The sequence below is a fragment of the Lactuca sativa genome, chromosome 2 (genome assembly GCF_002870075.4).
Source record: "Lactuca sativa cultivar Salinas chromosome 2, Lsat_Salinas_v11, whole genome shotgun sequence".
NCBI classification, from domain to species: domain Eukaryota; kingdom Viridiplantae; phylum Streptophyta; class Magnoliopsida; order Asterales; family Asteraceae; genus Lactuca; species Lactuca sativa.
In genome coordinates, this window is record NC_056624.2 from 46,977,500 (window position 1) to 47,049,588 (window position 72,089).

Genomic DNA, 72,089 nt, shown 5'->3' on the forward strand with positions numbered 1-72,089 from the left:
TGCAACGTGCATGATCAGCCGAGCCAAGGAAGTAGTTCCCCAATGAGTTAGCCATGTTATACTGATGTTTGAGCTTTGATGATCATATGGAACTTGCTATATGTATGCTTTTAAAATTATATACGGTTATGATCTTATAGCCTGACAATGATTGATTGTGGTCCTAGGGTAGAATCTTTTACTTGAAAGTCTACTTGATCCTTTTCTGCGTATAATTTGCATGCATAAAGGCAACCTGTTATGATTGGCCTGATGGATGTCAGTAGAGCAAATCTTAGGGCAGCCCAGGATTTGAGATATACAGTAGTCTGTGGGATATGGCTTATTTTCGGATGAATTGGAGTTACCAGGTAGAGCTTTGGGGAAAGGTACAGGTAGGTGTGGAAGGTAGTATTGGGCCTGTACTATTGAAAGCACATGACTTGTACCCAAACCAATGTTAGAATTGGGAACTCTAAGGAGGACCGGTGTGGGAAGATCCCTGTTATGGATATCCTGATCATTATTATTTATGATATTGCAGTACAGTATGGTGGTGACACAACATGAGACTGGGGGATCAGGATCAGGATCTGGATTCGGGGTTGGATCAGGAGACACTATCGATGTCATTGACGAGAGGCTGCATGAGATTATTGCAACCAAGGTTATGAGGGGCATCCTTGACGCTAACCCAGTCATCCTTGGGACGGTCATGGAGGGTATGATTGAGATTATGGAGGAGAGCTCAGGGCATTTAGAGCCGAGATTATTGCAGGCCGGGCTTCGGCCCGAACTCCCTCATTCAGGGAGTTCAAGGTGTGCGGGGCACCGGAGTTTTTCAGGGTCAGGGACTCTATTCTTAGGTGATGCTGGGTGGCGGATATCGAGAATGCCCAACGTACAAGTTCTTGTACGGATGCGACAAAGGTGGGATTTTCTTCTTGCATGCTGAGAGACAGGGCCCGGGATTGGTCGAGCGAGGTTACTAGCCAGGTGAGAGCAGCCGTCATGGCTGAGATGACATGGGTCGAGTTCGTTCAGTGATTTGACTTGGAGTTTGCACCAGCCATTGAGGTGCAGCGGCTTGTGAAAAAGTTTCATGACCTTCAGCAGACCATCGAGAGTGTAGCGGAGATCACCACCAAGTTTTGGGAATGAGCTTTGTTGATCCCATAGTACGCTACCGATGAGGATATGTAGAGGATGAGATATCATTCCATGCTGCAGGATGACATCTGGGAGTCTGTGAGCTTTATAGGGTGAAAAACCCTAAATGAGATGGTGGAAAAAGCCCGGGAACGGGAGATGGAGTTAGACTTCCACACCAAGCGGAAGCCAGTGCAGGTAGAGGCAACGGTGGGTCAGGCTAAGAAGCCTAAGACCTCAGAAGGGCCATTTGAGTAGGGATTGCCTCAAGAAGGGCTTGATATGTTTCCACTGCAATCAAACAGGCCATAAAAACGCCAATTGTCGGAAGTTGCAAGGAGGGGGAGGAGCAGTGGTGGAGTCTGCACCCGCCACAGTGAGGATCAACGATGGCCGCCCTATTAAGGCGGACGCCCTAGCGGTGAATTGACGCACATTTCAGCTTACTACCTAGGAGGCTCGGGCAGCGCCAGACATCATGGTTGGTACATGTATATTGTTCTCTATTCTTATTATTTGTATGACTTATGTGTACTTTATGCTTGTATAGGGACCTTTTTGGTCAATGGTACGTACGCTCATGTTTTGTTTGATTCGGGTGCTACCCGATCGTTCGTGTCTCTTGCGCTTAGCAAGAAGTTTCGGGACGTGTCGAAAACTTTGGATTCCCCGCTCGAGGTAGAGATTGCAGATGACCGCACTGTGGTGCTGTGAGGGTGTACCAAGGAAAAGTGATTTATTACCTACTTAACAAAAGCTATTTGGCTAACTAATAGAGCAGTAATGAGTTTGGAAGCAATAAGTCAACGAAAAGGTCAGGAAATCTAACAAGCAAACAAGCCTATCAAGAAAGAGTATTCAACAAGCAAGGTATATCAAAACTAAAGAAAATAGAGCATATTTAGACCAAAAACCAAGGAATCAATACATCGTTCAAAAACAATAGTTGAAAAAGACGATGAATACAAAACCAATATCCTAGTAGAAAAAACCAAGTATTACTACTATCAACACAAAACAAACATCCATGTAACCGAAATACCTTCATTACCTCTACCACTTATAGAAGCACCACTAGTAGTATGACCAGACATGAAATCATATAGTTGACCTTATATGATCATCGGAAAGCCCAATTAGGATAGGTAGTCACCATAAAACAAAGCAGAGAAGGCCTCATCCATCCGTTGTAATCGAGTAGGATCATATAGTGCCATGTCGACCTTAGCAAGCCCTAGGGAGTGTTCATTGTTTATCATCTCACACACTTTCCTTCTCCCAAATTCAATGCATATTGATTAAAGGGATTTATTTGCATCATAAAAATACGAATCAATAAAATTTTACTCATTACCTTACTTATACCCTTAGAAAATATTCATTTCATATTTTCCTCAAATCTCTAAACTTGCTCAGTCAGGCCGGTCAAACTTACCTGAAGATCGGCATTCCTCAGCACAGATGCTGCAATATCATTCTTTAATTTATGTACACCCAACTCTAAAATGGAAATCTTTTCCTTGTGCATAGTGTTCTCTAGATCCAATAAAGTAACCTTAACTTGTAAAAGTGAAATTTCATCTTCTAAACGATGGTTATCAACCAACTTACTTTACAAGATAACTTTTTCTTGTTGCGGCAATCTCACCTCATCTCTCACATTCTTTAACTCAGACTTAAGGACCATCTAAACACTACATCCAACCTTTTTCTAACTCACCAAATCTCTTTGATATCTCAACAAATTGATCATGAAACAGTTGCATATTAAGAGATAAACATGTGGAGGGAGTAATAAAAGGTTTCACAAGTTTGGCTACCTTTTGAAACTCTTCATATGAGTCGCCATTCTCATGATGCATATCCTAATTTTGGTCACACCTTCCATTATCTCATTACCTAAAGTTAGGTTCTCCATAATATGGCTTTGAACATATCTCGAAAATGTTATCGTTGTTTTTTCTCCAAACTATGCTTTGTCCCAGGTAAGGAAAATTTTTCAATGAAGAACATGGAAAACTTCTGATCCAATAAGGTTTGATCCCACTGATATTCCCATTCATGAACATAGATACGCCCGACGGGATGAGGAACACTTTCATATTGGGAAGGATTTACAACATTTAGTTGCTCAATGTACAAGGTGGAAATATTAACACTAATGCAACAACTAAAGGATCGAAAGGCGTCCAGATCTAGAGAACCATATTTTTTATGGCACTACCACCACAATTGATCTCTATTTAAGAAAATACTTATGTAAAAGCAGTCAAAGAAAATGCTCCTCTATCTCTCTTTCAGGTAACCAAACCAATGCCTAAACCTTCATCTTCTTTATCATTATCCACAATGATATTAGGAACACCACCTCTTGGATTTTTCTCATGACCACTAACATCAGAGTCATATGATTAATAAACATGAATAGAAGATTCCTTCAAACCCTCATTTCAATCCCCTTCATTTTTACCATCCTCTTTTCCATTACTCACAATGTGACCCAAAAAGGTCAAGTCAAAATCATCAGAACACATTCCTCTAACAGCAACTCAACCTTCAACGAAGTTGTGTAAGAGGAAGGGGAGACGACTACCATTTTTCAATAAAAACAAAACTAAGGTAATTAATAAAATGACTAATTAAGAAAATGGCAAAAACCATACCAATATATAAGTGAAAATACCTGGTCCTCAAATGAATAAGGCATTCACAACATCCACTCGGATCTAATGAGTAATTATACCAACTTGCCCTATTATTACTTCAGGACATTTCTTCATAGATATATTCAATCACAAAATCATCGATATCTCCTGTGTAGGGTCAGTGTCATATCTGACTCCTGGTTAACAATAGTACCTAGAAGATGGAAAACATTTAGATAAGGAAAAAGGGATGCATTGAGCCAAATAAATTTATTCTTCCATTTTTTCATGGAGTCTCAAAGACCCTCTTTAAATCTTTTTCCTTAAGAACAGAAATAAAACCAATCCCCGCTACTTTAAATTCTGAAGTAATCTTGAAACAAGTCGACGATGGGTACAAAAAGGGAACCATGGTGAAACAACTCAAAGTAAATTATTTTGGATATAAAGTTTGGCTTTAGTTGATATGGAAGGATCTTATAGGCTTTGATAACTTACCCAAAAAAGGGAAAAGGATGAACCCTTAAACTCTCTTCAAAATAGTATAGGTAAAACCAGATCTTACTTGAAGGAGGATGATCGTTCGTAATAGTAGTACAACGGATCAAAGAACCATCTTCATCAGTAAGATGGTACTTCTCATAAAGAAAATATGGCATCACTAATAGAAGTTCAGCTTAACATAATAAGCTCATGACGTACCAGTTCAGCTGTCTATATCAAAAGCAACCTAACTACGCAAACTGGAAAATAATATCTTATGGGAAAAAAATCATCCATCCAGATCTATATGCAATATCCCAGGAAAAACGAAAAATGTAACATTATTATATTGAAGTATACTACCCTTAAAACCTATGGAAAGTAACACAACCTGATTAAACAAGTAAGAACCCGGACCATCCCATATGTATATAAGGCTTCCATGCATATCAATGAAGGCATAACATTCTCACCTTAAGCAAGTTCAGACGACTCATAATTGAAATCTAACTAAGGAATTAGAGAGAAATATCAGAGCCCATCTGTATGTATATCTTTCTAACCTAACATTTTTCTACCTTTTCTAGTGTACCATCCTGATTGTGCATTAAATGAGGATACTTCCAATCAACTATCGGGCATCCAAGAGGCTACATAACAACATGTATGAAGTTCTTTGCCATCTGAAAAATTGTAAATGGAGGTTAGGAGCTATAAAAGATAAAGAAACTAATTCATTTCAAGTCATTAAACTATCAAATAACCATATTTTCTCAAAGTTTCAACTCATTCCCCCCTCATCGCCAATCCATAAAGGAGTGTTGTGTCACTTTTTGAAGGGAATATTAGTTGATAGTATTTTTATATAAGGAATTCTTTACGGGAAAAATAGATCTAACAAACTTTAAATGATTGTCTTAATGTACAAAGTTCATATTTGAAAGCATGGAGTGTAAAAATGAATTCTATAAATTTGTTGAGAAGGACCCCAAAAGAAAGCTATAAATGACTTCCTTTATATTTTTACTATTTAAATAATGAGAATCTATGGAGCGTTATAGATATAAATACAAATAACGAAAACAAATTTGAATACTTCTTCATCGGTATAGGTTGTGTGGTGATGTTTCTTATATAGTGAAAATACTTTCCTACTTGTCAAACATGTATACAATTTAATGACTAATCGTTTAAAATATTGTTTAGCTTCGAGCATTATGAATGTATTTTCATCCTATTATCATCTCATACATGTTTGAATACTTCTTCTTATTCATAATGTTCCTAGCAATAGGCATGAGAAAAAATAACCAAATCATCCCTATACCATTGGGCATTGGAAAAATGGACAATGGGGAATCATGAATATCATTTTTTATCAAGATGAATGAATGTACTATCGATATTTGTTGTTGAATATACGAGATGTGAAGAGTTCCTAAGTCTATCTGAATCTGAGATGAAGATGTTTCCGAACTTCGAGTCTATACAAGCATTAAATGTTTTTTTTTGTCTTTTACTTGATTGAACAGTACTTAGGACCAAATAAACAAATCTTTTACGTGTCAGAATTATTAAACACTTTGTAGTATCTAGTCCTTAGATTGTTCTCTCAGTTTGTACTATGTCTCTCCTTTACTATTTGAGGAGTTGATGTTTCATGTATTTTGCACCAAGAAAAGCAAGTAATCAAAATATTCTCTTCTCATCAATCCTTTACTCTCTTTCAAGTCAAATTTCTTTCACTTACATTCTATTTACTCTAAAATTGTCTTTACTTTGATCTTACTTCATTTATTACTTAATTTAATACTTTGTTGAATATTATCTTCAAGTCTTGACTGGTTTACTAGACTTGACTGGACCAATTTATAGAACCAGACATTGATCTTAAAGGTTATCTCAAGGTTTGAGTTGCAAACCTTGTCCGCACATTGAATATTGTTCTCACATAGACAACTGAGACCTATAGAATTTATATCGGGTGAAGGCAAGTTAAAACTTATTAACTTGAGTTCTTACCAAGATCAAGAAATCACCCGTCAAATGATATTTGATAACAAGCCAAGACATATTGACTTAAAATCGATCCAAGAATGAGAGCGTCCCAAAAAACTGACGACAATCCGAATTATACGCAATAATTCAAGAAAGCAAAAACAAACATTCAAAATTCAACTTCAATTAACTATTCATAATGTCTTATAAACGATCCACCAGGGATATTTATACATTTACAAGGTATTACAAAAGAAACAAAACTAATAAATAAAAAGAAACTATTAAATAAAGGATAAAAATAACATAAAATCGTCTCTAGAATCTTCTCATGTAATTAACCATGCAAAGACTTCGTACCATTGATCCCAAGTAACTTTCGCACCCAGCAGCTTGCACAAGCCCGTGGAAACCAACATGTCGGCAAAATCCCATCGGAACCAATGAGAGTCCAATGGGGTCCGAAGTTTACATCACAATTGGACCAATTTAGAGAATTGTCTCCAGGTAGACCTCAAACCCAACCTAACTCCGAAGTCACTCATATTAGCTTTTCTAGTAGACTATGATGGATTGTGATTGATCATATCCAGTAGCATCCGATTGCAACGTAATCCCTTTTCTCATCTGAAACCACCTTTGAATAACACATTCGCATTCATCAGTCTGTTCGCATCTAACATTCATTTCTCATCCATAAGCCTTTTCGCATCCATCTCCCTTTTCGCATACAACATCCTCCTCGGGCTTTATCCATTCGCTACCAGGACCTAGACATGGCTTCGAACTTATCTCGAACCGCGAAATCAGATTCCTATCAGATAGTGTGGATAGCCTATGATGTGCTCTAACCAATGACTGTTATATATATATATATATATATATATATATATATATATATATATATATATATATATATATGGATAGACAGAATCGATAACCATAGATAGGCAAGGTCGTGTTTCATTGTAATTAAATGGCATAAAACAGTGACAGATATATCAACGTGTTATTAAAAGACTCATGGAAACTACCAATAATAATGTTTGCTTGGATTTTTTTAGAGTAACAAAGCAACAACGTTGGTGTCATCGGCGTAGTGGTGGATTTATTTAAAAAAATAAAGACATTTCAATTTGTTATCTCATAATTTATTGTGCATGCAAATATGTTTGTAGTATTTTATAGCATAAAGTGTAAAACAAGTTATTGAATATTCTGTGAAAGTTATCGATATGAGGATTAAGAAATCATGAAGTTCTTAGATATACATGATTGATCAAATAAAATATGAAGTAACTAACCAAATGAAAAGGTATAGTCATTGTTAGGTCTAGGATCTCAGAACTGCTTTGAGATCCTCAAGCCTAAGGATCCACAAAAGCTCAGAATCCTCAAATCTCAAGATCCCGAATATACGCCAGGATCCTAACCAATATTTTTATTATTTATGAGATACATATACTCTTTTGTCTTTCTCAAATGTGCAAAAATAATTGGTCAAAGTCATACACTCAACGGATAGTCGTCACAATTATGCAAAAGAACTAGAGGTCCAAGTCAAGCAAACGACTATAAGTAATCTCAGAGGATCGTGGAATTTTTGGAGTTTTAGTTGTTTGGGTTTGACTATATAAAACACTTGTAATCACCACACTAGACACGATCCTCTGGCAGAATACTATCAGTTGTACCCTTACTCATTCTAGTTTTGTTGTAATCTTGTATTTCAATCAATAAAATCATCAAGGCAGGTGATTATTATCACCTCCCAAGGTTTTATGTCGGAGATCCTAAAAAGGATCAAGGGCTTTCCTTATAAACCAATCGTGCAATATTGTTCTAATTTCATCAATCAATTCATCAACAACACCACAACCTCTCATACACATCGGTTAATTCTCACTAAATCCATTTTTGACCAAAACAATTTGGCGCCCACTGTGGGGCCGTGGTGTTCAAAATCCCGTAGAAAATCATGTCTACTCAATCGAATCTCTCCTCCTCCTAGATACCTCCCATTTCCTATAAAAACCTTCCACCACCACCAGCTGGAGCTCCCAAGCAAGTATCTGAAACCCCAAAGAAGAACACCTCTCTAGTCACTCTGGGACTCCAGGATCCTCCAGTGATGATTTTCGACAACAAAATCTTTGCTACAATGAAGAGACTCGAGCGACAGGTCACCCAACAACAGGAGCATAAAAGGATGCTTCTCAAGGAAGTGGAGAGAATGATGACAGAAATCTACAAACCTCAGGAGGTAGCGCCCTCCATTTTGCAACTCAAAATCCTGAACATTAACAACCTAGGATCCTCAACGATCCATCGCGAGATTCAGGATCCTAATGAAACTATTATTACTCCTAAGAATAGAGATCATGGTAACTCTATCAATAAGTATTTTAATGGATTTTCACACAGGTTTGAGCCCGGTCATGGCCAAGCAACTACAACAGATAAGAAAGATGATGTCAAGCGTACCCGGAGTAGTTCAGCCGGTGCCAGAAGCGTCCCCTATAAGTCACGGGATCTCTAAATTCATCCCAGCGATAACTGATACTGAAGCACCAAAATGCTTCCAGATGTCCAACATGAATCCATACGATGGAACCACGAATCCTGATGAGCTTGTAGCACACTATAGAGAGAGGATGTAAATTATTCCCATCCCCGCGTATTTGATAGAAGCCTGCGTATGTAAGGGCTTTGGTTCTACCCTCATAGGATCCACCCTAAAATGGCTCCTTAATGTTCCTCTTTATTCAGTCACATCATTTGCTCATTTGATTAATTTATTTAATAACTAGTTCTCTTGCAGCAGGACATTCGAAATATCACTAGTGATCTCTATAGAGTGGTTCAGGATCCTCATGAATACCTTAGGACTTTTGTGAACAGGTTTGGCAGGGAAGCTTTAGCATCCCCAACATCGATATGTCAGCTACAGTTGAAGCCTTAAAAATGGGTTCAAAGAAGGATTCTCCCTTCTACGAGGATCTCATAATGACCCCATGCAGGAGATTGGATGAAGTCAGGAGCAGGGTATTAAGATTCATCAGACTCGAAGAAGGCAAGGAAATATAGAAAAGGAGCAACCTGCCAAGTTCAATTGATCACCCCAATAGGAAGGTTGAATCCTCGGCTCAAAGATCCTCTAAGTCAAAGCCTTACACCAAACTCAACCATCACAAGTTTAATGCCCTTGAAGACGATGGGGAGGACGAGGATTTCCCCAAAATTATTGATTATTGTTTTTCGACGGATATTTCAGGTGTAATCTTTTCCATGCAAAATCTTGGAGACAAACCCAGGTGGCCAAGGAATGGAGAAAAGTCCACTACTTGGAAAGACAAGTCCAAATGGTGTACATATCAAGAGGACTTTGGTTACGTCAAGGAGGATTGCATAGCTCTTTGTAAAGAAATATGCTCCCTTCTGGGAAAAAGATATCTCAAAGATATCCTTTAGAGAAGAAAACATAAATCCAAAGAAAAAGACCGAGATCCTCAAAAGATCCTCGAAAGACCAGGATCCCCCCCCCCCAGCTGATGCCAAGGTGATGAACATGATCTCTGGAGGATCTGACAATTTTGGTACCTCCTACTGTGTGGAATAAAGGTATGAAAAGATATTGAAAACTAAGAAGGAAACAAGGACCACGACACAATGCTCACCAACTAAAAGGAGATCATCTTCGATGACACAGACGTACTAGACGTCTAGAATCATCACCATGATGGACTAGCGATTACTCTCTATATTGCTAACCACTTCGTTAGAAGGATTTTCGTCGATTGAGGATCCTCAAATAACATCATACTCCTGGATACACTAAAGAGAATGAACATCCCAGAATCTGAGATAGTCATAAGATCCTCGGTACTAATCGGCGATAGCGGAGAAACTAAACACACCATTGGCGAAATAAAGCTACCAATCTACATAGAGAGAGTAAATTAGGTTTAACATTTTTGTGTAATTGACAAGTTGTCTTCTTATAATCTCATATTAGGTACACCATGGATCCATGAAATGAAGGCCGACTTATCAACGTACCATCAATGTGTAAAGATGGCCACCCCACAGGGGATGGTGAAGATCATGAGAGACCGACAAGAATCCAAGGAATGCTACAAGATCTCGATGAAATCCTCAACAATACCACGAAAAGAATATAAATTAAAAAGGGGCATGAGACATGTTAGAAGCAAGAGAGCATGACATAAAGGAAGTACCCCTAAACCTCGAGGACCTTGAAGCCAAAGTTCTCATAGGCTCCTCAATGCCTGAACAAATCGAACAGGATCGGGTAAAGTTCCTCAAGGCCAGAAGCAAAACATTTGCATGGAAACATGAGGAAATGAAAGGTATTGACAAACGCATAGTAACTCATAAGCTTAACATTAACCCATCTTTTAGGCCAGTACACCAAAAGAGAATAAAATTTGCACTCGAAAGAAACCAAGTTATACTAGAAGAAGTAGAAAAACTTCTTAGAATAGGTATGATCAAGGACGTGAAGTTCCCAAGCTGGCTAGCTAATGTGGTCATGGTACAAAAGAAGAGCGGTAAATGGAGAGTGTGTGTGGAATATATAGATCTGAAAAAGTTCTGTCCCAAGGATACTTTCCCTTTACCACACATCGACTCCATCATAGACGCAACAACGGACCATGAATTACTAACATTCATGGACACATCAGCAAGATTCCAGCAGATCCAAATGGAACCCCCTGACCAAGAGGAGACAACGTTTATAACCCCAATATGTATTTATTGTTATACTACTATGCTATTTTGTCTCAAAAATGCAGGAGTAACATACCAGAGATTGGTGAACAAGATGCTAAAGGAAAATTAGGGGGACATGATAGAAGTCTACAAAGGACATCCAGAGATTAACAGGTGACCAAAAGAGGAATCAAAGCAAGCCTAGAAAAAATGAAGGCCATCCTTGACCCAAAATCACCAGCCTAGACAAAGGACATCCAGAGATTAACAGGAAGAGTTGCAGCATTAAACAGGTTCATCTCATAATCCTCAGAAAGATGGAAGCCTTTCTACGGCATCTTGAGAAAGAACAAGAGATTCGAAAGGAAACAGGAACATGAAGATTCTTTCCAAGAGCATAAAAAATACTTAAGCTCACCACCCCTATTGGTGAAACTACTAGATGGAGAACCACTTCTCCTTTACCTCTTAGTATCCTCGAACGTGATAAGCGTGTGCTATCTAAGGATCTCGATGGGAACCAAAATTCCATATAGTATGTAAGTAAGAGTCTCATTGATCCTGAGACTAGGTACTCTCACCTTGAAAAGATCATACTTGCACTGGTAACAACTTCTACTAAGCTAAGACATTATTTTGAAACACACCCTATAATTGTAAGAACTAACTATCCAATTAAAAATGTTATGAGAAAACCATAAATGTCAGGAAGAATTAAGAAATGGTCTATGAAGCTAATCACATATGAAATAAAGTATGAACCAAGATCAAACATAAAGTCCCAATAAATAGCGGATTGTGTGGCTGACATTCTTAATGATCTAAAAGCTAAAGTCGAAACAGACACCAAACAACCTTTAGAAGAGCAAAACATGGGAAGATGGATGCTATTCACAGATGGAGCATCAAACTAAAGAGGAACTGGCTTGGGGATCATACTAAAGTTGCCAGAGGGGGACATCCTACCCCAATCACTCAGTTTTGGATTCAACAAAACCAACAATGAAGCAAAATACAATATAATAATCTTGGGACTATAGTTAGCCAAGGATCTTCTAATCAAGGATCTTCAAATATTCATCGATTCCTTACTACTAACTAACCGTTTCAATCGATCATATTCAGTGAAATGAGAAAAACTAGCTCTATATCCCCAAGTTCTCAAAAGCCTGGCCTCAGAATTAAAAACGTTCAACCTAAACAGGTTCCTAGAGAAGAAAATGTTGAAGCGGATGCCTTAGCCAATCTAGGATCTTCCCTAAGGATCCCCTCAAAAACCAGGATACTTAAAGACTTTCAAGATCTTGGAGAAACTACCGATGTGGCAGCAATCGAAGATCTCGACTCAATGGTACAATGTTAGGATCCTAACGTCTAGGATCCTTCCTTGACTTCAGGATCATGCATCTAACCCATCATGGAGTACCTCCAAAATGCCACAATCCCTAAGGAAGAGAAAAGAGAGAGATCGTTCAGAACAAGGGTCTCGAGGTTCATCATAATTCAAGCTAAGTTGTATAAAACATATGTGGCAGGACCATACTTCGAGTGTTTAGAAGATCACGAAGCTACAGAAGTCCTAAAGAACATCCACGAAGGGGATTGTGGCAACCACACTGGGGGCATATCCTTATGTTCCAAAGTATTAAGAACAGGATACTACTGGCCAACGATGAAGAAAGACTCATTCCTCCATGCACAAAATACGATAGTTGTCAAAGACATAGTAACATCCTGCACCAACCTGTAGAACCCTACATCCTATCGTTTCCCCTTGGCCATTCATGAAATGGGAAATGGATATGATAGGAAAACTGCCCGTAGCCACTGGAGGAAAAGTCTTTCTGCTAGTAATGACTGACTATTTCTCAAAGTGGATAGAAGGTGAAGCATATGTACAAATAATAGACAAAGAGGTAGTCTCCTTCATCAAGTGTAAATCCCTGCTGAAATCATATGCGATAATGGTTGCCAATTCATAAGCAAAAGAACAAGGGACTTTTTCACAAGTTGTGGGATCAAGATGGTGATGTCTACTCCTGTCCACCCTTAAGCCAACAGCCAAGTAGAGTTATATAACAAGATTAGAGTAAACAACTAGAAGAAGAGGTTGAATGAGAAGAAAGGATGGGCCAAAGAGCTTCATTTCGTATTATAGGTAGATAGAACTACTTCCAAAGCAGTTATGGGCCAAAATCCTTACTCATTAGTGTTTGGAACGGAAGCAATGATCCCTACCGAAGTGGTGATCCCCACGTCAAGATATCTACTCTAAAACCAAGAGAACAACAACGTGATCTTGGCCCATGATCTCAACACTATAGATGAACTTAAGGACGTTGCGAATATTCATATTGTTGCTCATCAACAAAGGATTACCAGAGCATATAATAAAAGCATAAGGATAAGGAGATTCCAAATAGGAGACTTGGTACTAAGAAAAACTTTCCAAAATACCAAGGATCCTAGTGAAGGTAAATTATCTCCCAAATCGAAAGGGCCATACCTCATAGACGCTGAAGTAGAAAAAGGGGCATACTGGTTAGCCTCCTTAGATGGAGATGTCTTACCAAGATCCTGACATTTAAGGATCTTGACACTTAAGAATCCGGATGCTTAAGCATCCTAACTTTAAAGGATCCTAATACTTAAGGATACCGACTTCAAAAAATCTTAAACATGTAAAATTTTAAGGATCCTGATGATCGAGGGACCACTGAGAGCCCTTCAACTAAAAACATCTAATAATTCACGATACAAATCTACTAAGAATAGAGATTGATCATCTCTCCTATGAATAAGGTACTTAATCCCCTCTATGGTTTAAATAGTTAATTACCTCTTTCACACGAGTTATGGTGTATACACCTCGCTTGGACGCAAGATGTCTAACTATGGGATGTGAATAAGGGGATCATTTCATACTTCAGTGACTTGGTAACCCTCTTATTCCTGAACATTGGATAACATGTACATGTTATACTAAGTTGGGATCATCCCCATAAAATTCCTAAGGTTTATAAAATTTACATGTTATCCTAAGTTGGGATCTTCCCTAGAAAATTCCTAAGGTTTATAACATTTACATGTTATCCTAAGTTGGGATCTTCCCCAGAAAACTCCTAAGTTTAAATTTTTTCCAAGAAAACTATTAATATTCGTAATGTCTACATGTTACCTAAAATTGGGATTTTCCGAAAGAAACATGTCATAAACATTAGATGAAAAGGGGATTGTCCCCAAAATAAACACGATTCATAGTGACGACTTTCCTCAAGCTTAAAGATAAGGATCCTTTATGAAGATAGAAAAGATCATCCCGGTATCGTATTAAAGTAAAGACCCTTTTACATGGTAATATTATAACCATATGAAGGTTAGTAACTCATGACTTCAGATTCTTCCAAAGATCAACAGGTTCCATCTATATTTATTCTCAAAAAAATGAAGTAAAGTTTAAGAACCATGAACCTTTTAGGATCCTTATCAAAAATCATTTGTTTAACAAATTCAAGTATACTAAAAATGATTCACTAAAAGAAATTTGTCTCAGGATTGTTTGCAAGAACCATGTTTTTTATGATCCTGACTATTTAGGGTCGTAGTATCTTAACAAGTCATACAAAAGAATCAAGAGAAAGATATAAAAAGAGAACACAACCATTGCATTCAAAAGGGGCTGCACACCAACCCGATCAAAAGATTAACTATTTTACATCATTAACTAAAACCAAAACCACCTAATTTCTTGCAGGCCTAGACCTTATCCTGGTCATCATCGGCTGTGTTCTTCTCATTCCACTCCTCTGCAGGCTTAGACCCAAGTTCTGTTGGATTAGGTGTCTAAGCCCATAACGATTTTGGTATGTACTTGATTTGATTATGAGCATGGTCCTTTTGGGTTGCCTTCACTAATGTAACTTGATAGGATGACAAGAGTTGAGAGAGTAGAATTTATTACATGAATAATAAATCGGTACTCACAATGGTTTTATTAATATATTCAAAGATTAATATATTATTTAGAAATCATATTATTTAATTAGTATAGTATTGATAAGAAATTAATTTGGAATTAATTTAGTGCTCAAAAGAGACTGATTAAGTAATTGGGGGACTGTTAGGCAAATCATTGATAATTGCATAATTTGGCTGATTGACTCCGTACAGTGGAGTAGACGAAATTTATAGGGAAGCCCACAAAACTTCATCCATGGCCTCTAAGGAAGGAGTTCATGGGCTGCTTGTTGTCTAAGTTCGGTATTAGGGTTTCCACCTAAAAACCCTAGCAGCCCACACAGTTATATAAAGACCCCTTTGCTAGTGGAATTCGCCCCTATAAGTTTCTAGGATGCCCTAGCCGATTTCACTTCTTTCCTAAGTCATCCTCCTTGCATTGGGTGTTTGTGACTCCATTAGAGGTGCAACACTTGGGGCACTAGGCTTTCAGAATTGTGGATTAGGAAGGATTAATCTTGTTATTGCTACATAACAAGAGAGGTAATGATTCTAACCCTAATCATATGCGGTTTTTGATATATGTATGCTTGTCATAGGGTTATTGCTTTGGTATTTATAGTTGTATGTTCAAATTAGAAAAACGTAGATTCAAAGCAACTAGAGTTGCATGTACACCATAGGAATGATGTTATTCAAAACTTAACAGTGAATCAGATCCTACGTCGTTTTTCTATTGAATAGATGCAAAAGTGAACTGCCAAATGATCATAAAGTCGAAAATTTTGCTGTCAGACAGGTCCACTCGACGAGTCCATGTATGGACTTGACGAGTTTCCTAGTGGAATCGACGAGTCTAGGGTTCTGGTGCTGGGATTTTGGGTTTTTTTTGCCATATTTTTTATGAGGATAATTACCAAAACTCGTGTTTATTGTCTAAAATCGATTTTCATAATTGGTATGAGATATCCTTATTAAAATTGGTGGATTTGGTTACATATGGATAATATAGCATTATCCTGATACAAATATTTAACCTAGTAATTTTGAAAAAGGTTTTAAATTACACCCTGTAGGTTTTATACTTTAAATTTGAAATTAAAAGTTTTAGTTTTTGAAATTAAATAATTAAACCCTAATATTTTGAAAGGTTTCAAAATTTGTCCTTAAGTTTTGGAATTTATAATTTAATTAAAACATATTAATTTTGTAATATTAAATTCTTAATCCCTAGTGTTTTGAACAGTTTAAACTACACCCTTATGGATTTTAATAAATTAATTGAGTGTTTAATTAAAAGAGAGAATTAATAAATCCATAAAAATATGGTTTAAATTTAATTCAATTAAAAGTCAAATTTATGGATTAAACCATCTAGTATTTTTAAAAGTGTAAAATACACCCTTGTACTATATAAAATTAAAAGTTTAATATATTATGTGTATAAGTAAAAGGTTAGTCTTAATGTTAGTAGGCCTCATTCACGAAGCAGGTCTATAAGGTGTGTTTAAGGAAGCAACATGTAAAATGATCGCCAATGGGTATCCGCTCCTACTCACCGCACCCTTGACTAGTGGAGGGTCATTAGCCGAACGGGTAGGATAGGACACAACCTCCCATTATAAGTATAATGAAGTACAAAGTAACTAAACATCTTTTATAAAATTCCCTAATCTTAGTTACTTTAGGAAAAATGTGACTTTGATGCTAATCCATCAAATTGCATATTGCACCTTGTTGGTCGTTAGTGGAGCGTGAGTGGTTAATCGGCACACTAATATGGGACCAATGAAGGATGGAAATGAGTAGCTCGTAGATTATCATAGATCAATGTGCTAGGGTACAAAGTCATGTTTGGATGTGGAGTCTTAGGTTTTACATTATTGTATGTGCAAATGGGTTGAGTCTTTCCTATAAATAGGAAGTGAGTGACTCCCATTATGGAAGGAACCATTTGGAGTGTTAGACTAGAGAGAGAAATTGTGTACAAATCCATTTATATATCATTTCTAGATCTAGTATGAGCTTACACATATTTATTTACTCCATGTGTTCTTGACTTTACATGATGATTCACTAGATCTTTCATATCCGCACATGCCATCATAATCAACACCACTACAATTGGTATGAGAGTGGGTGTTCTTGATTGGATCAAGAATTGATCCATGGTGGCCATCAAGATTTGGTGATTCATTTTTTGATCTTTGATCTTCGTGTTTTCAAGAGTTTTTGGATTCTATAAATCAAATTCATCTTTGATTCTATTCATAATTCAATTTTTCTTCACTACAATTCAAGTGATTTTTGATTTCTCACTGTAGAAAACCCATTTGAAATCACTTTCTCTCTCTACAAATCTTCAAGTTTTTGTGATCATAGAGAATTTGCCTTACAATTCTTGGATTGTGATCGTTGAAGATATCAAATACAGAGTCAATAAATATCAATATTATGGGTTGGTGTTAAACAAATTGATAAATTGGGGAACTATGGTTTCTTATGGAGGATTGAAGGATGATCATGGAAGCTTGATATTTCAACCAGTTTGTGAGATCAAATTGTTGGCTGATATTACATGGTCCATATTAACACGTAGTAGTGACAAGAATGGAGAAGAAAAATATTTTTTCAATAAGAAATATGTTTCTCTAATTGAAGAACCAAATGATCTTCGTGCTCTTAAGTTTGTTGAAGTTCTTGACAATGGAGTTCAAGGTGATGTTCTTAATGCTCAAGAAAAAGGAGTTCAAGTTGATTCTCATGATGACAACACCGATGATATTTTATGTTCTTGTGATGCGGTTGAAGGAATGATTCCTTATCTGAAGTCGGTGATCCAAGAAATTCACAAGTATCAAACTCCAAAAGATTTGATTCAAACTCACAAAGTTGAAGTTGTGGAAAGTGGGTTTGTTAATGAAATCAAGTCTTCAAGACGCAAAAAGATGAGAAAGAAAAACAAGAAGAAGAACAAACGGAAGAACAAGCGAGTTTATTCACAAAAATCGTCAAATGTTGTTGTGAAATCTAAATCCATGAAGAAAATATGGGTTCAAAAGCAACAATCTCCAAGTGCTGCATTGAATTTGAAGTCAAAACCCAAAAGTGTTGGTGGTTCTTTTGAAGATGTTCTTGGATCGTTGAAGAACATGAAGAACGAGTTGTACATCACGCATCGTGGATGGTACAATATACAAGTTGGAGATTTTCTCGTTCCAGCAAAAGAGCCAAGATCTTCTAAATTTGATTCGTTCGTTGCAAATGGATCTCGATTCGTCAAAAAGGTATCTTAAATTCTCAAATGGATTCCAGAACATCCATGATTTCTATTCGTATTTTGCGTTTTTCATTTTTGATCGATTTGCCTTATTAGATCTAATCCATTTCAACCCCATAGTTGATCCAATTATTTTTGTTTAAGATCAAATACAAAATCGTTTACTGTTCATGACCACATTAGAGCCCATCGATATTATTTCTTGAACCCAATAAATTAATATGAATTCTATTCGTTGATCCAAAATTCGAAGTACATCTTGTTACTGTTTGATATTGAGTCCAAAATAGTTCATCCCAAAATTCTTTTTGATCTTTCATTATTCGTTGAGTATGAGTATGATTCGCATCATAGATACTCAAAGTTATACATATTAAACTCGATGTTGACGGTATTCTTTGATTGATTTGGTGACGATAGCTGTCACACCCCAAAACCGGAACGGCGGAAACGTTCTGGGGTGGATGACGTCATGTCAAGTATCACAACACATGCGTATAGTAATCAAAGTACAACAAAACATTGCATTAATAGTAATAATTTTACATGGTTACATTACATAGTATCAAAGTAATACAAGCAACATATATAAAGTGCAGCAAGGTACTTAAGCCATCTTCATCAGCAGCTCCGGGGATGCACCTGTCTAATTGCTGACCTGAGATTACAAGTTATTTGAAAAGCGAGTATCAGCATTTTTACAAATGCTGGTGAGTTCATAAGTATTTAGTGTCATTTAGTCAAATAACTTTAATAAGTAGTAGTTTATGAGTTTTTAGTGCATCAGTGTTCTTTCCAGAAAATCCTATATTTTCTTTAAATAAAGCAGCCTTCTACTAAGACTGTTCAGTGTATTGTGGTAAGAGGTAGTTTTCCCTTAATTGCTATTTTTTTTATCAAAATACTGGATTTGATTATTATAGAGAGCAAGAGACATCAGGGAATAATATATGCCTCAGCAGTGAGGACTGCTGACTAAGGCAAAGAATCATAGACTCCAGGAGGGTATCGAATTAACGATACGCCTGGTTCAGTCTAACAAAAGGGGAGACGCAGACCCCAGAAGATACCAAATGAAAGGTACAGCTGGTAAGGTCTGAAACAGTGAATATAGACCGAAGACGATACTAAATGAAAAGTACATCTCACAGGGTCAAAACAAAGACTACAGACCCCAGACAGTATCAAATGAAAGATACAGCTAGCAAGGTCGAAATAGAGACTATAAACCCCAGACAGTATCAAATGAAAGATACAGCTAGTAAGGTCAAAATAGAGACTATAGACCCCAGACAGTATCAAATGAAAGATACAGCTAGTAAGGTCAAAACAGAGACTATAGACGCCAGACAGTATCAAATGAAAGATACAGCTAGTAAGGTCAAAACAGAGACTATAGACCCCAGACAGTATCAAATGAAAGATACAGCTAGCAAGGTCAAACCAGTGTGAATCTGAAAAGTGACATCAGCATACAGTGTAAATTGTTGACGACATACCGTTACCTTAAAGCCATGAATTATAAGGCAACCCAGGATACTCGTAACCATACTGACTAGAGTTCCAGATGCCCTACAAGCATCTATAGAATGTGACATTTGTCACCCCTTGGCTTGGTGGGCCGTGGACTGTAGCTAGCAGTCAGGGTGCGGGGTTGTCAATCCCGTATAGGCCTATACACACAATGTCCGCTCTCCCTACAGGAGACTCTGGTTACCAACTAGACGACGGAGAAGGCCGCGTCCCGAAGATGCATCCCAAATAGAGGGTAGTGTGTTTCTTGAGGGGAGTGGGTTTCTAATGCAAGTGATATACTAGAGGTAGAGACTTCCAAACAGTGGGTAGTGTGTTTCTAAAGTAAGTGTAGAAATAGAAGAAGAGATTCTTAATTGACTTGACTAGAGAATTCCCTATATGTCCATACTCATATACATAGTATTTAACTAATGGACCAAACGGCCTTCGGACGGCTACCCGATCCCACCAGACCACATCTCAACGAAGAAAAGGAAATAGGGCCGACGAGCCTTCCTAAGTCTTTCAGTCATTACTTATATATACCTATATAAGTACGGACATACATCTAACTATGACTAAGTGCGTTTCAAGTAGAAGTGATCCTTGTGAAGTAGTAGTGTCTAATAAGTGAAGTAAAAGCGTTCGCAAGTGAAGTAGAAGTGTCGCACAAGTATAAGCGTATCATGAAGTAGAGGCGACAATAAGTGAAGCGAAAGCGTATCAAGTATAAGTGAAATAGAGTTGTTATCAAGTATACGCGAAGAAGGATCGTATCACTAAGTAAGAGGGTGAATAAGTATAAGCATTATCAGGTATGAGTGACTTCAGGTATAAGCGAAAGCATTACAGAGTAGGAGTATAAAATAAGTATAAGCGAAGCAGCGGTATCTAACAATTAAAAGTATTCATGAAAATCCCTGAAGACTTTATTACTCAGGAAAATCGCATTTGTATTCTTTGATAAAATAGGTGTGAAAACCTTTAGAAATCTTTGGGAACCTTTTATAAATCAGTTTGAAAATGAATCTTTGATAAGCTATGAAAGTAAGAAATTGAACAATTTAAAAACCCTTTTTGAAAGCCATTTACAGTGTCCTACTCGGTAAAACAGTGTACAGTGGTAAAATCTTGTGGATGCGGGTTATCAATTACATGTGATTGATATGATAACTGGCATGTTTAACTTGTAATCCCCCCTATAAAACATTCAAAAGCATTTAAAAGGTTCATTCAGGGGTATGAACTCACCTGGTGTAAGTAGGTCCGACGGAAGTGCCGTTTGGGCGTTCGGGGTCACGCAAGGACTTGAACACACACAAGGACCTATTTTAACATATGATAACATATGTTCACATACAATTAGCATATAATATACTAATTAAACAATTATACACACTCAAAGGAGTGGAAAACACTTTTGGTTGAGTGTTTGGGGTCCCAGGTAGCGTTTAAGGGTGCTAAGGGTCTCTTATCAGTTGTGGAACTTTGCTAAACTCAAATATCAAGAGTGTAAAGGGGTTTAAAGCATCAATATGGACCAAACAAGGAGTTTACGGCCCAACCTAAGGGAGTTTACGGCCGTAAACTCCCAAGGTCAATTTCTTGGGTGTTTGATGCTTCTAGCTTGTTCATAGGATTATTCTAAGCACTTTTCCTCAAAGGCATGATTGGATTTGAGGCTTCTAAGGGTACTTTATAGGAGTTTACGGCCTAGGAACTCTCCCAAGGGAGTTTACGGCCGTAAACTCTCAATCTTTGAGTTTAGTGAAGTTTTAAGCCCCTAATGCCTTTCTAGTGATTTCTAATGAAGTGTGATGCCATTTTGGGTGATTAAAACCAACATTTTAGGGGGTTTTTGGGGAGTTTACGGCCTAGATAATGCTTGGGCCGTAAACTCCAAGAAATCCCTCATTTTTCTTGTGTTTAAGCCCTTATTTCCATTCTAGCATTTTATAGAAATAGCCTATGGTCATTTGAGGGGCAAAAACTAAAATTTTGGGCATGAATTAGGGTGTTTACGGCCTTGACCATGTCTGGGCCGTAAACTCCTTTCTTTAATTCATTTTGGAGTGTTTCAAGGGTCTAAACTCAAGAGGATATGTCCCTAAATTATGTAATAAGCCCTAGGATGAGTTTGGGAGTGTTTTGGGGCACTTTTGACATGATTTTTGAGGAGTTTACGGCCTAAGCTTGTGCTTGGGCCGTAAACTCTCCTTTACCCCCTAATTCCATGAGTTTTTGTGTTAAAACACTCCTAGGCTATTACCTCAATTTATTTCCTAGCCAATGGGGACAAGTTTGGGTCGTTTTGGCCTTGTTTTAGGTGTTTACGGCCTAAGAAAAAGCTTAGGCCGTAAACTCCTTTTCCATTGCTTCTAAATCCGTATTTTGGTCCATACACATGAATCAATATGTTTAGAATAGGCTAGGGTAAGCGGACTTACAATATGGAAGCGTTTGGTTGCGAATTCGGGGCGAAAACGGGTCTAGAGAGAGTTTAGAGAGAGAGTGTAAAAAGTCTCCAATGGACTCCACTCACCCATATATAGGTCTCACAGTCGGGGCTCAGTGGAATTTTACCCGATACTGCCGTTAAACGGGGCTTTTGGTCGCACCCGATTTAGTGGTCGTAATAATAAAACTTGACATTTTCCAAATGAATGAAAATGTGTGTCCTGTGTTTTTTTTTTTATTTCCTTTTATCACGACTTAACGGCATGTTAAAGGTAATCAAATGGAATGTTTATTAAATTGATGCCCTCTAATTAACGGAACTTTTATACAGTGGAATATTCCGTTAACGGTAACGGGGAAATGTAACGGGACAATTTGGGTTGTCACATCATCCCCCCGTTAGAGGGAATTTCTTCCCGAAATTCAAGTCTAGACAAGGAAGTAGGTATAAAGGGCCAAGTAGAGATGAGGGAGTACTTCCTATACGGTTGCCCTCGCAATCCCAAGTGATTTCTAGTCTGTGTTTATCATTCTCACAGATCTTCACATACAGGATGCGCATTCCGTCTAGTGTAGCTAGCGGGTTCCGACTGGTGTTTCTATGAAGTTAGGGTTCTCGATGGATTCTACCAAGATGAGTGGGGCACGAAGAGTGTTGTCAGATAATCGCATATCAAGTCTAAGAAGTGGATCGATCGGGTGTGAATCTGGTGGCATATCCGAAGGTAGTGGCAGCCTGGAAAGGGTTGGACCAAGTCTCCAGGAGTATTCTCGGATGGTCCTACGCCCTCGGAAGGGTAGAGCCTTTCAGTACTTAGAACATAGTGTACTTCTATGGCAAGATCATCACTGGCGTGATCGCCACTCCGAAGTTCCTAACGTTCTCTCTCGTACTGGTAGTGTAGTCCTTCGGGTTGGTTCTTAGGAATCTCAAGTGGTCTTCAGTTTCGTGTTTTCTGTCAACTGGCTGATAGAGACTTCCTAGATCGTCAAGTGGGTTGCGCGACTATGGTCATCGGTTTGCTATAGAGTGTCTATCCCCAGCTTGTGCAAAATGCACCTGCACTAATGACACTTGAGATACGGAAACCCTGAGAATCGGGGAGGCAGGGCTTCACCAGACGAGTGTTGGACTATCTCGGGAGGTGGTTCTACTATCTCTGCTTGAGATAGTATTCGGGGAACACCTATTAGTCCAAGGAATCTCTAAGACTGTGGTTTATTCCAGCATGGAAAGTGCGTGCTCCTGCGTAATCCCTCGACTAACACCAAGGCTGGTGTCGAGTCTATAATTCTTTCGGGATCCGGGTCATGAGATTTAACGCCACTACCTTCGCACTTGACCAAGTATTCTTGGCTGCGGAGGTTACCCTGTGGTTCTCGGTATCCTAGTGTTTACTTCGGATAATATAATTCATCGTCTATAGGGCGACGACGATTTCCTCCTTGCGAGAGGGTGGAGGATGATAAGCACCACTTGTCTATAACTGGGTGGACGAGGTGCCTGAGTAGTTAGAGCATCAGTTGCAACTACTCTTCCGAAGGTTCTAAGTTTTCTCGGCTTAAGTCAAATCTAGTGGGTATAGGGTCTTCATCACTCGGGACTTTACTAGTTCGTCCCGCAGTGTTTCTCTCGACTCCGGCTCCTATGTTATAAAATAGGGTGAAAGCATTTTGCGAAGAGGTTTGTGGTAGAGTTCATGCTTGGCTTAACCGTCAATACTTGATGGATGCCAGCAGTATACCTGGTTATAGTGGTCAGCCTCATGAGTTCTATTCTCTGGGTTCACGAACCTGATGTGTGAGGTGAGAAGGGTCACTCAGGGGACTCTACGGAGTACGCCTCGGATAGTTGTCATTTTCTGAGGTATCTGCAGTGCCTTTCACTTCGGTGTTCATCTGACTACGAGGGGTCGGTCCTCAGCACGGGGTACCCTCACTTGGGTACTTCGGAAGGTTTGAGATAAGAGGGACGATTGACGGATTGCATTAGATGTGATTATTTGTGTTAGGTTCGGGTTCGGAGGAACCTTTATTTGCCGATATGGCTATGGAGAAAGCTCACAGCACTAAGAATGTATACATGGTGGCACGAAGTCAAACCATGATCAATAGAGTCGTCGAAGTTGGCACACTCCGATATGATATAAAGTGAAGATCGATAGAGTCATGTGCCGAACAGGCACACAAGTTCTAGGCGTCTCGGGTTTCGTCCTATATATCGGTACTGCGGATACTTGGATCGATAGAGTCGACGCGGAACTATAGAGAGTTCTAAGTGTTTCCGAATAGAGTATCTTTTCTTGAATGGATTCTCACGAGGCATTTCTACAATCGCCTCACATATACTAGTCATGCATATTTAAGGTGGGGAGGACTGTTGACTGAGCGACCCCGCCCTAAATCCACAACCAAACGAGGAACAGGAAATGAGGCGGCATTCGCTCACTCTAGGTCTGTCCATTTCAAATATACATGGTCGTAACGTATATGTTTAGCCATCATAGTTTTACCTAATGAATTTTAAATTTTATAACAGTGCTGCGACTTTCACCTTACTGGAAAGAATTTTATACTTGAATTAGTCTTTTATTGTTCTTAGCTTAGTTATCCGGGATCGAGAGACGTACCAAAAATCTAACGAGTTTCCTTGCTGCTTTTTCCTAAGCAGTAGTGTCAGGCTCCTTCTGTGTCTTTGTCTTTCTCTTCAGTTGGGCAGTCCCTCTTAAAGTGTCCCATTTTACCACATAGGTGGCAAGCTATACGGGTCGCCAAATTGGTGGTTGGTGTAATGAACTCAACCGGGGTTCTGCAGACACGAGCAGTATGCCCCAGCATGTGGCACCTAGCACAATAGAGTTCCCGGCAGGTACCATGATGATGGTAGCTGCACTTGCTGCAGTGGGGAAGGTCTCCTAGGTATGGTCTTCTTGAGGTCGGGAGGGAAGGATTGACAGGGGTATAGACCGCCTCAGCTCGTTGCCCTTCGGAAGGTCCTTGAGCCGAGGTACTTCCCTCCTCCAACTTGAGTTTTCTCTTTAGTGGGTTCAATGGAGGTTCTTGGGTGGCTGAGTGTGGAAGAGTGGGTTGCTGCCGTCCATTGCCAGAATTGGAAATCCCGACAGGGCCCTTGCTAACATTGGCGTTGTTAGCATTCAGGTGAGCCATGACAGCTGCTACGGCTGCTGAGACTGCAGCATGGAACGTAGCTTCATCGAATAAGAGGGCAGGTTTCTTGCTTGCGGATTGGTTACGCTTCTTCGGTGGCATGGTTTTTCCTACACGGGGAGGAATACAAGGTAATGAGAGACGATGGTTAACCTTGGACATTTCTGTCCTAAACGTATTAGGCATAAATTTTTCCCGTGCCTCGGGTACTGACTGTTTGAGTGTCGACCTACATCCCTATGATGTAGTCCTAGTAATCAAGGTAAGAATATGAGTATCGGAAAAAGGCCATAAGATGCAAGTCGTTCCTACTAAGTTACCTTTATACTAGGATAAGTTTCACTCTCCGGCCTGGAGAGATATGAGAACGGTTCGGAACGAAACTTGCGGAAAGAGAGACCCTCAAGGGCAGATGGCTAAAATTTTCTCAATAGAGATGCAGGGATCCGCCCTAATCGTGTATCTGGCAACGGGAAACGACGATTTACCTATCACATAGCGTGAGTAGTGTAACCACTAACTCACTAAATTGCATTATTTTAAGGGTTTATTAGTGTGACGAACACGAGGAAAAGACAATTCCCGGGTTTCCATGCACTGGCTCCCTCGGTCTGCCTCGTGTCTTTGACTGGAATCGGCATTGGTTTCCTTCGGATAGTTTCCTAGGGTTCTCTTCTTGTATAGACATATTGAATTTCTACTCCGCCTTCCTTCTGATTCCAACTGTGGGTGTCATCACTTCATGATGGATGACTGGGAATCTCCGAAGTTTAGGCGAATCTCTCACCACTGTCCCTAAGAGAATATGGGCACTTGGTGCATTCAATAGTCTCGACCCAGTTCATTCATTTCCAAACAGGAAATCTTCTCAATGAATCTCCTCGGGGTCGTAATCAACTCTTCTGTCAAGCACTGAAGTGGGTAGGGTTTTCTACAGGGTTCGTGCGAGAATGGAAATGTCTAAAGAATCCTAAGAGATTATTAACATTTCACTGTATGATCCATATCAAGTCCTGCTACGATTACACAGGGTACACAAATCCTATATAGCTTAGATCCGATAGGCCTTCGAATATGTGATACTACTCTAGGACCACATCCCAACGAGGAAAAGGAAACAGAGCGAAACCACACGTTCTTAGCCTATGGGATCCTTATTATATAAGATCTTGGAAGTATACCCTCTGTAGTTGTAGGTATATCAATAGGGATCTTTTGAGTTATTCACGCAAGGTTGTTTATAGGTTTTAAAATACCCCCATGGTATTTTAATTCTTGATTGAGTCTTATCTTCTGATTATGATTCCGGGATTAGTGTGGATCTTTTAGCGTTCTAAAATACTCCTATAGTATTTTAACTTTATGTTTAGCTCTAGTATTCCTAGTTGGTAAGTTTCAGACCTGCTGCACATCGTTATCACTCCCGAGCACACGTTCATCGCATCTCGGATAAATGTAGTTGATCAGGTTACATTTATCCCAGCTTACGATTACATAACTGCCCAGGTTTGACTGTAGTGCTCAACATCCGAAGATTTTTATTATTGTTCTTCTTGTGATACTTTTGTTCGAGTACTTAGAATCTGGATGTTATTATACTTTGGTAAAATATGGTTATATTTTAAATTATAATTCTTGGTTAGAGTGTTTTATCCCATTGTATTTATAGGTTGTATATCTTTTATGAATTGATATACTTAGCTCACTATAAACAATGCTCTGATACCAATCTGTCACACCCCAAAACCGGAACGGCGGAAACGTTCTGGGGTGGATGACGTCATGTCAAGTATCACAACACATGCGTATAGTAATCAAAGTACAACAAAACATTGCATTAATAGTAATAATTTTACATGGTTACATTACATAGTATCAAAGTAATACAAGCAACATATATAAAGTGCAGCAAGGTACTTAAGCCATCTTCATCAGCAGCTCCGGGGATGTACCTGTCTAATTGCTGACCTGAGATTACAAGTTATTTGAAAAGCGAGTATCATCATTTTTACAAATGCCGGTGAGTTCATAAGTATTTAGTGTCATTTAGTCAAATAACTTTAATATGTAGTAGTTTATGAGTTTTTAGTGCATCAGTGTTCTTTCCAGAAAATCCTATATTTTCTTTAAATAAAGCAGCCTTCTACCAAGACTGTTCAGTGTATTGTGGTAAGAGGTAGTTTTCCCTTAATTGCTATTTTTTTTTATCAAAATACTGAATTTGATTATTAAAGAGAGCAAGAGACATCAGGGAATAATATATGCCTCAGCAGTGAGGACTGCTGACTAAGGCAAAGAATCATAGACTCCAGGAGGGTATCGAATTAACGACACGCCTGGTTCAGTCTAACAAAAGGGGAGACGCAGACCCCAGAAGGTACCAAATGAAAGGTACAACTGGTAAGGTCTGAAACAGTGAATATAGACCGAAGACGATACTAAATGAAAAGTACATCTCACAGGGTCAAAACAACGACTACAGACCCCAGACAGTATCAAATGAAAGATACAGCTAGCAAGGTCGAAACAGAGACTATAAACCCCAGACAGTATCAAATGAAAGATACAACTAGTAAGGTCAAAGCAGAGACTATAGACCCCAGACAGTATCAAATGAAAGATACAGCTAGTAAGGTCAAAACAGAGACTATAGACCCCAGACAGTATCAAATGAAAGATACAGCTAGTAAGGTCAAAACAGAGACTATAGACCCCAGACAGTATCAAATGAAAGATACAGCTAGCAAGGTCAAAACATTGTGAATCTGAAAAGTGACATCAGCATACAGTGTAAATTGTTGACGACATACCGTTACCTTAAAGCCATGAATTATAAGGCAACCCAGGATACTCGTAACCATACTGACTAGAGTTCCAGATGCCCTACAAGCATCTATAAAATGTGACATTTGTCACCCCTTGGCTTGGTGGGCCGTGGACTGTAGCTAGCAGTCAGGGTGCGGGGTTGTCAATCCCGTATAGGCCTATACACACAATGTCCGCTCTCCCTACAGGAGACTCTGGTTACCAACTAGACGACGGAGAAGGCCGCATCCCGAAGATGCATCCCAAATAGAGGGTAGTGTGTTTCTTGAGGGGAGTGGGTTTCGAATGCAAGTGATATACTAGAGGTAGAGACTTCCAAACAGTGGGTAGTGTGTTTCTAAAGTAAGTGTAGAAATAGAAGAAGAGATTCTTAATTGACTTGACTAGAGAATTCCCTATATGTCCATACTCATATACATAGTATTTAACTAATGGACCAAACGGCCTTCGGACGGCTACCCGATCCCACCAGACCACATCTCAACGAAGAAAAGGATATAGGGCCGACGAGCCTTCCTAAGTCTTTCAGTCATTACTTATATATACCTATATAAGTACGGACATACATCTAACTATGACTAAGTGCGTTTCAAGTAGAAGTGATCCTTGTGAAGTAGTAGTGTCTAATAAGTGAAGTAAAAGCGTTCGCAAGTGAAGTAGAAGTGTCGCACAAGTATAAGCGTATCATGAAGTAGAGGTGACAATAAGTGAAGCGAAAGCGTATCAAGTATAAGTGAAATAGAGTTGTTATCAAGTATACGCGAAGAAGGATCGTATCACTAAGTAAGAGGGTGAATAAGTATAAGCGTTATCAGGTATGAGTGACTTCAGGTATAAGCGAAAGCATTACAGAGTAGGAGTATAAAATAAGTATAAGCGAAGCAGTGGTATCTAACAATTAAAAGTATTCATGAAAACCCCTGAAGACTTTATTACTCAGGAAAATCGCATTTGTATTCTTTGATAAAATAGGTGTGAAAACCTTTAGAAATCTTTGGGAACCTTTTATAAATCAGTTTGAAAATGAATCTTTGATAAGCTATGAAAGTAAGAACTTGAACAATTTAAAAACCCTTTTTGAAAGCCATTACAGTGTCCTACTCGGTAAAACAGTGTACAGTGGTAAAATCTTGTGTATGCGGGTTATCAATTACATGTGATTGATATGATAACTGGCATGTTTAACTTGTAATCCCCCCCTATAAAACATTCAAAAGCATTTAAAAGGTTCATTCAGGGGTATGAACTCACCTGGTGTAAGTAGGTCTGACGGAAGTGCCGTTTGGGCGTTCGGGGTCACGCAAGGACTTGAACACACACAAGGACCTATTTTAACATATGATAACATATGTTCACATACAATTAGCATATAATATACTAATTAAACAATTATACACACTCAAAGGAGTGGAAAACACTTTTGGTTGAGTGTTTGGGGTCCCGGGTAGCGTTTAAGGGTGCTAAGGGTCTCTTATCAGTTGTGGAACTTTGCTAAACTCAAATATCAAGAGTGTAAAGGGGTTTAAAGCATCAATATGGACCAAACAAGGAGTTTACGGCCCAACCTAAGGGAGTTTACGGCCGTAAACTCCCAAGGTCAATTTCTTGGGTGTTTGATGCTTCTAGCTTGTTCATAGGATTATTCTAAGCACTTTTCCTCAAAGGCATGATTGGATTTGAGGCTTCTAAGGGTACTTTATAGGAGTTTACGGCCTAGGAACTCTCCCAAGGGAGTTTACGGCCGTAAACTCTCAATCTTTGAGTTTAGTGAAGTTTTAAGCCCCTAATGCCTTTCTAGTGATTTCTAATGAAGTGTGATGCCATTTTGGGTGATTAAAACCAACATTTTAGGGGGTTTTTGGGGAGTTTACGGCCTAGATAATGCTTGGGCCGTAAACTCCAAGAAATCCCTCATTTTTCTTGTGTTTAAGCCCTTATTTCCATTCTAGCATTTTATAGAAATAGCCTATGGTCATTTGAGGGGCAAAAACTAAAATTTTGGGCATGAATTAGGGTGTTTACGGCCTTGACCATGTCTGGGCCGTAAACTCCTTTCTTTAATTCATTTTGGAGTGTTTCAAGGGTCTAAACTCAAGAGGATATGTCCCTAAATTATGTAATAAGCCCTAGGATGAGTTTGGGAGTGTTTTGGGGCACTTTTGACATGATTTTTGAGGAGTTTACGGCCTAAGCTTGTGCTTGGGCCGTAAACTCTCCTTTACCCCCTAATTCCATGAGTTTTTGTGTTAAAACATTCCTAGGCTATTACCTCAATTTATTTCCTAGCCAATGGGGACAAGTTTGGGTCGTTTTGGCCTTGTTTTAGGTGTTTACGGCCTAAGAAAAAGCTTAGGCCGTAAACTCCTTTTCCATTGCTTCTAAATGCGTATTTTGGTCCATACACATGAATCAATATGTTTAGAATAGGCTAGGGTAAGCGGACTTACAATATGGAAGCGTTTGGTTGCGAATTCGGGGCGAAAACGGGTCTAGAGAGAGAGTTTAGAGAGAGTGTAAAAAGTCTCCAATGGACTCCACTCACCCATATATATGTCTCACAGTCGGGGCTCAGTGGAATTTTACCCGATACTGCCGTTAAACGGGGCTTTTGGTCGCACCCGATTTAGTGGTCGTAATAATAAAACTTGACATTTTCCAAATGAATGAAAATGTGTGTCCTGTGTTTTTTTTTTATTTCCTTTTATCACGACTTAGCGGCATGTTAAAGGTAATCAAATGGAATGTTTATTAAATTGATGCCCTCTAATTAACGGAACTTTTATACAGTGGAATATTCCGTTAACGGTAACGGGGAAATGTAATGGGACAATTTGGGTTGTCACAATAGCAAATCTGGAAACAAAATCGAGTTAGATTGTATTGATGATTTGTGTAGAAACTAAGTTACCATCAAGCTTATTTTGACGGATATTTTTGGTTTCGTTTTTGTTGATGAGTTTTGATGTCGATTCTGGTTGAAGGTCATAAGCATCGCAATTTGATTTGTTGATAGTCAAAATCGATTTGACTGAAGATCTCGATTCTACTTGTTTAATGTTGGTTTGTTGGCTGATCCATTTTGTTCATGAAGATGAATTGAAAAGTCAAACACATGGAAAAGTCAAAATTGTTGTTTATTTTGAGGATGTTCAAGTCAAAATCAAAATCGATTTGAGAATCAATTTGTTGTTTTGAAGTCGATATTAGATGTGTTGAGTCGAAGATTTTGGTGTTGAACTGGAACATTTGGATTAGAGTCGATTCGATGATGTGTTAATGTCACAGAATCGAATTGAGCGTATTTGAGGTCACGATTGTTTTGTTGTGTGATGTTCGAACAAAGATTAGAACTTGTACGAATTCATTGAGGTCAATATTAATTTTGGGTTAATAGTCGAATTTGATGATTTAGGAGTCGCTGTTAATTTTGGGTTATAAGTCAACCAGAATGTTTTTACTGTGAATAGACATCATTTTGGAAGTGACGATGGAGTCAATCAATGTTCGAATCTTAATTTAGATTTGAATTGATTGGGTGTCGATGTTCATCACAGTAGTTGATTTGATTTTGACAGTCAAAGGGTATGTGGTCAACTGATAACGAACGAAGAACAAAGAAATGAAGTAAGCTTGTTGAAAATGAAGAACTATAAAAACGAATTGTTGGGATCGATGGACTGGTTTTAACGAAATTTTTTGATTCAGTGATTGAATAGTTAAGATGTTATTCAGAGGCTTCATATGCCTTCAATTTCCTTAACCAGTGTGAGAATTTTTTTAGTTAGAATGGGATATGGATTTGGCGCTCTGATTGAACGAAGGGGAGAGAGAAAATGGGCAGATGAAGTTTCGTACGAAGGGTGAAGGTGGATTGGTACGAATTGGGGAATTGGGATGAAACTTAGAATTTACGAAAGTTTGAAATATGTTACAAAATTTCGAAAGATTGGACAAAGTTTCGTATGTTTTGAATGAAAAAGCAGAATTTTCAACATTGGCCCCTGAAGTTTCGACAGTTTGAAAAAAAAAAGTTAAAACCTTCGTACGAATAGGCACAATTTTTTGTTACTTTTGAAGAAAGAGGAAAAGTTTCGTAAGCAGTCCCTATACTTTCGAATGTTTGGTAGTTTTTTTCAACTTCGAAAATTGGGGTATTTTTTGAATGTTTGGAGGACAAAAGGAAAAAATTTCGAAATCAGTCCCTGGAGTTTCAGAAATTTGACATTTTTTGCCCAAATTCGATACTGGACTGATTTTGATGAGAGATTGAAGAATGTTCATTTCTGGTGCCTACGATTTGTGTGAATTTATGCTTTATGTCCAGTTTTGCAAATGGGGTAGAGTTTCGCATATTTGGTTGTTTTTGGCGCAATGGGTCCCTGCAAGGACCAGAACCGGATATGACTAGAGTAGTTAAACAACTGTCAAGGACGATCTAAGGTTCGCTAAGAATTTGTCAATTGTGGACAGTTGGAAGTATAATATTAGATGGGCCATATTAACATAATTATGAATAGATATGACTTTATTAAGAATGAGTTGTCATATGGAAAATATGGAAATCTTTCCATAATGGGAGTTGGATATTAAGAATCTATTTAGATTAGAAACTTTTATGCAAGAAGGATGTTCAAAGGAATGTACTTTGAATGTAAGACTTCAAATCTATGGAATTGTCTTGTAACAATCTCCAATACAGCACTTTGTAATATCATTGGCAAAGACTTTGTGACTTTGATGCTATGACATTACAAAAGGATCATTGGGTAAAGTGTTAGAATCTAATATATTCTAAAAGTAGGAATAATTTCGTATTCTTACACTTGTAGTAAGGATTGGGAAATGTGAAATGAGTGTTATTGGAAATGTATTCAATTAATCTATTTCACAAAGTAAAGACCATAGGTAAACATAGTATGCATTCTTGGAGCATGGGATAACTAATGTTATAATTCAAGTATTATGTTGATTATCCGAAACATTGTAAAATAAATAACATGTAATCAATATGGTGATTAAACAATAAGTGTTTTATTTATACTGAAAAGTCTTGAGGCCATATTGGATTAGATTATTCATGTGTTTCACTTCGCATGTTGTAACTTCCAGAATAACTAGGATGTTCAAACATCCACAATCAATCATAATTTGGAAGTAGGTAATGAGGTAAGAATGTCATGAATCCGACTGTAGATTGTCTAAAGTGTTTAGACATCACAAAAGTATGCTTCAGTATTCATGAGTCCTCCTGAAATAAGATTTGAGTATTGGATTAAACCCACGCTCACCTGAATCACTTCATGGATTTTATCACGAGTGATTGTGAGACGATAATGTATTATACTCTTGAAACAAAGATATATGAGTTGTTGTTTATGAGTCAATTGCACATTGATAATATGTAAACGCATCAGTAACTTGATGTTATAAAGTTCATTGATGTGTGTGATTTGATGAGTAAATAGTGCAAGCATAAGAGTCCTAACTGCTTGGCTAAGCTTGGACAAAGTTGATGTGTTCAACTGAAGTCAATTATCAGATGTCTTAAATCGTAAACTGGGAAATACCACATAGATAGAGAGAATGATTATAATCCATGTCTTATGTCTATACGATTTCGTGAAAATGGAGGAATATATGATCCCTTATCTAAAGGACGCGTTGCTGATAAGATCAGAGTTCGACAACGGCTTTTGAAAGCTACGATTGCTAATCAAATTTTGAAGTCGTACTTCCAATAATAGTTATTAGACTTATCTAAGTGGGAGATTGTTGGATTAGGTGACTAAGCCTGTAACTATTTTGGTATGTCCTTGATTTGTTTATGAGCATGGTCCTTTTGGGTTGCCTTCACTCATGCAACTTGATATGATGACAAGAGGAGAGAGTAGAATTTATTATATGAATAATAAATTGGTGCTTAAAACGGTTTTATTAATATATTACAAGATTAATATATTATTTAGAAATCATATCATTTAATTAGTATTGATTAGAAATTAATTTGGAATTAACTTAGTGCTCAAAAGAGACTGATTAAATAATTGGGGGACTGTTATGCAAATCGTTGATAGTTGCATAATTGGGTTGATTGACTCCATAGAGTGGAGTGGACGAAATTTAATGGGAAGCCCATAAAATTTCGTCCATGGGCTCTAAGGAAGGAGTTCATGGGCTGCTTGTTGCCTAAGTTTGGTATTAAGGTTTCCACCTGAAAACCCTAGCAGCCCACACAACTATTTAAAGACCACTTTACTAGTGGAATTCGTCCCTATGAGTTTCTAGGAAGCCCTGGCCGATTTCACTTCTCTCCTAAGTCATCCTCCTTGCATTGGGTGTTTGTGACTCCATTAGAGGTGCAACACTTGGGGCAGTAGGCTTTCAGAAGTAAAGATCAAGAAGGATTAATCTTGTTATTGCTACATATCAAGAAGGATTAATATTGTTATCAAAAATCATAGGTGATTTTTGATCTATGTATGCTAGTCATAGGGTTATTGTTTTCGTATTCACAGTTGTATCCTCAAATTAGAAATACCCAGATTCAAATCAATTAGGGTTGCATGTACACCATAGGAATGATGTTACACTCAAAACCCAACAAGTTCCTCAGTAGTAGTGGCAGGCTTGCTAGTTGTCTTGGCGAATGCCTCACGCCATCCAGCTACATTCTAGGATCCTAAATTATCAACATCCTCCACCAATTTGATCACGGGCTCCCAGAAAGCCACCACAACACTTGCCTTATATTAACAATAACCTCTTCGATGTCAATGATATGGTCCAATTCCTTCTCGGCCTTCTCCTTGATCATAGACTCGACCCTCTTAAGGAGATCATCATGTGTCGTCTTTCACTCCTACTCTCGTTCCTTCAAAAACCGCTCAGTTGCCTCGGATTGGATGCTTAGATCGATCACAGATTCAGATAAATAAGCAGAGACTCGAAGTAAGTATGGTGTTAGTATAAATAGATAGATATTGGAAACTAGAGTTATAGATACAGTTACTTCTTGGGAAAAGGAAATAAAATATTGAAGTGACTCTTCAGCTCCCAGATTCTCCATGTTGAGATCCGCAGCTTCTGAGGTCTACCTCTTACGGAAACTTGTGGCCTTCATGGTGAGATCAATGAGTGGTTTCTTAGGAAGAAGAGGCAAGACAACTTTCTCTCTTTTAACTGCAAAATCTGCGATCTAACCACTAGACACATCATCTTCGAGGTTAGATAAAGCAAATCGAGCATTGGGACGAGAAACCATAGATCCTACACGCCACACAAGATCATCATTAATACAAAATTTTCATCGATTCTAAATCACAGTAGAAAATATAAAGATCTTACCAGTCGCCATTAATGCAGTGGTAGATGAGCCTTCTTGAAGAATGAGTTAGTCGAGCCTAAAAGACCTATCAGTCGTAGCAACAGTAAAGATCTTCTCTATATTTTCTTCAGTATCCTTTGCAACAAGAGTATGTTCTTCAGACCTAAAAGCTAAAAAACAACATACAAGATGATGAAAGGTAAATCCTAGGATCTTCAGTATAAGTTAATATTCATCCTACACTTTTTAACCCAGGTCTTTGCTAAGGAATCCCTAACAAGAATTGAGTCACGTCTCTCAAAGATATATTTATCCTTCCAAGAACCATCATTATGTTTCGTTTTCAGAATGAAAGGGGATTGGCGAGGTTTAAGACTAAGAAGAAAACGGGAGTTCCTAAAGGTAGCAATATCGTACATGTGATCTAACTCAGCCAAACCTATATCTAGACCTCTAGATTGGTTCAATTTCTCAATCCTAAACAAGACTCTCCATGCAGTGGTCATAGCTTGAGTGTAAGAGACTTGAGTGATTTCGAAGAATTTGAAAATAATACTAGAAAAAGGGTATTTCAAAACTAAGCCAAAGGGATATCCATCCAGGAAAGCAGACCCAAGTCGAGGTTGCTAAATTAGGTTGGAGTTCTGGATCGAAGGGTTTGAAAACGACCTCGTAAGAGAAAGCGCCAATTGTTTTCCACGACCCAATAGCGTTGTCATGGAAGGAATAGATCTCGTCATAAGATAAGATCCTCTGGTAGATGAAATTATCCCCAAATGACGTGTGGATGTCCTTGCGAGATGCATTCATTTTCTTGCCCATTGTTAGTGAAGAGAAAAGTAAGGAGAAGAGGAGAGAAATATACCTTCAAAAGCAACCAAATAAGAGCTTAGAGATGCACAGAGAAATAGCCCTAATCAATTGCCACTATTTAAGCTAACGGAAGAACAAAGAGAAATATTGATTACACCGACCATAATGACTCTCGAATGGATAAATCCTATATGTTAGGAATTAAATTCAAAATTTACCCTTATCTATCTTTTCATTTATTTACTTTAAGTTATTCCATTAATATTATCAAAACTAACTCACATATTTTTAGGAATAACTTGGGGGCAATTGTTAGGGCTAGGATCTCATAACTGCATTGAGATCCTCAAGTCTAAGGATCCTCAAACCTAAGGATCCCGACTATACTCCTGGATCCTGACCAATATTTTTATTATTTATAATAGAAATATATTATTTTGACTTTCTCACATGTGCATAAATAACTGGTCAAAGTCATACACTCAACGGATACTCATCACAACTATGCAAAAGACCAGGAGGACCAAGTCAAGCAAATGGCTATAAGTAATCTCGGAGGATCCCAGAATTTTCAGAATTCTATTTTTTAGGGTTTGACTATATAAAACACTTGTAATCATCATACTACACACGATCCTCTGGTAGAATACTATCACTTGTAATCTTACTCATTCTATTTTCGATGTAATCTTATATTTCAGTCAATAAAATCCTCAAGGCAGGTGACTGTTATCACCTCCCATGGTTTTATGCTGGAGATCCTAACAAGGATTAAGGGCTTTCCTTGAAAACCACTCGTGTAATATTGTTCTAATTTCATTGATCAGTTCATCAACAACACCACAACCTCTCATACACTTTGGTGAATTCTCACTTAGTCGATTTTTGTTGAATCAATCACCTTACAACACCATTCATCTACATATGGGAACCGAAATTGGCGGATATGCCATGTTCTCATGTTATTGTGACATTCAAATGAAATATAAACACCATAAATAACGAGTTTAATCATGGTTCTTAAGGGAAACATATCAAGCAACATATAGTGAGGTTGTGCTCCATGTGCCAATTCTAGTTTAATATGAACAACTGATTGAAGTCGTGGTTGTGCTACAACCTTTGATAGACAAACAACAAACCGGGTGTCCATGAAGTCATAATCGTATCACATCCCAAAGTGAAGGTCTGATTTAGAAAAAAAATAGTCGTTGCCAACGCATCGGCCCGACAAGTAGAAATTGTGATGCTTGGTATCCCAATGATTCAACAATAATTGAATTATCAACTAGGACTAAGTCAAGTTTTAAAACTAATGTAAGTTTATGGTTATGTCTAAAGTTAGTCAAAAAAAATAGTCAAGAGTACGATAACGTTAAACCCTTAGTCATGTTTGTACCCACTTTGTAACTTCTAAACATATGTTTAACTTATTATTCAATCAAAAATAAATCTTCATATAATAGCAACATAACAAAATTCTCCCAAACATATTGAACGTTCACTAATCAAAATGTAAATATGTAGTGTCTATTAATGGCCAACTTTCAGGCCACCACAAAGCATCACGCTTCGCCCAAGTAGGTTGTATGATCTTAATGGGGGGAAGTTGGATAAATTAATAAATAAAGTATAATGATATGATATACTATAATAGTAACTTATATATTAAAAAGTAAATTAAGATACATACTATAGCGACCTGAATTTGTTTCCGTCAATGATATTAGCTTCCATTAGATGAATATTTGTTTCCATATAATTATTTTTGTTTTAATGTTAAATAATGAAATAAATTAAATAAAAATAGTGTTATTTAATATCTAAAAGGAGTAATTGATAAATCTAAAAAAAAAAATACATGGAATGTTTGGGCTTAGATGACAAATATGAATCAATAAAAAGGTTTACTTGGGTGGAAGGGTTTAATTTCCATTAAAGCAAATTGGAATATCAAGATGACTAGGATTAGGGTAAAAGAGTAACAAGGCTAGGAGTTGATGAACTTAATTGGAAAAATCATGTATAACTCCACAAGAATGGGCATTGATGCAATTTTTAATATGTTTGATTGTTTCAATGGATTAGGCTACTATCAAACCGCTCAAGAACAATCTCCAAATGTTCCTTGGGATGTGTTGGTTATCATATGCATATGAGAAGCAAAAAGAAAAATGCAACTGTGAAAGCGAGGGGGGACCAGGATAACAAACGCAAGAAATTAGCAATTAAGAGCAAGCCATGATCGATTTTTTTAGTGGTGTGTCAATCGGTAGGAGAAGGGTTGTGGGCTCCGATTTTTGGTTCCAAAAATCTCTAGGAATTGCTCAATCCATTAAGTAAGAATTCAATTTTCTTCCTCACAAGTTTATGGTTCAATTTCCTTCCAATTGGTGTCACTAGTTAAGTTTCTCTCTACTCTCAATTCGTGTGATGTTGAATGATCAATTTCCATCATAGTAGGTGTTATTGGTTTGTTCTTGATGTCAAAATTCTTTTAAAAAACACTCATTCATATGTTGTTGATGGTGTTTAAGGATTCGATAGAAGTATGGAATCAATTGCCCTCCATTTGGTGTCAAAAATTCATGCTTCTTTGACTTCAATTCTAATGATTTCATGTGTGTAATTTTTCTATCAAAAAACCGTGTTTTCAGCCATACAAAAGGCTCTTAAAAAATCCTCAATTGTCTTGATATGTCGCTTAAGGATGGAGAAAATCCAAACCCTAGTGATGTTTTCTATTTATAACATCACACTTTGAAATTCTCTTTAATAGTTGCATATTTTAGATCATGGCTTTATGTTGGAATTGCCATTTTGACTCAATGCATCGTGACTACTATTTTAATACTATTATTTAGTTATATGGGGTCTTGGATGGTGACTTATTAGGTTAAGATGCCAAATTAACCCAATAAGTCAAACCTGGGAATTTAAGTAAAATACCTATTCCGCCCCTGTTTTGTAAAAAAAAATGTAGAAATATCATCTGGAGCTGGATTTAGGATCCATAAACTCTCAAAGATTAAATTTTGAGTCTACTTTGTCTGTGACTTTTCCCATGACCACAAGAATAAATTTCTTGGAAATCGAGTCTATTTTCCATGAAGTCCAGTATCATCAGTTCATTTGGGTCTCTACATTTTGTTTTATGCTTAAAACATTAAACAGAGGTTAGGCTGGGAAATTATAAAAAATATATAAAAGTTAATATTAAAGTAGTGTTGTTTGAAATGTGTACTTAATTTATTAATTTCTTGTTATGCCTGGGTTTTAGGTGAAGCCTTAATAACTTCAGAGTATGTTCAAGACATGGACTAGAAGGAGAGTTTCATTTGGGCTAAAGGTGAGTTTATAGTTTTAAGTCACTAAGATTGTATAACTGAAATGTACAATCTACATATGGTGATTTGATTCACATCAGGATGACCATGTTTAATGTCCCGAATTTTCAGAGAAAATTTTTTCATGTTTATTTATTTAAAATATATGTCTTCCAAAACACATTACAATTCATTATCATTTAAAAGAGTATCTTACCTGAATTTATAAAACTTTATTGATGCTCCGATGTAGATACAGTCATGTGTGAGCTTTTACTAGGTCAGATAAACATCCTGCAAAACAATTATCCAGGAACTATAAGCTGAGGCTTAGTGCATTTCCTCAAAATATTTCGTACGACAACACATATATAATGCATACACATAATTGCCTTCACATATAGTTGGTCCACCCTTGGCCTTAAGCATAAAGCTAACTAGACCTATCTTTTCCTACATCATATAGTTCGACTGTACCTTGGCCTTTAGCAGAAATCCAGTCAGCCCGAGTCTATTCGCTTTCAATTTAAGTTTGGCCCCCCCTCAACTCCATATATAATAACAAACAGATATAACAACGGTCCACATAATAGGAAACTAACTATCCTAGCCTAATTTCCAAAGTACATACTACAAGGTAACTATATCCTAATATACAAAGGATACATATTGGAGTATCAAAAATATAATGAGAAGAACTCACATCGACAGATTCTCAGAGGATTAACAGTCAATCAGATAGTTTAGCTGACGACCAAAACTTTAACGAGCATTAACCTATATTACTATAGTTTATTAGTTCAATAGGACCATATAATGTAGGCTAGAAATAACACTAGTCTCAATGAGTATCGATAGTTCTATCAAATAAGGATTGGACAGGCTGAACAGTTGGGAGGAAGGATCACTTTGGCGTATATGTGACAACCCGAAAAACTTCTCGCATGCACTCTTCAATTCTTTCCAATATTAGACTTATTTTACTATATAGTAGTACCCTTTAGAGTCTAATGAAGCGTTCTAAATGTGATCTTATCAAGGTAGAAGTGTTAAAAAGGGTTAACTCGAAGTGTAGGAACCAAAACTGGGCCAAACACTCCAACATATGGAGTGTGCGGCCATACACTTGAGTGTGCGGCCACACACTCTTGTTTGCGGCCTCACACCTTCCTAACCGCACACTCCACCTATATATGCCACACTTGGATAATTCTTGAACCCTTCCTTCACTTCTTCAAGCATTGAACACGAAAATCCTCTCAAGTATCATCCATTCTCCTTGAAGATCTTTATAACAGGTACCAAGAACACCAAGAAAACCAAGATCTACATCTGGCCACACACATGGCAGCACACATGGCCGCACACATGTGCTGGCAGCACACTAGGCCGCACACCTGGCCGCACACACACATATAGTGTGTATCTTAGTCATACACCCTCTTGTATAGCCTTTTAAACCCTCAGACAATCATATATGATTATAACACTTCATTATAAGTGTTTACTAGTCCCTAAGGTGGTTCCAAAATCATCAATCAGTTGTTCATAACACTAATTAAATCCATATATGTGCCAATATATGCTAAATAGGATTCGTGTGTGTACTCAAGTCACCACTTGACATCTAGCACCAAATCCAACATTGTCAACAGAACCACTCACTACAGGTGAGTTTATACCCATTTAATTAATCTTTGAAATACTTTTAAATGTTTTAAATACTTTATGGGGGGGGATACAGGTTAAATACTTATAGTTATTGCATCAATCACATGTGATTAATAACTAGAAAACCAATGATTTTATCACTGTTCAATCTATTTATCAAACTGTTTTACTTGAAAATGTTTTACAAACTCTTTTACTTATCAAATAATTTTATTTAAACTTTATTATACTTCTTATAAGTTGCATGTCCATGTATGCATAGCTATATAAGAAATGTTTAAAAGGCTTAGGAAGGCCATCCACCCTATTTCCTTTTCCTCGATTTGGATGTGGTCTGGTGGGATGTCGGCTAGCCGTCCGAGGGTCGTTTCAATATTAATTATATGTCATATGTGGATATATAGACATAAAAGTACTTCCTTATTCATGCGTATCAGTTACATCGTTAGTAAGTTAACATTGGGGTAACACAAGATTTCATTTATGCTATTGCAAGATCAATGAGTCAGTTCATTCATGAGTCAATACTTATTGCTATGAAAACATATACATTACATTACTATGAGAACATATACATTACATTACTATGAGAACAAATACATTACATTACTATGAGAACATATACATGACATTACCATGAGTACATATACAACTATACTAGAAAGAGAACATATACAACTATAATAGAAAGAGAACATATACAACGATACTAGAACAGGAACAATGCATATACATATACATACAAACACTTACATAAATGTGATCCACTGTATCGGAGCATGCCTTAAATGTCATGACCCGAGTTGTAACCAGAGTCTCTTGGTGGGAGAGCGTGAGTTTGCGTATAGATCTATACTGGATTGACTAGCCTACACCTTGCTGCTAGCTACAAGATTTCATTTTTGCTATTGCAAGATCAATGAGTCAGCCCCAAAGACGCCTACAGAAATTCATCAATTTCTAGGCCTTGTTGGCTACTACCGCAGGTTCATACAAAACTTCTCCAGTATTGCGAAACCTCTTACAGCACTAACCCAGAAGGGCGTGGCCTTCGACTGGGAAGAGAAGCAAGAGAGAGCATTTCAAACGCTCAAACGAGCCTTGTGCACCGCACCAATACTATCCCTACCCGAAGGGATAGAAGACTTCGTGGTCTATTGCGATGCGTCTAACCAAGGACTCGGTTGTGTCCTGATGCAACGGGGTAAGGTCATCGCCTACGCCTCGAGACAGCTGAAGACACACGAAGTCAACTACACCACACATGATCATGAGCTGGGGGTAGTTGTATTTTCCCTGAAGATCTGGAGACATTACTTGTATGGCACAAAAAGCACTATTTTTACCGACCACAAGAGTTTACAACACATATTCGATCAGAAGGAGCTCAACATGAGACAACGACGGTGGGTCTCGCTACTCAACGACTACGAATGCGACATTCGTTATCATCCGGGTAAAGCCAACGTAGTAGTAGACGCCCTAAGTCGGAAGGAATATTCTGGTCGAGGAGTCAAGTCGTTGATGATGACTATCCATTTGCACTTGTCAAAACGAATTCAGGCGGCTCAACTTGAAGCTATGAAACCTGAACATGTGGCGAGTGAATCCATCAGAGGAATGGATAAGAACTTAGAAGCCAAGGGTGGCGAAGCCCTATATTTCATGAACCGGATCTGGACCCCGAAGCACGATGGTTTCTGAGAATTGGTCATGACCGAGGCGCACAACACTCGGTATTCCGTCCACCCAGGTTCAGATAAGTTGTATCTGGATCTTAAAAAGCTATACTGGTGGCCTAATATGAAAGCCGTGATTGCTACCTTCGTAAGTAAATGCCTTACTTGCGCAAAGGTCAAGGTCGAGTACCAGAAACCCTCTGGTTTACTTCAACAACCAGAGATCCCCGAATGGAAGTGGGAGCGGATCACTATGGATTTCATAACCAAGTTGCCCAAGACAACGGGTGGACTTGATACCATATGGGTCATCGTCGATAGATTGACCAAGTCTGCACACTTCCTACCTATCAAGGTAACCGATAAGATGGAGAAACTTACGAGAACAAACATTAGGGAAATCGTGCGACTACATGGTGTTCCAATATCCATTATCTCCGATAGAGATAGTAGATTCACCTCAAGATTCTGGCAATCGTTGCAACATTCCCGAGGAACAAGGCTAGACATGAGCACAGCCTACCATCCACAGACCGACGGACAAAGTGAGAGGACCATCCAAACACTGGAAGATATGTTGAGAGCCTATGTGATCGACTTTGGAAAGGCATGGGATACTCATTTACCCCTTGTCGAGTTTTCCTACAACAACAGTTATCACACAAGCATCAAGGCTGCTCCACTTGAAGCCCTCTACAGCTGAAAGTGCAGATCCCCTCTTTGCTGGGCTGAGGTGGGTGATTGAAAGCCTCCTGAGACCGACAGAAGAGCTACGCTAATAAAAGAAGAAAACCATTGGAATTTTAGGTGGGAGACCGATTCCTTCTCAAAGTCTCACCCTGGAAGGGCTTGATACGCTTCGGAAAGCATGGAAAGTTAAATCCAAGGTACATTGGGCCTTTCGAGATTCTCGCAAGAATCGGCCCAGTAGCTTACAAACTCAATCTACCGAACGAACTTCGTAACATACATTCTACATTCCACGTTTCCAATTTGAAAAAGTGTCTATCCGAAGAGACTCTTGTAATCCCACTCGACGAGATCGAGATCAACGAGAGCCTCAACTTCGTGGAAGAACCCGTAGAAGTCATGGACCGTGAGGTCAAGCAGACGAAGCAAAGTTGTATCCCGATTGTGAAAGTGCCCTGGAACGCCAAGCGCGGGCCGGAATTCACTTGGGAACGCGAGGATCAGATGAAATTGAAATATCCTCATCTTTTTATTTAGTTATTTGTAATAGTCTAGTAACTTAAACTCAAATTTCGAGACGAAATTCCCTTAACAGGGGGATGATGTGACAACCCGAAAAACTTCTCGCATGCACTCTTCAATTCTTTCCAATATTAGACTTATTTTACTATATAGTAGTACCCTTTAGAGTCTAATGAAGCGTTCTAAATGTGATATAATCAAGGTAGAAGTGTTAAAAAGGGTTAACTCAAAGTGTAGGAACCAAAACCGGGCCAAACACTCCAACATATGGAGTGTGCGGCCATACACTTGAGTGTGCGGCCACACACTCTTTTTTGTGGCCTCACACCTTCCCAACCGCACACATCACCTATATGTGCCACACTTGGATCATTCTTGAACCCTTCCTTCACTTCTTCAAGCATAGAACACGAAAATCCTCTCAAGTATCGTCCATTCTCCTTGAAGATCTTCATAAAAGGTACCAAGAACATCAAGAACACCAAGATCTTCATCTGGCCGCACACATGGCAGCACACACCACCTGGCAACACACATGGCCGCACAGAGGGCCGCACACATGTGCTGGCAGCACACTAGGCCGCATACCTGGCCCACACACACATATAGTGTGTATGTTAGCCACACACCCTCTTGTATAGCCTTATAAACCCTCATACAATCATATATGATTATAACACTTCATTATAAGTGTTTACTAGTCCCTAAGGTGGTCCCACAATCATCAATTAGTTGTTCATAACACTAATTAAATCCATATATGTGCCAATATATGCTAAATAGGATTCGCGTGTGTACTCAAGTCACCACTTGACATCTAGCACGAAATCCAACATTGTCAACAGAACCACTCACTACAGGTGAGTTTATACCCCTTTAATTAACCTTTGAAATACTTTTAAATGTTTTAAATACTTTATGGGGGGGGATACAGGTTAAATACTTATAGTTATTGCATCAATCACATGTGATTAATAACTAGAAAACCAATGATTTTATCACTGTTCAATCTGTTTATCAAATTGTTTTACTTGAAAATGTTTTACAAACTCTTTTACTTATCAAATACTTTTATTTAAACTTTATTATTCTTCTTATAAATTTCATGTCCATGTATGCATAGCTATATAAGAAATGTTTAAAAGGCTTAGGAAGGCCATCCACCCTATTTCCTTTTCCTCGATTTGGATGTGGTCTGGTGGGATGTCGGGTAGCCGTCCGAGGGTCGTTTCAATATTAATTATATGTCATATGTGCATATATAGACATAAAAGTACTTCCTTATTCATGCGTATCAGTTACATCATTAGTAAGTTACCATCGGGGTAACACAAGATTTCATTTATGCTATTGCAAGATCAATGAGTCAGTTCATTCATGAGTCAATACTTATTGCTATGAAAACATATACATTACATTACTATGAGAACATATACATTACATTACTATGAGAACATATACATTAAATTACTATGAGAACATATACATGACATCACCATGAGTACATATACAACTATACTAGAAAGAGAACATATACAACTATACTAGAAAGAGAACATATACAACGATACTAGAATAGGAACAATACATATACGTACATACACTTACATAAATGTGATCCACTGTATCGGAGCATGCCTTAAATGTCATGACCCGAGTTGTAACCAGAGTCTCTTGGAGGGAGAGCGTGAGTTTGCGTATAGATCTATACTGGATTGACTAACCTACACCTTGCTGCTAGCTACAGCCGGACCTGCAGGTCTGCGGGATCCAAACGTCATACCTTTTTACGACTTACATTTGTCGTTGTTACTTAGTCGATAGTATGGTACAATATATCACATGATACCTTAATATAAATCCGGTTTAAGGTAGTTAGTACAGCAGTAGTTCCTATAATACAACACTACAGTACTACATTAATTTACCCATTATATACATTTAGTGATTATTTCACTTAAACATTTATGTACAAACTATATTTTGTTAATAATAGTTACACTTGGGAAATTACACACTTTTACAACAAACGAACATACAAAACAGTTAAGCCTTGGTAAGAGGCTACTTTAATAGAAAATATAGTTTTTTCTGAGAGATTCAAACTTTTACAAACACTTACAAACATTTACATACACTTTACAAACTTACACTTGAGACATGTTCAAACGTTTTGATAACAAACACCGACACTAAAATACTTATGAACTCACCAGCTTAATGATGATAAACTCTTTCAAAATAACTTGTATTCTCAGGTGATCAGTAGACAGGTACCGAGGCCAGCTTTTGAGAGGATGGAGCGCATCCAAGACTTATCTTATTATTTTGATTTACATTATTTTTGGTGTCTATAACTGTACAGAACACGGTTGTATTAAAATTATATATTTAATGCAATGGATGATGTTGTTTGCTTATTTACATTTACTGTGTTGTGATACTTTACATGACGTCCTCCGCCCCAGAACGTTTCTGCCGTTCTTGGTTTTGGGGTGTGACAGATTGGTATCAGAGCATTGTTTATAGTGAATTAAGTATATCAACCCATAAAAGATATACTAAACTATAAACCCATTTGGGATTAAAACACTCTGACCGAGAGTCTATACATTAAATACCAAAATATTTAATTAAGTATACTAGGCTGCATTCATACTAAAATCAGTGTCACAATGACAAAAACAAAAGTATTACGATTGTTAAATATCACAGGTAATCTTGGGGATGTATGGTCAGTCTTGGGAATGGCATAGCCTGATCAACTATGTTGGTCCGAGGAGTGATTAGCATATGCCTTAGAATGGTTGTGATGTGTTAACAAGTCTAAAAACTTACCAACAATACCACAAGAAGATCAGTAGAGCCTAAACTTAAAATACTATAGGTGTATTTTGTACTACTAGCTACATATATACGATATTCTTATATCCCTTTTCTCACGTAGATATCATGGCTGGATTCCATCACGGCTACCCGTACTTCCCAAATGAAGGCAATGCAGGGTGGATCGAAGATGAAGAGCCCGAAGATGAGCATCCAATCCCTTTGGATGACCACCTCACAGAAGGCTTTTCTGACGGATCCGACTCTGAGCCTGAAGTCAACAATCTACCTCCCATAGGTCAAGCCCCAAACAATGATCCTCGACCAGCATTTCCAGGTCCCACTCCTTTGTAGGTAAACAACTTGAATCGTTGGAGCGACGAGCAGGGTCAACCTTTACCTTACTTTGGGGACCGAACCTTTTACAATGTTAGCGAAGGTGGTTCTGTTGATAGAGCTCTGCCTGTCATGGTCCGTAGAATTGCTCGAAACGTCGAACAAGGTCAAGCAGCCATCGATCGAGTCATGGAAATTGATGCCAACTCAGGCGTTAGTACCGTCCGCATTCGACATCTAGAAGAAGCGCTCGAAGGGACGAGGAGAACCAATGACGCACTGCGACAACAATTAACCACCGAAATCGCAGAACTTCGAGTTCGCCAAAGAGCTCACGAACGACACCTTCAAGAAGTGGTTCGTCAACTGGCAGATATGAGGATTCACCCTAGGAGTACTCATCGTCGTTAGAAGATGCCTAGTACATCTTTGTCTTTTGATTAAGGAATAGCCTTTAGTAACTGGACTTTTGGTAACGCTTGTCTGTAAAATATACCTAACTCTTAGTACACTAACTAGAAATCTAGTAACTGTCAAACTTTTCCGTATGGTATGATGTAAGACCTACTGTTAGGTCGATTTTCCCCTGAACCCATTACATTAATAATACCAGTAATATTAGCAGCTAGCTAATCTGTGAGAAAATCTTATTGCTTACGTTTTCCTACTATTCTTCCCTATTGTAAATTCAATTCGCACACTCATTTAACTGTTGGGCTATGGCTATTTAGTCCATGTGTCACTCTCAACTTGCTTACAATTGATTCTTACCATTATATATCTATTTTTATAAACGTATAGCTGAAAGATGCCTCCTCGCAAATCTCCCCCGAATAACCCTGCACCTCCACCTCCTCTGCCACCTGTCATCGATACCGCGGCTCTAAATGCTGCAGTAGCTGCGGCAGTGGCAACTGCCATGGCTCAATATCACTCAACTAACAACAGCCAAGGTGGAACCCCTGTTGAATCTACTCATGCTGAAATCCATGTGCGCATGAAAGAATGCTCCTACAAGGATTTCACCAACTGTAAGCTGACGTCTTTCTATGGAACCAGCAGAGTCATTGCCCTCTCGCAATGGTTCGAGAAGACTGAATCGGTCTTCGAAATCTGTTCATGCCCTGTTGCGAGCAAAGTTAAATATGTCGCATGCACCTTTGAAAGGAAAAGCCCTAACGTGGTGGAATGGCCACGTTAAAGCTCTAACTCTCGTGGGAGCCAACGACATGGGCTGGGAAACAATGAAAGACCTCATGATTGAGGAGTACTGCCCGAGGGGCGAAATCCAGAAATTGGAGCAAGAGCTATGGGGCCTAACCATGAAGGGCTCCAACATAGTCGCTTATACCGCCAGGTTCAGTGAACTGGTGGCTCTGTGCCCCAATATAGTTCCCACTGAAGGGAAAAAGATCGAAAGGTACATCTGGGGGCTGGTGCCTCCGTATCAAGGAAATGTTCTATCATCAAACCCCGCTACTTTCGATAGTGCCAAGCGGTTGGCACAGCGACTCATCGATCATGGAATTCAATCCCCAACAGCGACAACAACCCTAGCCATCCTGGAACCCTCCAAACCCGCTGACTCTAAGCGGAAGTCCTGGGATGACGAGAAGAAGCAGCGAGCTGCCAAAAAGCAGCAAATTGTGGCTGTACATGCTGCAATAACCCCTACTGCTGCTACTGCTCCGGTGAAGCAATATGCTGGAAGTTTGCCTAAGTGCAATAAATGCAACTTCCACCATAACGGCCCCTGCCGTGAAATGCAGTGTTCTAACTGCGACAAGAAAGGACACACTGTCCGTTTCTGTAGGTCTCCGGCAAGACCGATCGCCCAAGTCCCCGGCTCAGGCACGAGCCCAACCTGCTATGGATGTGGTGAAACAGGCCACTACAAGAGGGACTGCCACAAAGCAAAGAATGCAGGTGGATCGGGGAGAGTACTAGCAATAAGCCATGGGGAAGCGGTTGCTGACCCGACGGTGGTGACTGGTACGTTCCTCCTCGATAACTCCTATGCATGCATTATGTTCGATAGTGGAGCGGAGCGAAGCTTCGTGAACCATAAATTTGCTCACATACTTAAACATCAACCTCACGCACTTAAAGAACAATTCACGGTAGAAATGGCTAATGGGAAAACTGAAAACACTAAGAGCATATACTTAGGTTGTACCTGAACTCTAGATAACCATTTATTTCCAATCGACCTCATTCCAGTTTCCATTAAAAGTTTCGACGTTATCATCGGCATGGATTGGTTGAGTCTTCATCATGCCGACATCATGTGCTTCGAGAAAGCAATCCGTCTAAACCTCTCGTCTAACGAAACTCTCATAGTCTATGGTGACAAACCTAGTACAAGTCTTCGTATTATCTCCAGTATCCAAGCACAGAAATACCTATGTAAGGAATATCGCGCATTCCTTGCTCACGTTGTCGATACAAGGCTCGAAACGAAAGAACTAAAGAACATCCCAATAGTGAGCGACTTCCCCCACATTTTCCCAGAAGAGCTACCAGGTTTACCTCTGCAACGATAGGTCGAGTTTAGAATCGACTTAATTCTAGGAGCTACCCAAGTAGCTAAGTCGCCCTACCGATTAGCACCAGCAGAGATGCAGGAATTATCTGGGCAACTTAACGAACTGCTCAGCAAGGGCTTCATAAGACCAAGCTTCTCGCCTTGGGGAGCACCAATCTTGTTTGTTAAGAAGAAAGACGGATCATTCCGTATGTGTATCGACTACAAGGAACTCAACAAACTGACGGTCAAAAATCGTTACCCTCTGCCTCGCATCGACGATTTATTCGACCAACTCCAAGGAGCGAATTATTTTTCCAAAATTGATCTGAGATCCGGATATCACCAGTTACGAGTGCTAGAGGAGGATGTTCCAAAGACAGCCTTCCGAACTCGTTATGGACACTACGAGTTCATGGTAATGCCGCTCGGATTGACCAATGCGCCTGCAGTTTTCATGGATCTGATTAATCGAGTATGCCGACCTTACTTGGATCAGTTCGTAATTGTATTCATCGACGACATTCTGATCTACTCCCGGAGTAAGGAAGAGCATGGCAATCACCTATGACAAGTTCTAAGAACTTTACGAACAGAGAAGCTCTATGCGAAGTTCTCGAAATGTGAATTTTGGATCCGAAGAGTCGAATTCTTAGGACATGTGGTAAGCGAAGAGGGAATCCACGTGGATCCATCCAAAACTAAGGCTATTGAGAACTGGTCAGCCCCAAAGACGCCTACAGAAATTCGTCAATTTCTAGGCCTTGCTGGCTACTACCGCAGGTTCATACAGAACTTCTCCAGTATTGTGAAACCTCTTACAGCACTGCCCCAGAAGGGCGTGGCCTTCGACTAGGAAGAGAAGCAAGAGAGAGCTTTTCAAATGCTCAAACGAGCCTTGTGCACCGCACCAATACTATCCCTACCCGAAGGGATAGAAGACTTCGTGGTCTATTGCGATGCGTCTAACCAAGGACTCGATTGTATCCTGATGCAACGGGGTAAGGTCATCGCCTACGCCTCGAGACAGCTGAAGACACACGAAGTCAACTACACCACACATGATCTTGAGCTGGGGGCAGTTGTATTTGCCTTGAAGATCTGGAGACATTACTTGTATGGCACAAAAAGCACTATTTTTACCGACCACAAGAGTTTACAACACATATTCGATCAGAAGGAGCTCCACATGAGACAACGACGGTGGTTCTAGCTACTCAACGACTATGAATGCGACATTCGTTATCATCCGGGTAAAGCCGCCGTAGTAGCAGACGCCCTAAGTCGGAAGGAATATTCTGGTCGAGGAGTCAAGTCGTTGACGATGACTATCCATTCGAACTTGTCAAAACGAACTCAGGCGGCTCAACTTGAAGCTATGAAACCTGAACATGTGGCGAGTGAATCCATCAGAGGAATGGATAAGAACTTAGAAGCCAAGGGTGGCGAAGCCCTATATTTCATGAACCGGATCTGGACCCCGAAGCACAGTGGTTTTCGAGAATTGGTCATGACCGAGGCGCACAACACTCGGTATTCCGTCCACCCAGGTTCAAATAAGTTGTATCTGGATCTTAAAAAGCTATACTGGTGGCCTAATATGAAAGCAGAGATTGCTACCTTCGTAAGTAAATGCCTTACTTGCGCAAAGGTCAAGGTCGAGTACCAGAAACCCTCTGGTTTACTTCAACAACCAGAGATCCCCGAATGGAAGTGGGAGCGGATCACTATGGATTTCATAACCAAGTTGCCCAAGACAACGGGTGGACTTGATACCATATGGGTCATCGTCGATAGATTGACCAAGTCTGCACACTTCCTATCTATCAAGGAAACCGATAAGATGGAGAAACTTACGAGAACATACATTAGGAAAATCATGCGACTACGTGGTGTTCCAATATCCATTATCTCCGATAGAGATAGTAGATTCACCTCAAGATTCTGGCAATCGTTGCAACATTCCCTAGGAACAAGGCTAGACATGAGCACAGCCTACCATCCACAGACCGACGGACAAAGTGAGAGGACCATCCAAACACTGGAAGATATTTTGAGAGCCTATGTGATCGACTTTGGAAAGGCATGGGATACTCATTTACCCCTTGTCGAGTTTTCCTACAACAACAGTTATCACACGAGCATCAAGGCTGCTCCACTTGAAGCCCTCTACGGCCGAAAGTGCAGATCCCCTCTATGCTGGGCTAAGGTTGGTGATACCCAATTAGCTAAGGGTCAAGCTTCTGACAGTACTCTCACCGGTCCGGAAATCATTCGGGAAACGACGGAAAAGATCGTTCAGATCCGTGAAAGATTGAAAGCCTCCAGAGACCGACAGAAGAGCTACGCTGATAAAAGAAGAAAACCATTGGAATTTCAGGTGGGAGACCGAGTCCTTCTCAAAGTCTCACCCTAGAAGGGCTGGATACGCTTCGGAAAGCGTGGAAAGTTAAATCCAAGGTACATTGGGCCTTTCGAGATTCTCGCAAGAATCGGCCCAGTAGCTTACAAACTCAATCTACCGAACGAACTTCATAACATACATTCTACATTCCACATTTCCAATTTAAAAAAGTGTCTATCCGACGAGACTCTTGTAATCCCATTCGACGAGATCGAGATCAATGAAAGCCTCAACTTCGTGGAAGAACCCGTAGAACTCATGGACCGTGAGGTCAAGCAGACGAAGCAAAGCTGTATCCCGATTGTGAAAGTTCGCTGGAACGCCAAGCGCAGGCCGGAGTTCACTTGGGAACGCGAGGATTAGATGAAACTAAAATATCCTCATCTTTTTATTTAGTTATTTGTAATAGTCTAGTAACTTAAACTCAAATTTCTGACGAAATTCCCTTAACAGGGGGATGATGTGACAACCCGAAAAACTTCTCGCATGCACTCTTCAATTCTTTCCAATATTAGACTTATTTTACTATATAGTAGTACCCTTTAGAGTCTAACGAAGCGTTCTAAATGTGATATAATCAAGGTAGAAGTGTTAAAAAGGGTTAACTCGAAGTGTAAGAACCAAAACCGGGCCAAACACTCCAACATATGGAGTGTGCGGCCATACACTTGAGTGTGCGGCCACACACTCTTGTTTGCGGCCTCACACCTTCCCAACCGCACACACCACCTATATATGCCACACTTGCATCATTCTTGAACCCTTCCTTCACTTCTTCAAGCATAGAACACGAAAATCCTCACAAGTATCATCCATTCTCCTTGAAGATCTTCATAAAAGGTACCAAGAACACCAAGAACACCAAGATCTTCATCTGGCCGCACACATGGCCGCACAGAGGGCCGCACACATGTGCTGGCAGCACACTAGGCCGCACACCTGGCCGCACACACACATATAGTGTGTATGTTAGTCATACACCCTCTTGTATAGCCTTATAAACCCTCGTACAATCATATATGATTATAACACTTCATTATAAGTGTTTACTAGTCCCTAAGGTGGTTCCAAAATCATCACTTAGTTGTTCATAACACTAATTAAATCCATATATGTGCCAATATATGCTAAATAGGATTCGCGCGTGTACTCAAGTCACCACTTGACATCTAGCACCAAATCCAACATTGTCAACAGAACCACTCACTACACGTGAGTTTATACCCCTTTAATTAACCTTTGAAATACTTTTAAATGTTTTAAACACTTTATGGGGGGATACAGGTTAAAGACTTATAGTTATTGCATCAATCACATGTGATTAATAACTAGAAAACCAATGATTTTATCACTGTTCAATCTGTTTATCAAACTGTTTTACTTGAAAATGTTTTACAAACTCTTTTACTTATCAAATACTTTTATTTAAACTTTATTATACTTCTTATAAATTGCATGTCCATGTATCCATAGCTATATAAGAAATGTTTAAAAGGCTTAGGAAGGCCATCCACCCTATTTCCTTTTCCTCGATTTGGATGTGGTCTGGTGGGATGTCGGCTAGCCGTCCGAGGGTCGTTTCAATATTAATTATATGTCATATGTGCATATATAGACATAAAAGTACTTCCTTATTCATGCGTATCAGTTACATCGTTAGTAAGTTAACATTGGGGTAACACAAGATTTCATTTATGCTATTGCAAGATCAATGAGTCAGTTCATTCATGAGTCAATACTTATTGCTATGAAAACATATACATTACATTACTATGAGAACATATACATTACATTACTATGAGAACATATACATGACGTTACCATGAGTACGTATACAAATACAGTAGAAAGAGAACATATACAACTATACTAGAAAGAGAACACATACAACGATACTAGAACAGGAACAATACATATACATATACATACATACACTTACAAAAATGTGATCCACTGTATCGGAGCATTCCTTAAATGTCATGACCCGAGTTGTAACCAGAGTCTCTTGGAGGGAGAGCGTGAGTTTGCGTATAGATCTACACTAGATTGACTATCCTACACCTTGTTGCTAGCTACAGCTGGACCTGCAGGTCTGCGGGTGCCAAACGTCATACCTTTTTACGACTTACATTTTTTGTTGTTACTCAGTCGATAGTATGGTACAATATATCACGTGATACCTTAATATAAATCTGGTTTAAGGTAGTTAGTACAACAGTAGTTCCTATAAACATTTATGTACAAACTATATTTTGTTAATAATAGTTACACTTGGGAAATTACACACTTTTACAACAAACGAACATACAAAACAGTTAAGCCTTGGTAAGAGGCTACTTTAATAGAAAATATAGGTTTTTCTGAGAGATTCAAACTTTTACAAACACTTACAAACATTTACATACATTTTACAAACTTACACTTGAGACATGTTCAAACGTTTTGATAACAAACACCGACACTAAAATACTTATGAACTCACCAGCTTAATGCTGATAAACTCTTTCAAAATAACTTGTATTCTCAGGTCATCAGTAGACAGGTACCGAGGCCAGCTTTTGAGAAGATGGAGCGCATCCAAGACTCATCTTATTATTTTGATTTACATTATTTTTGGTGTCTATAACTGTACAGAACACGCTTGTATTAAAATTGTATATTTAATGCAATGGATGATGCTGTTTGCTTATTTACATTTACTGTGTTGTGATACTTTACATGACGTCCTCCGCCCCAGAACGTTTCCGCCGTTCTTGGTTTTGGGGTGTGACAGTATAGGTTTTATGAAATTTCACAACAAAGCCAATGTGACCATTCTAGGCACCTTTCCCGTAGAAGTGACCCTCTTCAACTTAATCCAAACCGCAACCTCTCCCTTATCCGTATCAACTCTCTCATCCGCAGTCAATTACCGCAACCACAGTTATTGTCATCCTCACTTAGTCTTAGTCTTTTATCTATTTTTGTTATTGTACTCTCTTTTATCCAATGTGCCTTGCATGGCAACTTTAAACAAATAACACCTTTGTAATCTTTGAGACTCTATAAAAGGAGTACTCTCTTTCTAAATGAATACACATCTACGCATCTTGAATCTCATATCTCTGAAATTCATAACTTACTCTCTCATCTACTTCTTACTCTCAAAACTCTACTAAACGTAATCTGAAATATAACAGATCTACATCTCTCCTTCGGAGCAAGTCAGTCTTGACTTAATCACTAAGTTTGATCTCACTTAATAACTTGGTCTGATTGCATTCCTTGTTAAGAATCAACTTAAGTGTATACTTGATATAATACTTGTTGTCATTTATATTTCCTTATATTTCCGCACCTAATTATCTAACCATCTAACTCTAACTTTTATTATTATTGAGCTTTATGATCCTTTGAGTTAAACTTTAAATTCCGCAACATAAACTTGTTCTAACGTTTGTTCAAGTGTGATTATCAAGTTTCAAAAAGCCTTTTATACCACTGAAGCTCATTTCTTTAAAAAAACAAAAATTTTCTAAACAAGGAAATATGGCACAAGCATTATCTCTCAATATTTCCAATAGTGTTGGTGGTTCTAATAGAGTGCCAATATTAGTGGAAAACGAATTTCATCACTGGTCTCATAGGATGGAAAGATACTTAAAGAGACTTGGAAGAGATGCATGGAAATCTATAAAAGAAGGGCCACATGTCCCTATTCTTACACCAGTTCAAACCGACGGCGCCACAGCCAAACTAGGAGGAGGTCAACTAGCCTTGAATCGTCCCACCAAAGATGATCTCGAAAAAATGGAAAATCACGTTGTTGCTTTTTATGAGATTTCTTGTGGATTTGCTCCCGACAACTAGGACATTATCATAAACTGCAAATCAGCAAATGAGATTTGGGATGTTCTCAAAAACATATATGAGGGTACAGAACAAGCTCAAGATAAAAAGCTTACAACCAAAATCAATGAGTTCAATAATTTCAAAGCTCATGCGGGTAGAAGTTTGGAAGACTCCTTCAAAAGGTTCAATCTGATTGTCACTAATTTATCTAATGTTGGCACGGTTCGAAGCAACCATGAGACAAATCTTTAGTTTCTCAATGGTTTGGGAAGACATTGGACGACTGCTAAGATGATAGTCCAAGGACATAGAAAGATCCTTTCTTTATCTCTTTACAAGCTCTATGGTGAATTACAAGCACAAGAATCTACGGTACTCAATGACTTTGCTGACTTCGGAGGACCACTTGCTCTTATAGCAGAAGCACCACATACTCGATCTTACTCTCCCTCGTATGACAATGCTCCTCAGTCATACGAAGCTGACTCAGAGTATGATGATGAAGAAGAATTTCAGAATGCTATTGCTCTTGTTAGCCAACAGCTCAGACGGCTACCACCCTCTTTTTTTCGTAAAAATCAGCAATTCAACAAACCTCCTTACAACTGCAACATCAATACTCAAAAGAATCATTCCCGTTTCTCCAAAAACACTCACCCACCATCACAACTTCAGACCACTCAACCCAAAGAGGCACCAAAGCCCATCAATTCAACTGACTCTGGTACCTCTTTAGAAGATAAAAGTGATGTTGTAATCTGTCACAAGTGCAACAAGGAGAATCACTTTTCCAAAAACTACAAAGCTAGTGTGCTGAAAGATAAAGCATTCTATCTTAGAATGGCTCAATAATTGGAGGAAAATGAAAAATCAAGAGTATATGTAGCCCATGTAAAAAGGGATCATCAAGTTTGGTCATCCCGAGATGAGGATGAAGACATTAGCAACGTCAAGGGAAAAGGAAAGATTTGCATGCTGGCAACTGCGGACGAGGATGGGTGTACAAAGCTGAAAAAAACTACTGGTACATGGTAAAGGATGGGACTCTAAGCATCTTCAAACAGGTAAAACTCATGATTCAAACTCTAAATTATAGCATGCATGACTGTCAACCCCTCATAGACAATCTTAATGACACATGAGTTACCATCCTTACAGACTATAACAAAGCTCTAGATGAGAAGAACATAGCGTCCCAAGAGATGTTTCACGTAATAGGACGAGTGGATAACAAAAGACTCAAAGTAGCTATGTTAGAAAAGGACTTAGTGTTAGAGAAAGATGCAAGAATGTTGAGTGAAACACAGTTAGCAATAGCTTTGAACCAAAGAGATTTAGCTCAGAGTGAAATTGTACGTTTAAATCTTTTAATAGAAAAATTGTTCAATGAAAGTAAATCTATTGAAAATCTTGTGAACAATGGAACCGTAGATAACACCTATAGTTTTGGTTGGTCTAATGGATATCCTACCGCAAAGGATTCCTCACCCCGGTTTTACAAAGATCGACTTTATGTCCCTCCGAACCGAGAATTCCACTTCCTAGTCAATGACAAAACCTTTCCCGAAGACATGAAAGCTCACTTCAGTAGACTTCATGATCTGAGTAACAATTATGTCATTAAGGAAATTGTGCCTGAATTTTCAGGGTGACACATGTGATCAAACTCCTATCTATGGTACAATCTATCCAAATTCTCAGACTTCATCAGTTGTTGATGTGGAAATTGTTATGGAAGGACTTGAAGTCTCAATGAACTTACCATATCTACCCTCAGACCGTAGTGTCTCTGACTGCAGTCATGAGCCACAGTCTGTCCATCTGCCTATCATCAAGTGTCCCACAAAAGTCTCAACTCAGACTTACTCTGTAGTAGTCCAATCTTCCTTACCGCAGACCATAGTCAAAAGCACTGTGACCATTCAGCCAATTCATCGTGAAATACCCATTGAAAACTTTGAAGTGGTCAGTGCACCCAAAACTCTGAACCCTATAGTTCGGATGAATGAAGTCCTCGTTTTCAAAAATTATCAAAGGTATCTAGGACACCGCAGTTGAACCTTAATTATTGCGGTTCTCCAAAAACCGAGGCAAAAAAGGCTTTCAAAGAGGAAATTCGATCTCGTGGCAAAAACCGGGAAATATTTTCAAAAAACAAAAAACGAGTCAAAATTCCAAAATCTAAGAGTCCAGAAAAGCTTGTTTTCTCAAATTATCTTTCAAAAAACTCTACAATCAAGAAAAACAAACAAAAAGGAATGTACAGTCTCTAAAACCATTTTAAAAACATCTGACACAATCTAAAAGAAAGTAAAGTCTTTTCGAAGCAATGGTTTTCAAATCTATTCCACAGATGACCCAAAATGGAAAGGGATTTTACCAACTCCAACACTTTTGAAATCACATCAAAGTTTTAAGAAATCACTTTCCAAGAGATCTACATGTGCTCCCACTCCTGCAAAACGTACTTTTTGAAATCCCAACAGCACCACGGTCAGATCTCACTTCTCTCAGACTGGTCACAAGCCTACTTCTTCACCCAGACTGATGACCAAGCACAGTGTCAGGGTAAATGACAAAACTTCTGCACATCAATGTAGTTCTCAAAAAGGCTCATCTCATGTCAAAGCTCGTTCCTTTCATAAAGCTCATAACTTTTCTAAATCTCACTACACTCCAATAAATCAGAAATACCCCAGACTAGGCCTAAAAGTTGACACGAAACTTGTCCGTGCAACCTCGGTTCATGTATCAATTAAAAAAATCATCCATTATCCTAGGCTCCAAACTCGTTTTGATTCCCAAACAAACCGTGTATTTCTCAGGCTATGTGAAAGGAGGAACAACAAGAAGAATGGGTAATCGACATTGCCTGCTCCTTGCACATGATCGGAAGGTTGGAGTACCTTCGGGATTTCAGGCCAATTTGCAACGGTGGAAAAGTCACATTCAGCAACAACGTGAATGGGATAATCTGAGGTTATGGTGTTCTTACTACTGGTAATTTCTCTATCCAAAAGGTTGCCTATGTCGAAAGTCTTAAACACAATCTCAACAGTGTTGGCCAACTATGTAAGGCATGCCATTGAGTTGAATTTGATAGGGAATTCTGCTATGTAATGACATGTGATAGATGTACTTGCTTGATCAAATCCAAATCCGAAGGTACCATGTATCCATTGGATGTCTCTTTGATCATAGGGAAACCGTAGCTATGCTTCCTATGCAAAGTAGTATCAGAAGTTAGTTGGCTATGGCATCACAAGCTAGTTCATCTCAACTTTCATTGTATCAACAACTTGGTTACTGGGGAACTTGTCTATGGTCTCCCCATTCTGAAATATCACAATGATACCCTCTGCCTAGCCTGTGAATGTGACAAACTGTCCAAAGCAAGTCATCCGTTGGTGATTGATTCTTCAATTTCAGAGCCACTAGAACTGTTACATATTGATCTTTGCAGTCCATCTACCGTAGCAGTCTTCATCACAAAAAATACATACTGGTTATAGTGGATGATTTTACTCGTTTCAAAAGGGTTTTCTTTCTAAGACTCAAGTCAAAAACACCGTAGGTGCTGATCAATTATATCAAGGAGATCGAATTGCTGATCAAGTTGCTAGTACGTCGCATACGCAGTGATAATGGAACCAAGTTCACCAATCATCTCTTAAACAGTTTCTTGGTTTCAAAGGGTATCAGTCACAATTTCTCAGCTCCTTACCCACCGAAGCAGAATGGTGTAGTAGAGCGAAGAAACCGAACTCTGGTGGAAGCAGCCAGATCTATGCTCAACTTTGCCAATCTTCCTCTTTACTTTTGGGCAGAAGCAGTGGCCACAACATGCTTTGTACAAAACCAAAGCATTGTGTGCAAGCATCTCAACAAAACTCCATATGAGGGCCTTAACAACTATACACCAAATGTCGGATTCTTCCATGTCTTTGGGTGTAGATGTTTTGTGATCAATCACAAATATCATCTGAACAAGTTTGCACCCAAGTCTGATGAAGGCATATTTCTTGGCTACTCAACAAACAAGGTAGCCTATAGGGTTCTCATTAGACGCACAAAACTAATAGTAGAAAGCTTCAACATCAAATTTGATGACGTCGAAGTAAACTAATAGTAGAAACCTATAGGATTCCATCAACTGAAACCAAAGTAATTCTGGAAAGTGATATTCCTACCTCCTCGGGTCCATTATACATAGTTGAAGTAAACTATGATGATCTCTTTGACCCTGTAGAGACTGCTAAGTTATCCGAAGTTCTTGTGTCCCCAAAATCTCAACAGTAGCATGCCGATGTATCTGGTCCATCTCTATCCGATGAAGTATCACTCAATGCTTCCACCTCGCCGATTGAGGGGCGAAAGCTCCACTCCGGTTCAAGTGACAACCATCGAGATTCCAGTACTTGAAGATGTAGCTTCAGTTCCTATCTGCAGAGGATCTCTATCCTCAAATGTTTCTTCAGACTCAGATGATGAAAATATAGAGAACATTGACACAAGAACCGACGCAAGGGTTATCACACTTCCAACAATCCAGGGGGAACCTACTCAGGTTCAAGAGGAACTCCCATCCGCAATCTAGGGGGAACCTCTTTCCTTTGCTCAAGAAAATGTTGATCACGCTCCATCAATCCAAGATAATTCTACAAGATGCTCTCATGTCTAGGGGGAACTGTCATCTCCAACCACAAAGTCTTCCAATATTGAAGACATTCCTTCCACAGCAGCCGTTGACCATCTGCAACCCCGTCTACACGTATGGACAAAGGATCACCCACCTGGTCAAATCATCGGAAACCCATCAGCAGTCATCCAAACTCGATCTTCAAAAGATTTATATGATCACTGTCACTTTGCAGCATTTATGTCCTCGGTCGAGCCCCGAACGATCAAAGAAGCTTTAATGGAGCCCAACTGGATAGCAGAAATGCAAGAAGAGCTGGCAGAATTTAAAAGAAATAAGATGTGGCAACTCTTTCCAAAGCCTCATGGTCACACTATTTTTGGTACTAGATTGGTGTACAAGAATAAGTTGGATGAATCCAATACGGTCATCAGGAACAAGGCAAGACTAGTTGCCAAAGGGTATAGTCAACTTGAAGGTGTTGATTATGACGAAACATACGTCCATGTAGCCAGAATGGAGGCCATACGCATCTTCTTAGCGTATGCAACTCACAAGAATATCAGTGTACATCAAATGGATGTAAAGAGTGCCTTCCTAAATGGTGAATTAGAAGAGGAGGTTTATCTTCAACAACCTTCGGGCTTCGAATGTCATGAATTCCCAGATCACTGCTACAAGCTTGAAAAAGTAGTATACGGTCTAAAGCAAGCACCAAGGGCGTGTTATGAGACTCTATCAGTGTTTCTTGTCACTTCTGGATATAGAAGAGGAGTGATTGATCCCACTTTATATTAGAAAAGTGAATGGTAATCACCTTATGCTTGTACAAATACATGTGGATGATATCATCTTCGGATCTACAGATCAGGGGATACTGGATGAGTTTGCAAGGCACATGACCAACAAGTTCCAAATGAGCATGAATAAAGAGATTAACTTCTTTCTAGGACTTCAAATACAACAGGTCCATCAATGGATATTCATCCATCAGGATAAATAAACCTCTAAACTGCTGAAGAAATACTCAATGTACAACTGTTCCTAAGCCAAGGTCCCCATGGCCTTTGGATATAAGATTTCTATTGATTCTTCCGGAGAATCAGTAGACCACAAAACTTATAGAGGAATAATTGGCTCCTTGATGTACCTCACTGCAAGAGGTGGAAAATGTTGTTTTTCTCGTAATCTGCGAAGAGTTTATGGCCGGAAACAGTTTACGGTCGGAGGCGGCGGCGGCGTTTATGGCTAGGGTTGCCGGAGTTTACGTCCGGCGGTTTGCGGCCAGAGTTTGCGGTCGCCGGAATTTACATCCGGCGGTGTGGGCCGGCAGTTTGTGATCCTCAGTGTGTGCGGCTCTGTTTACGGCTCAGCAGCGGTCGGCTTGGTGGATGGCTCGGCTTCGCTTCATTCCAGTCCACAGCGGCTTCCATTAAAAAGGAAACGGTTTTGGAGGCTACCGAGGATCGAACTCGTGACCTTTGATTCACCAACAAGGCGGCTTTCCAACTAATCTAGCTTGCTAGGTGATAAATCACTTCGCTTTTTAATTCAAATATCGTATTTGCACTTCGCTTTTTAATTCAAATATCGTATCTGCACTTCTTCATTTTCACAAATTTGAAACTTTTAACCCAAAAACTCAATTGCTTTTAGTTTTAAATTCATTTTTCATCCAAAATATAACAAAATAATAATAATGATGATAATAATAATAATAATAATAATAATAATAATAATAATAATAAATAATAAATAATAAAAAAATAGTAGTTTTTTTTTTTAATTTTTGACTTTTAGTTTTGACTTTTGACTTAAAAAAATTGACTTTGACTTTCAGGTTTGACCTTTGATTTTAAACTTTGACTTTCTCGTTTGACTTTTAAATTTTCAAATTTAGCTTTTCGGTTTCACTTTTAGGTTTGACTTTTTCAAGTTCGACTTTTTAAATTTGACTTTTAAGGTTGACTTTTTCGGAAAAGGGCATTTTTAAATTTGACGTTTAAGTTTTATTTTAGCTTCGAGGTGTGTTTTTAATGGCTGTTGAGGTAAACAAGGGACTTGAAGACATGAAAGAGAATCGATAGGATATGTTAAGACAAAATTTCAACATGTTCAACTACATTCCCGGAGAAACCATGGAGGCATAGCTACGGCGATTTACCACACTCACTACTGAGATGAATATAGTTGGGATCTTCTTGACCAAATCTGAAATAAACAAAAAGCTACTGAATTCACTTCCGAAATCGTGGGATATGAACGTAGCTATCATCAAGAAGACAAAAGATCTCAATCATCTTAGTATTGCTGGTGTAATTGAAGAGCTTGATGCTTTGAAATGTGGAAAAAAAATGAATTCCACAAAAATCCTGGCCAATGAAGTTTCATGTAGTCCATCTTGTGAAGATACAATTAAAATTCTTCGTGAACATAATGATTTGCTAAAAAGGGAAGTCGGGACCTAAAATACGAGGGATATCAACTTAGGAAAGGACAGAAACCCCTGAAGGTTAAATTAAAAGCAAAAACCAAAGTCTTTAGAAAGCTTTAGGAAGAGCACAACAACAAGTGTGAAAATTATGACTATATTAAGAGACAACTTGTTGCTGTAACGGAAGAACTTGACACTTTAAAAATTAAGTGTGGAAAAACAGATGTTAGTTTCAGAAATTATATTGTGTCAAGTCAGATAGTCGAGTCCTTATTTGAAACCCAATTAAAATTCAAAGATAATCAAAACAAGGGTCTAGGGTATGATAGTGTTCCCCCACCTTTCAATCATAACTACACATCCATCCCTATGACACAGGAAGAAATTGACAAGGACGCACATATTCAATATGGCAAACCAGCTGGATTTGTTTCAGGAGGTATTCAGGTTGAAACAACTATTGTTTCTACTTCATGTGTAGGTAAAGTAGCAGAGGATGAGAACAAGGAGAACACCATTGAACAAACCAACATCTAATTGAGCTCTGAATTTGTTGCTTTGAACTCAGCTGCTTCTGATCAACCTGCTATTGAGAAATACAGGCCACCAATTCTAGTGAAACAGAGTGCCTGTCGCAAGTGTGCATGTGAGAGCAATAAGAGACAAGGCAAGGATACGCCACCAGGGGCAGAAAGAAATAACTTCACAGTGAAGAAAAATACTTTTTTTCACTATGGAACACCTGGACACATTTCCATAAATTATCCTAATTGCGCATACATTCCCTACTATGCACGAGGTTGGCAGAACACGCTAAGAGGGAGATACTTCAAAAGAAACCCCTCAAGGTCACGTTCAGAAAATGATGACTGGAATGCCAACAAGGCCAAAAATCCAAATCCCAAGACCAAGAATCAAAATCCCAAGGTTCAGAAGGGAATGCTAGCCAAGAAGTCCCATCTAAGACATGCTCCAGCGAAAACAAGATCGGCTAGGTCAAAGTCATATTGACGATCGACTTTAAGTTCAAAAGCAAGTACTGAGCCACCCATCGGATCGAACAAGAAATGGGTTAAACCCGAATATAGATGGGTACTAAAGGTGAAAACTCCCAAATCTTCTAATGACTCTAATATTTCATCGTCTTATGTTTGTGATAAACAAGATATGTCATTGGAGAGAGTACCCTGCAATGATGACAAAGGTTGACCCAGTTTCAAAATGGATTGGGTTCCTAAGACCAACTGATCCCGCTATGTGTCAGAGCAACTATGGAGGCATATCATCAAACATAGGTTTGTTGGTAATTGATGTTCCAGGCACATAGGGGACATCTCTCAAATGTACAAAACTCAGAACTTTGTTTGAGAGTATGTGTCCTTTGCGGAAGAAAGGAAAGAAGGAGAGGATCACATGGGGCTAGTGATTAATGACATGAAGAATTTATGGATCTGTTCTGAGATTATGCGTGCTGTTCTCAGACCTTCTGGATGCAAATTCAATCGGTGACTTATGGTTTGAGTTTTCTTCTCTATACTCCTAAGTTTATCTTACACTGATTTATTTGAAAGACAATTTTTCATTTTCTTATAGTTTTTCATTAGTAGGTATTGTTTGGGAAGTGATATCAAGAAAGTGATAACGGGCAGTTTAAAACATGTGTAAAGGACGAAATCCGAATTGTCTAGACTCTGTGATCAATGTGCTAGTAGGCACGAAGGATTCGAAAGTGTGTATTTAGATAGGATTGTTTAGACTGACCATACGACGCTCAGGTAGATTGAACAGTGAGATAAACACGGGAACCCACTGGATACACTAAATTAATACGCATCTAGAACAGTGGTTCAACTTTTCCTTGATGTACGGACTTATATCCTTATTTCTGGTTTTGATACGGCGAGTGGGGGGTTCTGATAAAGTAGGTATGTAGGAAATTATTTTCTTTATTTCTATATGTTAGTCATATGTTGCTTCCTCTGCATGATTGGAAGAGATCCGACCTGGAATGCAACATATGCAACTCTATTTCTACGCACCTCTTTATCTATGAAATTCTTTCTATCTGTTAGCCATATGTTGTCCCCTTTGCGTGATCGGAAGATCCGACATGGGAGACACAACATATGCACCATACTATCTCTATATCCGTCTATCTCTGTTAGTCATATGTTGTCCCCTCTGTGTGATTGAAATAGATCCGACCTGGGACACAACATATGCATCTATTTCCAAATCTGACTTCCTCCTTAATAATTGTTTACTCACCTAAAGTAAGGAGTCCTTAGGAAGTTGTTGATAACCAAGGTATATCAGGATGTGGGGATCATGTACTAGTGCAACTAAAATCGAACCATTTAGAGGTTGTCTGTAGATCTTGCTGCTTAATTTAAGTAGACAATAATACCCGTGGTCATCGTCAGCTAAATGGTTTATTTAGAAAAGTTTGTCGATACTCTACGTGTTTAAGTGGACTACAATACCGGCAATTGACCAGATCTATTCATGAAGGTGAAGGTACTAATAAACAAGTTCAGGCTGTCTCACAACTTTGATCCCAAATATTTTTGTTTTTGTTAAATTTGTTCATAGTTTTCCTCAATGCACAAATTTAGGGGGACAATTAAAAAAAAATTCAAAAATCAAACAAAAAAATCAGAAAAATTCAAAAATCAAACAAAAATTAGAAAATTAAAAATCCAAAAATAGTGTTATTTTTATTTCGTTTTTGTTTTAAGTTTTCTTTTAGTTTTGTTTTGTCTTGAAAAGTGATTTCAGGTGTAGATGAAACTCATGGAGTTTGTGTCGAAGCTTTCTGAGCCACGGCTTCATCTGTGATCATCGAAGAATTCTCATTCGAAGGAGCAAGAAATGAAGATTATTCTTTCGACATTCAATCTTTTAACCCCAGGAGCATGGTTAAGCTGAAATTGAAGATTATGTGACGGATTGCATTGAAGCCTCCTCAATCAATCTGCTGCTATCTTGAACCTGCTAAAGTCATCCAGAAAATTTGTTCTCTCTGATGTTCTCTCTGAAGGTTCTCAAGCTGAAAGCGCTATCTTTCAAGAATCAGTACGTCAAGCCTCCTCACTCAATGTGCGTTCAATGCCAAATTATGAAGAAAAGCTCAAGTGCTCAAGATGAAGTCATTCATTGAAGATTCATCAAGTTCATTCTGATGTTGTGAAGAATTTGAAGATAAATGTTGAAGCTAAGATGAAGATTAACAAGAATAGCCAGCTACTTTTTAGGGGGAGTTTGTTGGGTCAATTTAGAAAATATAGTTATAAACCAAGGGGGAGATTGTTGGGTCAAAAATATGGTTTATACTTTTTCTTTTCTAGGAAATTGTATTTTTATGTAGTGTTTATGAGTTTACGGTCAGATGGTCTGTTTACGGCCGTAAACCCATTTACGACCGTAAACCCATTATGCCCATATTCCCCTTGTATATATATATATATATATATATATATATATATATATATATATATATATATATATATATATATATATATATATGTGTGTGTTAGAGGTGAGGAGTAGAGATTGATGAAAAAAAGGAGTGTACGGTCGAGAGAAGAACAAGTGTGTTAGTGTGTGTGAATCTCATGTAAAAGAACTTCAACCATATCATCAATACATTCAAGATTCACCATATTCTTCTTTTCCTTCTCTTCTATTTGATCAGACATCATCCGTTTGATTGGGATTCCGCACCATCAAACGAATCTGATTGATACACAAGAAGATTTAGGGACTTACAAATTCCGTCTGATACCTATATTCTGTGTGTTATTTCTGATTTTGTTCAAGTGTTCTTCTCAACTTCTTCTACCCCAGTCATCTAACCATTCATCCGCAATGGACTCTTAATCTGCAATGAAGTCTTAAACCGCAATCACAGTGGTTGAACTTTCAACTACTTCATAAATTCTTGAAGCATTGTGTGCTATTTAATGATCCTTCATTAAATAAGATAAATATTCTAAAAAATATTCGTTGTGTAGCATATGATCGTTTCAGTTCTTCTTTTGAAATAAACCTTTTGTCAGACCTACTTTAGGTGTGATATGCCAAAATAAAACAGTTTCCAATAGAGGAAATCTTTTTCCTTAAACTGTCTTTTCCCTTTTACCCCAAGATATCAAATTCGTTACAAATTCCACCTTTATTCAACGGACTATCACCCCTCACCACACGTTCTTCAGATGTGGGTAATTGGGCCTGACACTTCATTCAATGCCACTTTTTTAGAAAATTAAAAAAAAAAACTTTCCGTTAAATGATTTTGTGGCTGATAATGATTCTCTTAATTCAAAAAAAAAAAAAAAAAAAAAAAAAAAAAAAAAAATTGAAAGGTTTTTTTTACCTTCAACCGTTTTCCTTTAGGGTAAAAACAATGATCATCTGAAATCCACCACTATAAAAACTCTCTTTTCTTCCCAAGAAAGTTTTACGCTTTTTGATTTCTCTAAGGCGAACATGATCTTCTTGACCTTCTTGCACTCCCAATTTTTCTGCAAGTTCTCAAATCTTTTATCAAATTGGTGAAATCTGGAATTTCCAAGAAACAATCGAAGACCTCAGCATCTATTCAACCAACTAGTTTCGACTCTGCTATAAGGATCCAATCATCTTTAATTGCATCTAGCAATTTTAAGGGCGTCTTCGATGATCACTCATTCTATAATGAGTCAATGCGTCTCATGATCAAGTTCATCTCCAATCATCCATTGTTTGGACCTTTCGACTCAGTCACTAATGTTGTTCCCATCTCAACTCTGTTCAAATGTGCTTTCTCAGCGTACCAACCACTCAATAATCTTCAAGAAGTTCATCTGAACTTGGTGGATTGTTCATTGGTCATCTTGAACAAAGATAAGTTTCTCACTGCAATCAATATTTTGGTGCATCCCTCAACCAAGTTTTTCTCGCCAAGTGTGACAAACATTCTATCCACACTATATCATATGGGATACCAAAAGAAGCTCAAGGGCATAAGAGAGTTCAAGAAGAACTAGTTGCCTGCGGTATGGCAGTTTGTGTGCCAGTTGGTGATCCGCAGTCTGTCAGGAAGAACCAAAGGCACAGACAACATGGGCCTCAAATTACTGGAATTAGTATGGAGCATCTTCACAATCCATGATGTCAACTACGGTCAAATCTTAAGGGATGATTTCCTTCAGTACATCCCTTAGGAATGTGCAAGAGAAAATCCCACAAAGCTCATATTTGCAAGATTTTGGGCTCTCTGCATTTCAGATCTTCATTCTAACACCAAGAATAGTATGGGCAATGATATGAACTTCTTTATCACTCGTGATCTCAAAAGGTACGCACCCTCTAAAGATCAATATATCTTTGGACCAATCAGACATTTACCCATTCATATGTTGATTACTGTTGGACTTGATACCAAAGAATTCACATATCATATGGAGGCTACGGAAGGTATTGACCCATACCTTTCTACCCCGCCTCTTCCTAGTCAGAATATACTAGCCTCTAGTGACCCCACCAATCCAGAGCATACCACAACTCTATCTTCCACTACTTTATCTCATTTACCCTTAGCTAAAAGGCTCAAGCAGTTAGCCTCATCCAAGCAAGGCCCCTGTAACATTGTCAAGAAACATGCAACACCAAAGAAAAGTAACACCCCCAAGAAAGATGAACCAAACAAGAAAAGGAAGCTCAAACATGTTGTGTCTTTAGACGACGAATCTGATCACAATCGATCTCCTGCCTTTGAATTTGAAGATCAGTCTGATGAAGACTCCTTACTAATCTTTATTCTCAAGAAAAGGAAAACCAAGCTCTCAAGCGAAATGCGTGAGAAGACAGATACCGCAGTCTCTCAAAAGGCTCCAGTAGTCCTTGGGGTCGCCTCATACCCATTCTCTTCAAGCATTCCTGACTACTCAGATAAAGCAAGTGTATCTGTTTCATCAAAACGTGGAGACTTACCCCTAGCTAAATCCCAAGAAGATTTAACTGGCTCTTATCGACCTAAGGTCTCCAGGGCTTCCAAACTTCATTTCTTTGAGGAACAGTAGTTGCGCTACTTTCTAGACCTTGTAATCCAAACACTCGATATATACAGGGCAATTCTTTAACCCATGCCAGAATGGAGCCGAGGCCAAACTTGACCACGGGTCAACGAGACCGAGGAAGCTCCAGAAATGCTACTCTGCTTACATCTAATATAGGTGGTTTAGGCACGGTGAGCACAAATGTGCAAGCATCCGTGAACCCGAGAGACACCTCAGTGCGTTTTCAAGGATTTGACGGTGATGAAACTAATGATTCTTGGAGACATTACAAACCATCTACTGAATCCGAAGCCAAGAAGTATGCCACTTTCTGTAATCCATTTCAAGCAAGGAAAGATCAACAAACCAAGCAACTTCAACAAAAGCAGTAGGAAATTCAGACGGTAGCCAAGTATTGGACTGATGCAATCAACAATGCAAACACCGTAGCCACTATCCTCAAAGTACAGGATTGGATGATCGTAATGGCTGAGACCATCCGCAATTCTCAGTCCATTCCTGGTGGTGCAGGTCCATCTCAGCCCCCTCCAACTCAAACTATTCGAGATTCACAAAATGATGGAACCGAGATTGAAGTTACTTCCGCGCCAACCTTCGGTTTTGAGGACATTAACATGAATAGGGTAAACCAACCTGATCCCTCGGATGATCTCATGATTTTTGATGAAGAAGAAGAATCAAGTGGTTCTCAACACTCAACCTCTAAGCCCAAGGAGAAGAAAAATAAAAAGAAGTTAGCCGTTTCTAGAAAAGAATTTCTGAGTTTGCAAGAAAAAGTTGATCAGATCTTAGCCACAGTGAAGTTGGACCAACCGCAACAAGATGATATGTGTGACAACCCAAAATTTCTATCCTGAACAATCATTCACTTCAATAGAAATCATAACTATTTTTGCTGTCTGTTAATCATTTTGGGAGTCAGTTTAAGTGTTTTAAAGCTTAGTACTTCAAGGAATAACAGGAGAGAGGATGCCCTAAGTTCATTTTGCATCATTTTCGCAAAAACTCCAAGAGTTAGGAGTTTTCGGTCCAAACACTATTTGGTCCGAGAAACCCCTTGAGTATATATATGACACTTACCCATATTTGTCACTTTTTCACTCTTTCAAGAATAAGGACCGAAATTCTCTCAAGTATCATCTGATTTTTCCTTCTAGATCTTTAAAATGTAAGTGTTTCTTACCCTATCTAGTTGATTCCTATCATATTCAAGTGTTTCTACATGATTTCATCTATGAAATCATTCCGTTTATGTAGATCTTCGAGTGTTCTTAGTTACACCAAGAACACGCACTAGTGTTTTGGGCCGAATATCACCATCTTTGGTTCCATATTGTAAGTATATATCTCTCTTATACTTGTTATCTAGTAAGGATACTTAATTTACAGTTTTTAAACTTATATATTGTTAAAACCATGTCTACTACATATATAGGTATATAAATAAGGTTTGAAGGACTTATGAGAGATAACCCACTTTACTTCCTGTCCTTGTTTGGTTGTGGTCTTAAAGTACCCGATTGTTTGTCCGAGTGTCGTTGAATCCTTAGTTATATATTATGTATATATGTCTAGATATAAAGACTTTTATCTCAGTTCAGTACATTCAGTCATACAAACAAGTCTACTAATAAACTATAATAGGTATAGTTTAGGGTTATACTACTTACTACGTCTAGTCCGATGAAGCATACAAGAGTCATGTAACAACGTAATTTTTTCAAAACAATTTTGCATTTCTTAAAAACATTAATTCATCCAAATCAAACCATAAAAATCCAATGTATCATAATCATAGTACAAAACATATCCAATCCCAAGATCAATTATATCCAAATCTGCATGCGTGTGTGTGTACGAGTCATGCCGTCGCCTTCCCACAGTCCTCGCTAGTACCTGAAACACATCACACAACAACTGTAAGCATAAATGCTTAGTGAGTTCCCCAATATACCACTTACACATATACGCCCTTCCAGGCCATGACCTTCCAGTCCATGTATCTCAGGGGACTTCCGTCCCGACCCGGTAAACTTTCCGGTCCCACCCGTGTCGACCTTCCGATCTGTAACTCCCTGACCTTCCGGTCTACATCATAATGCCTTCCGGCCCATAACATAATGCCTTCCGGCCCATATCAATCATAGCTTACATAACGCATACAAAACAAACAACTTAACATACAATGCATATATCTTATAGCATACCAGACCTTCCGGTCACACATAGGTACCCTTCCAGGTACAATATAGTGAGAAGACTCACCTCGTATGATGTCTAGAATCTCATGTGCTCGATATCTCTGATTCTCGAAACGACGACCTAGCCTCGCTTAATCACAAAAAATAATCATTCCAAATCGTTAACGGCTCTCAAGGCTATGCTACACCCCTTTCTACAAACCCACAGAAGGGTAAAAGAGCATTTTACCCCTCCTTGACTCAAAAGTCCAACTGTTGACCAGAATCCTAAAGGTCAACGAAAGTCAACGATCACAGCTGACCCTACTCGCCGAGTGGACTAAGGTGACTCGGCGAGTACATAACCTGTCCTCTTCGCCCCTGGTACTCCCTTGACTCACTGAGTCAATCTTACATTCCACGAGTCGACCCAGATCGTGAGTCGCGGGGCAACCCGACTCAACTCGTCGAGTCCTCCCATTGACTCGGCGAGTACATGCCATGCACTCACTCAAACGACCTTCTGAGGTCAGATCTGCTCCTCTAATCCATAGATCTGGCCTTTCCAGGCACTATAATCACGTAAAGTCTCAATCTTGATGCACATGAAACAACCATATGACCATATATGCTGATTTGG